Source organism: Leptodactylus fuscus, chromosome 6, assembly GCF_031893055.1.
Source record: "Leptodactylus fuscus isolate aLepFus1 chromosome 6, aLepFus1.hap2, whole genome shotgun sequence".
NCBI classification, from domain to species: domain Eukaryota; kingdom Metazoa; phylum Chordata; class Amphibia; order Anura; family Leptodactylidae; genus Leptodactylus; species Leptodactylus fuscus.
This window is the reverse complement of record NC_134270.1, coordinates 146,104,316-146,176,404: the sequence shown is the minus strand read 5'-3', so window position 1 is coordinate 146,176,404 and position 72,089 is coordinate 146,104,316. Positions and strand designations below refer to the sequence as shown.

Genomic DNA, 72,089 nt, shown 5'->3' with positions numbered 1-72,089 from the left:
CACCAGTATTGAGATTTCAGCTTCCATCTGGCCCATAAACCAAGAAGACCCCCAGACTAACCTAACCACACTAAGGTGGATTAAACTCCTTAGTATCCGTACCCATCACTATCAAGAATTCACTGTAGGGATGAGGTAGGGGGCCCCGGACAAAAGATTGCACCAGGACTACAAGACTTTAGTTACACCACTGGACCTCAGGGCATAATAAGCAACGTATTGCTGCAAATCAGGTTTGAATAGAAGTTGCTTTGTGTTTGGACACTTTTCTATCAAAGCCAACATTAACTTTTTTGACCATGATTAGGGTTGAGCCGATCTTGACTTTTCAGGATCGATTTTAAAATCCGATTTCCGATCATTTTTCATTCAAACCCGATCTCGATCCCAATGCAAGTCAATGGGATTTTTTTTATTAATCGGAGATCGGATTTTAAAAGCAATCCTAAACACTATACAGCATGGAATCTAACAATTGAATGCTTTAATTGTTATAATCCACACTGTGTTTAGTGAATCACTAAGTAGCCAGAGGTTTTTTTTTAATCCTCTGGCTACTTAATCCCCCCTGGTGTCCACTTACCTCCAGAGATGGCTGCTCCAGTGTTCTTCGCCTCGCTGGCCCTCCACGCTGCTTTTCACGCTTCACTGCCCCCTGCCTCCCAGATTAGGAGAGTGTGGGCGGGTACTGGGAGGAGAGACGTCACGTCACAAGCCCCGCCTTCCTAGCTCTTTAAACACTAACCTGGCGGGGCAGCAAGGCGAGAAGAGCAGCGTGGAGGGCCAGCAAGGCGAAGAACACTGGAGCAGCCATCTCTGGAGGTAAGTAGCTACTAGAGATGTTAGTTTAGTCTCCCATTAGAATGAATGGAGGCAGCCGGCGCGCAGAGGGTTAAGGCTGTGTGTCGGCTGCTTCCATTCATTCCTATTGAACCGCAGCGGAGCCTTCACATTGAGTATACACTATATACTCACTGTGAAGGCTAAGCAAAGCATTGTGGGAAATAGTACCAATCTCAATCCCACCTAAAAAGATCGTTTTCGGAAATCTTTTCCGAACACGATTGCTTAACCCTAACCATGGTGCTTTTAGCATGGTGCAAGTTCACTAGTCATCCCTTCTTGGACCACTTTGGTGGGTACTAATCACTCTATACCAGGAAAAACCATTTTGGAGATGCTCAGACCCAGTCACCTAACCACCACAATTTGACCCTTCTCAAAGTTGCTCAGATCCTTACGTTTGCACATTTTTTTCCTGCAACTCATCAACCTTGAGAATGGACTGTTCACTTGCTACCTATTATATCCCGGCCCATGATAAGTCTTATTGTAATGAGATTATCAATGTCTATCACATCACCTGACTGAAATTGTAATGTCATGATCAATTGGTGCATGATTTATATCAGATTATTATTTTAATCATATATGTTTTATGTTTGTGTTTATTTTAGTATTTTTTATATATTGATCCAGGAAAGCACAGACAAGGGCTGATATTTTACGGTTTAGCTTTACTGTGTAGACTTGGGCATAAATGTTACAAGGTAAGAATTAGAGATGAGCGAGTACTATTCAAAACGGCCATTTCGAATAGCACGCACCCATAGGAATGAATGGAAGCGGCCATCACGCAAACGTTGCCTGCGGCCGGCCGCTTAACCCCCTGCGTGCCGGCTACGTCCATTCATTCCTATGGGTGTGTGCTATTCGAAACTGGAGTTTCAAATAGTACTCGCTCATCTCTAGTAAGAATGCTCTCAGAAATAGAAGGGTTAATAGTTTATTTTTGTCAATTAACAAAATGAAGTGAATGAAGAAAAGAGAAATGTAAACCCCATCAATATTTGGTGTGACCTTTGCCCTTTGGAGGCGGAGTCCTGGAAGTGATAATACGGCCCCCACAGATATAGCCCTGATCTCATCATCATCCAGTCTGTCTGGGATGACATGAAGAAACAGAAGGATTGGAGCAAGTCTACATCCACAGAAGAGCTGTGCTTAGTTCTCCAAGATGGCGGGAACAACCTCCCTGCAGAGTTCCTTCAAAAACTGATGGAAGACAAAGAGCAAAGGTCACGCAAAATATTGATGGGGTTTAGATTTTTGTTTTCTTCCTTCACTTCATTTTGTTTTCTGACCATTACCTCGCATGTGTAAACCTACTGCGCCACCTATGCAGCAAATGCAAATATAATGTGTGATTTTGAGGGTAGGGTCACATGGAGGGATCTGCCACGAATTTGGCAGATTCCACTGAATCTACCTGTCATTATTTTCACAAAAAAAATTAGCATCCTGCTCGGTCTTGCACTGATACCGCAGCTCAGGAGTCTATACCAACTAGGTCCAGAGGAAAGCCACAATGGAATGTTGATATACTTCATCGGCATTTCATAATGGCAACCCCCCCTGCCGAATTCGGCAATGGAAAATAAAGAGGAATTGAAGAGGAAGTAAACCTAGCCTAATATGCCAGCCAACTGGGAATTTTTAAAAATGAAATACCTACAATAATAAAAAAATATTTCTCAATATTTCTCTTCTATGTGCTAAAATTCCGTACATGAAATATTACCTGTGGTGGTGGCGACTTTCTGGAAAACGATAACCACTAAATCTGTTTAGCCAGGAACCTTTTTTTTCCACTTGTCATCGACTCATGAGGGATAAACTTTGCTAGGTTTCTCTCTTCAGTAGGGTTCTCCATCCTTCACCTTATTATCAAGAGACATAGTCATGATAGATAGATAGATAGATAGATAGATAGATAGATAGATAGATAGATTCTTAGTAAGGATGAGTTACTTCTATTTGGCCATTACATTGGTTAATGGACAGGGAGGTTTATTTTAAAGCTCACCATTCAGACCTAGATTCAAGGAGTGATCTATGGAGTGATATTACTACCTCCCTCTCGGTGTAGCTAATGCCTCTTCCTATACAATTTAGTATCCTGCTGGTTTCCCCCTTTGCTTTGCTGCACTGCTTGCTTAGCTCTAAGTCATCGGAAATAATGGCTCCCTGGATCCTTCCTTCTGTAGCCGTTGACATTATAGAGCCATTAATTCTGAATTCTGGAATTTTATGACCCAAGTGGAATACTTTGTACTCTCTATACATTAGACCGTAGTTGCCGCACTCTTGTCCGTATCTCCATATTCCCATAAAAGAAGCTCAATCACAATGGCTGACAATCATCACTTTTGTGCGAACGTTTAGATTACCCTTAGATCATTTTTAAGAACGTCTTTCTCCTAGTCTCAGCCCATGGAAAATGTTCTATGGTTCATGATGAATGGAAATCACATTTAACCACTTCCAGAGTTCATCTAAATATATTAGGCAGCTATCACTGTCCCGGATCCATCCGCTGAGCTTATCTAGAAAAGTATCAGGATAGATATTATTTTTAATCGATTTTCAGTGGCCATTCCTGCCCCACATTCTGATAACAAACATACAACAGTGCCTCTAATATTTACTTTATTCCATCTTTTATCTTTAGATCAATGTCACATTAGGGAGAAATTTCAGGGTTTTTTCGGTTACATGTATAAGCTGCAATACTAGACACTGCCTTTGAATGAGGGTGGCACTGTTTCAGCAATGGGAGCAAACTTTTCTTTCACAATTTCCAGACTATTGGGTGGAAGATTTATACAGAATACGTCAATGGGAGATTCAGGCAGAACCCACCGAAAGATCAAGCAGGACGCTTACATTTTCTGTTAGCCTTCTTTGAAATGGGGCCCCCATTAATACATCATTTACTTGCAACTAGATCAAAGTCTGAAGGACACTGATCTAGTTAAAACATTGAAATGTTGAATGTCCATAACATTGAGGGGCAACTCAAAGAAAGGGGCAGTCAGAATGAAGCCACAGACGGTTTTCTTCATCCTGTATTTTTATTTTACTTGACAATACATTACATTTTCTACAAAAATTACAATCAAGGTTCAGTTTCTAAATACAGTTTGCCCATATGGTGCTAATGCACAAAATCAAGGTTCAGTTTCTAAATACAGTTTGCCCATGTGGTGCTAATGCACTGAGTCCACATTGGGTCTAGGTTCAGGGAAATCACCATCCTCTTCTAGACCTTCAAGTCGTGGCAGAGTCCAAACTGCATCAGCACCTCAGGGGAGCCCATTCTAATAAAGACAATGTCCTCCACCCATTTCCAATACATCGAGGGAGCACTCAAAAAAAGGCAGTCAGCCAGAAGCTTCATACAGTGGTCTTCCTCCTGTATTTTTATTTTATGCTTATCCCAATTGTCTCTTCTGCGTGTTTCAGTAACATTATATGACTCACTTGACTATTTTTGCACAGTGTAAACTTTCTCTAGTAACAATAATGTTAATAGGCTTTTAAATTGCAGGTGAGAGTTTACCTGACTGCACACTTCTATTCATAACAACCACGTCTCTTAAAGGGAACCTTGAACCTGTATTTTTGTTGTAAACCACCTCCACCCAGCTCTAGCACTTTCTAATAGCTTAATAGTCATGTTATTGTCAAAATCAAGCAATAAAGGATTTTAAAAAATGAGTTTTATTTAATATGAAAATTATTCATCTAGTCATTAGGATTTTATTTATTTTGGAGCGGGGGGGCTTTTCATGTGCTGATCATGTGTGTAGTGTGTTAGTACAGATTTGCACACATAGTTACATGCATCATATACACAGTACAACTACATGCACATCAAACAAACAGCTCAACTACAAGCACATTATATACACAGCACAGCTACATACACAGCACACACACATCTCAACTACATGCACATCATATACACAGCACAACTACATGCACATCATATACACAACACAACTACGTGCACATCATATACACAACACAACTACATGCACATCATATACACAGCACAACTACATGCACAACATACATACTGAGCTTAACTACATGCACATCTTAAATACAAATAGCTCAACTATATACACATCATATACACAGCTCAAAAACATAAATAACTGAACTATGTGCACTACATACACTCAACACACCTATATGCACACATCATACCTCCCAACTTTCAAAGGACAAAAAGAGGGAAAAAATGTGTGGCAAATTTAGCTCCACCGACTTCAAAGTTGAATCATATTTTTTTGCATGTGCCCCCCCCACACAGTATAATTCTCCTACAGTCGTACATTATATGCCCCTACATCATGTTTCCCTCCAATTGCCCTACAGTATTAAGTCCCTCTCCTCGTGCGCCAGTTTAAAATGGAAGACACTAGAGAGGAACATTAAATTGGGGCAACTGGAGGGGGACATTAAACTATGGGCCAGCTGGAGGGTGAAATTAAAAAGTGGGGTAGTTGGAGGGGGACATTAAACTGGTGATAACTAGAGGCAGATATGCCTCTCTCCAGCTACCGCCCATGGGTTTATGTCCTCCTCCATTTGCCCCCAGTTTAATGTCACCCTCCATCTGCCCCTCCCCCAGTTTTAATGTCCATTGCTCAATCTGTCCCCAGTTTAATGTTCCACCTCCATCTGCTCCCATTTTAATGCTCCCTTCATCTGCCACCAATTTAATGTGCCCCCTTCATCTGCCACCATTTAATGTTCCCCTTCATCTTCCCCCAGTTTAATGTCTCCCCTCCATCTGCCTCCAGTTTAATGTCCCCCTTCAGCTGCCACCAATTTAATGTTCCCCCTCCATCTGCCTTAAGTTTAATGTCCCGTTCATCTGCTACCAATTTAATGCCCCCTTCATCTGTCACAAGCTTAATGCCCCCTTAATCTGCCCCAGTTTAATTGCCCCCCTACATATACCACTAGTTTAATGTCTCCCTTTATCTGCCACCAGTTTTGCTCACACATGCTGTCCCTTCTCTCCTCCTTATCTTCCATTAGTCTCCATTCCTCTTTCTGTGTAACAGCACACTGTCCTGTAGTATCCGGAATAGCCCCACCGACATAACAATCTGATCACATGGTCATGACATCATCAAAATTCCTTTAGCCCACTAGGTTTTAGCATCCACCATTTAGCCTTTACCCTACCATAACAAAGTTTGCTAACAGCAAAACACTTCAAGGGCATAGCGGGGCAAACCCTAAGTTATCAGGATGGCGGGATAGTAGCGTAAAATGAGTACTGTCTTATGGGATTGGGGACGGTTGAGAGCTATGCACACATGCACAACTAACTACATGCACATCATTCACACACAGTTGAACTACATGGTCATCACATACACAGCACACCTATATACACTAAACACATGGGACACTAAACCTCCATAAGTGGTTTAGGGTCCCAATTCACCTTGATAGGTTCTACGCACGTGGATAGGACTTCAGTATCCAATACACATCGGGTCTGAGATGGCCCCTTTAACACAGCTGATGTTCACACTAGTGACCAACAGTCACTTAACATTATTTTCATAATTTTTATATTTCCTAAAATTTGAAAAATTGTTAAATGGCAAAAATTTCTAAAAATTAATAGACAGTAGTTTACATTAATCCACAAATGCTCTAACCAGGTAGCGCAGGTTTACAATGTAAAATACAGGTTGTCTGTAAACCTAGGACAATTCTTTCAGCATTGATAACACCAATCAATAGTATAAAATAGCTAAAAACAACAAAACATCTTTGTCTGGATGAGCCCCTATTCACATTTGCGTTCGGGCTTCCATTTTGGGAGTCCACTTGAAATGGAAATCTATATACATAAAAAAGCACTTACCTAAGGAAACCCCCGGACTCCATAGACTAAACTGGGGTCTGTGTGGTTCCCGCACAAAACAAAGTGCTGCTTGTGTGAACTTAATCTTATGATTGTTCAGATCATACCCAGAACCGTAATTTCTAAGTACAAACCGATACGGCTGTGGATGACGTGACGTTACAATTTCTTTCTGTATTGAACTGGGTGTTGGTACTGTCTAGTACTCAGCGTGGCTCTAATACCGTATATATGGGTTGAGCATGGTACTGGTTCCGTATACACAGAGTTCATATATTTTATCTAGACATCGCTATTATTCAGCAATCACTTAATTCAAGCGTCCCTTCTAATAAAAAACAGGACATTAAGGCCGCATCTCTAGTAACATCCCTGAGTGAATGAACCCCTTTACGCCATTCCATTAATACTTTACACAAAAAATTAAGGGCAAATCCGGGTAGTATAATCAGAACAACCACATTAGCCAATCGGGGTAACTACCACAAAAATTACAAAAAATTTTTTTAAAAAAATGTATAAATTTATTGAAAAATATATTAATAAATATTTCACATAATTTCAAAGGTTAATGGTGCAACCACAATAATGCGATAAAACACATACTGATAATACGTGTATTAATGCATAAGATACATACAGGTAATATTCAACTATTCCATATGCTTTTCTCTGTGTCTGCAATACTGAGTGATATGTTGGTTGTCAGTAACAATTGTTAGTCATCTGAGGTCTCTCCATGCATTGATATATATAAAGCATGTTAACTGTTTTTCACTTTAAACTCTTGGAGTGCTCCTCTTTCATTTAAAATACTACATTGACTCATTGCAAAGCATATTTTTTCTTACTGAAGCCTATCAGTATGTGTTTTATCGCATTATTGTGGTTGCACCATTAACCTTTGAAATTATGTGAAATATTTATTAATATATTTTTCAATAAATTTATACTTTTTTTTTTTTAAAAAAATTTTTGTAATTTTTGTGGTAGTTAGCCCGATTGGCTAATGTGGTTGTGCCGTTCCATTAATGCAGCCATTATTACTTCTAAGGCCAGGTCCCTTTTAACCCGCTCTATAATTGGTTTGGCAGGTACAAAGGAAATTTTCCGTAAAAGTGCTATATGGTTTCACCGTCTATTGGGATTTCAGATTTTTAAGGTTACACAAAATTTCTGCGTCACGCTTAGAGAATAAGAACAAAACATCTTCCGGTACAAAAAGCGACCTCATGTGAAAGAGCAAGGCGGTATCGCCGGCCGTAATTGTATATAAATAAAATAGTAATAATCCATTGAGGCAAAGCTTTTAGATGAAAAGGCTTTAATAGGAGGTCGACCATGACCTTGTAGCGTGCATGTTAATGGAGCTCTGGTCTGGCTATTCATGTCAGGGGATATAACATAGGATTGCTATGGCCGGATACAATCCCAATTCTGTTTGATGTTTTCCCCATCTTATATATACCACCTCCTAAATCTACAGCTCTTATACCTTATAGACAAGTCTGCTTTGGAAACAATTGTATTCGCCATAGAATAAACTGCATTGGACTGTACCTCTTTTACTCCTCCTGGAAAGATAGGTTTCAAGAGGGACTGACTTCATTCTACCTAGTTCTTGGTGGCACTGGTTCAGTACTGCATTGGTCCCCTGGTCCACCCACCTCCTCCATCCTCTATCTTCTAGTTACCTGTACTACGGAAGCGGCATGTCCGGTGTCCAAACTGGTTCCGAGTCACAATCATGTGATCAGAACCAGCACCTGATACCCTGATCCATCCGCCTCCTACGTCCTCTCCCATGTTACACTTGGTTAAAGGGATTCTACCATTAAACTACCTTTTTTTCTAATGAACACGTCGGAATAGCCTTAAGAAAGGCTATTCGTCTCCTACCTTTAGACGTGGTCTCCGCCGCATCGTTTCGTAGATATACTGGTTTTAACCGGTATGCAAATTAGCTCTCCGCAGCAATGAGGGCGGGCCCCAGCGTTGAAACACCGATGAGCGCGTCCCCATTGCTGCCCAGAGCTCTTTCCTGCGCCGCCTCCTTCTTCTGCAGCAACTCCGCCTCTTCTGGCTTCTCTTGCTCTTGTAGTTCGATACAGGAGCATAGAGAGGCCACCCCAAAATGGCCGCCGGCCAGCTCCTGTATTGAACGGCTGGTGGCCATTTTTGGGTAGCCGCTCTTGCAGTTCAATACAGGAGCCGGCCGGCACATCCATATAATGTGATCGGAACAAACACCTGATACCCTGGTCCATCGGCCTCCTCCCTGCTCTCCTGTATGCACAGGTTACCTGTACTATGGGGGCTAGTGCCTATCATGTCTTATAAGGCTGTATGTCAGGGGTCCAGACTGGTTCCTGCACCTGGCTCCTGAGTCTATCCACCTCCTATAAAGCAGCAGGGGCCCACTGGGTCCCCTAAGGTCGCGGTCCCTGTGGCAGCCACTATGGATGTATTCAAACCACTGAAGTCAGAGTCAGCTGTGGAAAAACCGAGGCGTCAGAGTTAGGCTAAGTCCACCTTAGTCTCTGTTGGAGACTCCACTGCAGAGAATGTCGAAAATTGGCCTAAGAGAAGAGTCTTGCTCGGAGGACTTTTCTCTGCGCTGTTTCGGTTTTCAAATGGCGGACGCTCAACGGAAACCCGTTGGACCTCATTACAGTCAAGATGGTCCATCAGTGTCCGTGTGTAACTGCTGGAACAGCCATCTGCCGAGGGACCCGAACAACAGAGAGAGCGGCACAGACGTGAACCTAGCCTCACTGGTTTGGCCTACCAAATCCACTGCCCTGGTGACAAGAGGAATGGTAACCATAGTATGGTAACCAGCAACTAAGAGCAAGCCTAATCTGCATTTACCACAGGAAACCCGCGGACTCCATAGACTATAATGGGGTCCATGTGGTTTCCACACAAAACGTGAAGACAAAAGTGCTGCTTGTAGGACTTCTCTCTGAGCGTTTTTCATGCGGAGAGGGGAACGGAATGTCCCGAATGCAGATGTGAACATGTGCCAGAATTGTTACGGTGTGAATAGATTTGCTTCGGCTCCGTTCACACCTGCACTATGGCTTATAACAAGCCACAATTTTGTGCCGCATGTATGACAATGTGAATGGTGTCCATTGGAATACATGAGGTTTGTCTTAAAGCAGTGCAACTATTGTCATCAAAAATACTTAGACGGGGGCAACACATTGGCTCAGTAGTTAGCACTACAGCCTTGCAGTGCTGGAGTCTTGGGTTCAAACCCCACCAAGAACAACATCTGTAAGGAGTTTGTATGTTCTCCCCGTGTTTGCATGAATTTCCTCCCATACTACAAAGACATACTGATAGGGGGTTAAAAAAAAGTACTTAGAACAGCCGCCTGAACAAAGGTGTGAACACACTGCAACTAGTAAACTGTAAATTTCACTGTAGATACATGTAAGGCCGAGGTAATGGCACAGAGACGGTTACATGTGTATCACTAGCTTATGATCCCCTCATTCACACCAGTATATTCTGCAACAACTGCAAATCGAATGCTTTTCTGCATAGCAAATAACAATAGGCAGACAGTCTGATGTGCTGCCATCTAGTGGCCGAATAGTAACACTGCAAATCAAACAAAAACTTCATTATCACTGGTAGGCAGCAGATTAATGGCAGAAAGGAAAGAGTGTATACAGCTGACAGAGGGATGGTGCCGGGTTGTCAAGCAGAAGAGTCCTGCTTTATGGTTAAAGGGGTTGTCTCATGAAGACGGAGCCTCACATGCCCTATAAGGGCGTCATAGAATGCAGAAACCCCTCTATGAGCCATTTGAGATGATCCATCTATGATGTGGTCAGCCATTGATCTGAATAACCACCATGTAATATGGCCATAGATCCAATGGTCTGAAACAGACCCTACTGACTTCTACATTAAAGTTTTCTCTGCTCTGAGACCTGTGCCAAGGTCATTGGGTAGATAAGCTTCTAACTAGCGGAATCCATGTCTGTGCTGATAGGTGGATTGACTGGTGCAAAGAGATCTCCTACAGAAAACAGGAAGTGTCAGTGAAGTATTTGGTTTGGTGGCCAGAGTCAGAGCTGCAAGATTTTTTTTCTTAACACATTTTTGAAAATCTCACTAAAAATTCTTAGATTTATTTAGCAAAAAATGGTTATTTTCTAGTGACATACTCCAAAAGACATACTGATAAGGAATGTAGATTGTGAGCCCTATATGGGACAGTGACTGATAATGTCTGTAAAGCGCTGCGGAATATGATGGCGTTACACAAGTATAATAAAGAGTGACACATCCCCTAATAACCAGTATAGGAATGGACATTGCCATCTTATCACACGCAGGCACAAGTCGCCATGTACCGATAGTTTTCTAGCAGGACTAGTTTATGGCCAGCTGAAGTTTCTATTGGCCAGTACAGCTGATAGTTGTCGATTTCCGCAACAAGAATCATATCGATCAAGCTGATCATCAGCCTAGCTTCTCTATAGATAGGGACTGTCAGGCCAGTGGCATAACTAAGAATGGCGGGGCCCCGTGGCAAACTTTTCAGACCCCAGAGTATAATAATCGGAGACCAAGTGGAGGATACAAACTTAAAAAAAAAAAATGTTACTTACCTCTCCTGGCCTCCCCGCTGATGTCATCCATCTTCAATGATGTATGGGATGTCACGTGAACACCAGGGGCTTGCAACGCATAAAGACACAAGCCCAGCCCACGTGACGTCACACATATAGGCCTGAAGCCTTCCGGAGCTAGGAGAGGTAAGTAACAATGTTTTATGGGGGGTTTTCGTAGATTGTGAGCCCCATATAGGGCTCACAATTTACATGTTTTGGGAGGAAATCCACACAAACACACAGAGAACATACAAACTCCTTGCAGATGTTGTTCCTGGCAGGATTTGAACCCAGGACTCCAGCGCTGCAAGGCTGCAGTGCTAATCACTGAGCCACTCCAGCAGGTAACGGCCTATTAAAAAAACCTGCAGTGGTAGCGGCTGCCGTCGAGCTCCCTAATGTCCCGGGCCCTGTGGCAGCCGCTACCCCAGTAGTTCCGCTCCGAGACTGTGATCTTGATCTGCTGATTATCGGCCAAGCTTCTCTATAGATCGGGACTGTCAGGCTGAGACTGTGATCTCCTTAAGATCACAGATGGTACCTTCAAACTAAAACACCAAATTTACAAGTAAAACTTTACCTTTGCAGCAGTCTCTAATCCATAAGCGGCATTAATACATACATAAACCCTGCACGTCTCGCTGGGGCTTTGACAGTAGATTGAAGCTCTAAGACATCCTGCAGTTTTGTTCATCCCACCTCTATTCTTGTTACCGCGCTCCGAAGGTTTGGACACACTTCAAATGGAATCTTAAAATTCTACAGAAAAATATAGGTAGGATGGCGGCATGTGACAGGTGTTCATCTGATGTCTTCTGGAGCGTGGCCAGTAGGGAATTATTTGGGATTGGGGTAGGAGGGGGCAGGTATTGGCATAGACTGCGCCCTATGATCAACTTCTACCAGGTAATGATGTCAATGTGCGGAAACTTTGCCGCTGCCTTAGGACAAATAAAAGATTAAGAAGAAACACAATATGCTGCAAAGCCAAGGAACGCACAAATAATATATAGTGCCCAGGCTGCCCGACTGATGCAAGTGTAATCATAATGGAAAGGGCGGCAATGCGGCTACGGAAGATTAACCCATGGCTGCTGGGGCTAAGAAGGGGTACAGTGGGGTGAAACAAAAAAAAAATGAATAAACAGTAGGAATATGATAAATAACCAATACACATCTGCTCAGTCCCACATCACTCAGATGGTCTGGCGGTTATATACGTCATGTACATCCACTTGCCCTCTGCAGCCGGTCACTGGCCTTAGTCATCCTGTGCCGTGCATACAAGTGTCATGGCTGAGGTCAGTGACCGGCTACAACATACAATCATCGCCAGAAGGTAATATAACGGCAGGGGTCACCAGCACAGGAGCTGCAGCGGATTGACAATTTTTTGACTTTTTTTTTTTTTTTTAATCAAATTTTCTCGTTATCCAATTTTTTAACAAAACCCTGGACAATCACTTTTAACAAAATTTATGTTCAGAAGTTGGACAATGCTGCCATCTAGTGGTGGAATAGGATGAGCGCAGGTGCTCAAATATTATTTGTGTGTTTGGATGTTTGTTCCTCAATCACGCAAAAACAGCTGAACGGATTTAAATGAAATTTGACACATAGATAGACTGTAACTTCGATTAACACATAGGCTAATTTTATCCCAGTAAATGACATGGCTTCACCCCCGCTAGGAACGAATTTATGTTCATACTAGACTAAAGAACCCTTGATGATGTCATCAGAGGTCCTTGAGCCGTCTAGGATAGGATCCCGTTATTGTGTGGGCGGAGCTATATAGTATTGAATCGGACAGTGTGGAAGCTGCTGAGAATGGCAGGTGAGGAGAGAAGAGAACATGCAGGCTGTGTATAGGCAAGAGGGGTATATGGGGTGTAGACTTTGTGTGAGTCAGAGGTGGGGAATGTGGGGTTCAGGTTCTGATGGGGGGTGAGAACTGTGCCAAATTTCATCAAAATCCAATCAGCCGTCTATAACACACAAGATGCTCAGACACTAACATAAGAAAACCCCTTTCATCCAAATTGCCAGATGTAGCACAGCGGCGTATACTGTCCATATGCAGAGATGTAGCACAGCGGCGTATACTGTGCATATGCAGAGATGTAGATAGAGCTGGGTATACTGGGCATATGCAGAGATGTAGATAGAGCTGGGTATATTGTCCATATGCAGAGATGTAGCACAGCGGCGTATACTGTGCATATGCAGAGATGTACATAGAGCTGGGTATACTGGGCATATGCAGAGATGTAGATAGAGCTGGGTATATTGTCCATATGCAGAGATGTAGATAGAGCTGGGTATACTGGGCATATGCAGAGATGTACATAGAGCTGGGTATACTGGGCATATGCAGAGATGTACATAGAGCTGGGTATACTGTCCATATGCAGAGATGTAGATAGAGCTGGGTATACTGTCCATGTGCAGAGATGTAGATAGAGCTGGGTATATTGTCCATATACAGAGATGTAGATAGAGCTGGGTATACTGGGCATATGCAGAGATGTAGATAGAGCTGGGTATACTGGGCATATGCAGAGATGTAGATAGAGCTGGGTATACTGGGCATATGCAGAGATGTACATAGAGCTGGGTATACTGGGCATATGCAGAGATGTAGATAGAGCTGGGTATGCTGTCCATATGCAGAGATGTAGATAGAGCTGGGTATACTGGGCATATGCAGAGATGTAGATAGAGCTGGGTATACTGGGCATATGCAGAGATGTACATAGAGCTGGGTATGCTGTCCATATGCAGAGATGTACATAGAGCTGGGTATACTGGGCATATGCAGAGATGTAGATAGAGCTGGGTATACTGGGCATATGCAGAGATGTACATAGAGCTGGGTATACTGGGCATATGCAGAGATGTACATAGAGCTGGGTATACTGTCCATATGCAGAGATGTAGATAGAGCTGGGTATATTGTCCATATACAGAGATGTAGATAGAGCTGGGTATACTGGGCATATGCAGAGATGTAGATAGAGCTGGGTATATTGTCCATATACAGAGATGTAGATAGAGCTGGGTATATTGTCCATATACAGAGATGTAGATAGAGCTGGGTATGCTGTGCATATGCAGAGATGTACATAGAGCTGGGTATACTGGGCATATGCAGAGATGTAGATAGAGCTGGGTATACTGGGCATATGCAGAGATGTAGATAGAGCTGGGTATACTGGGCATATGCAGAGATGTACATAGAGCTGGGTATACTGGGCATATGCAGAGATGTACATAGAGCTGGGTATACTGTCCATATGCAGAGATGTAGATAGAGCTGGGTATACTGTCCATATGCAGAGATGTAGATAGAGCTGGGTATATTGTCCATATACAGAGATGTACATAGAGCTGGGTATACTGGGCATATGCAGAGATGTAGATAGAGCTGAGTATACTGTCCATATGCAGAGATGTACATAGAGCTGGGTATACTGGGCATATGCAGAGATGTAGATAGAGCTGGGTATACTGGGCATATGCAGAGATGTAGATAGAGCTGGGTATACTGGGCATATGCAGAGATGTAGATAGAGCTGGGTATATTGTCCATATACAGAGATGTAGATAGAGCTGGGTATGCTGTGCATATGCAGAGATGTACATAGAGCTGGGTATACTGGGCATATGCAGAGATGTAGATAGAGCTGGGTATACTGGGCATATGCAGAGATGTACATAGAGCTGGGTATACTGGGCATATGCAGAGATGTACATAGAGCTGGGTATACTGTCCATATGCAGAGATGTAGATAGAGCTGGGTATACTGTCCATATGCAGAGATGTAGATAGAGCTGGGTATATTGTCCATATACAGAGATGTACATAGAGCTGGGTATACTGGGCATATGCAGAGATGTAGATAGAGCTGAGTATACTGTCCATATGCAGAGATGTACATAGAGCTGGGTATACTGGGCATATGCAGAGATGTAGATAGAGCTGGGTATACTGGGCATATGCAGAGATGTAGATAGAGCTGGGTATACTGGGCATATGCAGAGATGTACATAGAGCTGGGTATACTGGGCATATGCAGAGATGTAGATAGAGCTGGGTATACTGGGCATATGCAGAGATGTAGATAGAGCTGGGTATGCTGTGCATATGCAGAGATGTACATAGAGCTGGGTATGCTGTGCATATGCAGAGATGTACATAGAGCTGGGTATACTGGGCATATGCAGAGATGTACATAGAGCTGGGTATACTGGGCATATGCAGAGATGTAGATAGAGCTGGGTGTACTGGGCATATGCAGAGATGTAGATAGAGCTGGGTATATTGTCCATATACAGAGATGTAGATAGAGCTGGGTATACTGGGCATATGCAGAGATGTAGATAGAGCTGGGTATACTGGGCATATGCAGAGATGTAGATAGAGCTGGGTATATTGTCCATATACAGAGATGTAGATAGAGCTGGGTATACTGGGCATATGCAGAGATGTAGATAGAGCTGGGTATATTGTCCATATACAGAGATGTAGATAGAGCTGGGTATATTGTCCATATACAGAGATGTAGATAGAGCTGGGTATACTGGGCATATGCAGAGATGTAGATAGAGCTGGGTATATTGTCCATATACAGAGATGTAGATAGAGCTGGGTATACTGGGCATATGCAGAGATGTACATAGAGCTGGGTATACTGGGCATATGCAGAGATGTAGATAGAGCTGGGTATACTGGGCATATGCAGAGATGTACATAGAGCTGGGTATACTGGGCATATGCAGAGATGTACATAGAGCTGGGTATACTGTCCATATGCAGAGATGTAGATAGAGCTGGGTATACTGTCCATATGCAGAGATGTAGATAGAGCTGGGTATATTGTCCATATACAGAGATGTACATAGAGCTGGGTATACTGGGCATATGCAGAGATGTAGATAGAGCTGAGTATACTGTCCATATGCAGAGATGTACATAGAGCTGGGTATACTGGGCATATGCAGAGATGTAGATAGAGCTGGGTATACTGGGCATATGCAGAGATGTAGATAGAGCTGGGTATACTGGGCATATGCAGAGATGTACATAGAGCTGGGTATACTGGGCATATGCAGAGATGTAGATAGAGCTGGGTATACTGGGCATATGCAGAGATGTAGATAGAGCTGGGTATGCTGTGCATATGCAGAGATGTACATAGAGCTGGGTATGCTGTGCATATGCAGAGATGTACATAGAGCTGGGTATACTGGGCATATGCAGAGATGTACATAGAGCTGGGTATACTGGGCATATGCAGAGATGTAGATAGAGCTGGGTATACTGGGCATATGCAGAGATGTAGATAGAGCTGGGTATATTGTCCATATACAGAGATGTAGATAGAGCTGGGTATACTGGGCATATGCAGAGATGTAGATAGAGCTGGGTATATTGTCCATATACAGAGATGTAGATAGAGCTGGGTATATTGTCCATATACAGAGATGTAGATAGAGCTGGGTATACTGGGCATATGCAGAGATGTAGATAGAGCTGGGTATACTGGGCATATGCAGAGATGTAGATAGAGCTGGGTATATTGTCCATATACAGAGATGTAGATAGAGCTGGGTATACTGGGCATATGCAGAGATGTAGATAGAGCTGGGTATACTGGGCATATGCAGAGATGTAGATAGAGCTGGGTATACTGGGCATATGCAGAGATGTAGATAGAGCTGGGTATATTGTCCATATACAGAGAGGTAGATAGAGCTGGGTATACTGGGCATATGCAGAGATGTAGATAGAGCTGGGTATACTGGGCATATGCAGAGATGTAGATAGAGCTGGGTATATTGTCCATATACAGAGATGTAGATAGAGCTGGGTATACTGGGCATATGCAGAGATGTACATAGAGCTGGGTATACTGGGCATATGCAGAGATGTAGATAGAGCTGAGTATACTGTCCATATGCAGAGATGTACATAGAGCTGGGTATACTGGGCATATGCAGAGATGTAGATAGAGCTGGGTATACTGGGCATATGCAGAGATGTAGATAGAGCTGGGTATGCTGGGCATATGCAGAGATGTACATAGAGCTGGGTATACTGTCCATATGCAGAGATGTAGATAGAGCTGGGTATACTGGGCATATGCAGAGATGTACATAGAGCTGGGTATACTGGGCATATGTAGAGATGTACATAGAGCTGGGTATGCTGGGCATATGCAGAGATGTAGATAGAGCTGGGTATGCTGGGCATATGCAGAGATGTAGATAGAGCTGGGTATGCTGGGCATATGCAGAGATGTAGATAGAGCTGGGTATGCTGGGCATATGCAGAGATGTAGATAGAGCTGGGTATGCTGTCCATATGCAGAGATGTACATAGAGCTGGGTATACTGTCCATATGCAGAGATGTAGATAGAGCTGGGTATACTGGGCATATGCAGAGATGTAGATAGAGCTGGGTATACTGGGCATATGCAGAGATGTAGATAGAGCTGGGTATACTGGGCATATGCAGAGATGTAGATAGAGCTGGGTATACTGGGCATATGCAGAGATGTAGATAGAGCCAAAACGCCGGAGCAGGGGAATCGTCAACAGCAGCAATTGGCTAAATATAAGCGGATCTTCGACCACAACAACACGCAGACGAAGTCGCAGGCAGAGGCTAGTAGCCAATAAACAATAACTTAAAGGGGTTGTCGGGGGAGTTAAAATAGCTTTACACAAGATCCCAGAGCGCAGTGAAGCCTAATGACAAGCTTTCTGCGCATCAGCTTCAGCGTGAATCTTAATTTTTTTGTTGCTTACTTGTATAGCGCCAACATATTCCACAGCGCTTTACCGACATTGTGATCCCTATGGGACAGTGACTGACCATCTACATTCCCTATCAGTAGATCTGTGGAATCCACATTAGAATGGGACATGTAGTGGTCGGAGCCATTTCAAATACAATCTGGTAGAGCAGTCAAGGCCAGTATGCCAAAAACTACCGACCATGCAGGGCTCGCTCTCACAAAACTCTAGGCACGTATGGCTTGGCTATAACAGCAAATGGACAGTTTTAACACCATCGATGTCTAAGTGAGACAAAAAAAAAAAAAAAAAAATGACAAGGCTTGAGGCGGCAAGGGGGGGGGGGGGTCTCTCAGTTTAGCTTCTCGCCTGTACTCTGTCTCTGTTGGTGGATTCTGTTCTTTCTGCATTTTCCACCCTTTACAAGTGTAAACATTTATTTATTTATTTTTAAGTGGATTAGGTTTCCATTGTACAGAAAACTGAATGAAGGTGTGAACCTAAGGGTCCATTCACACAGGAAAATGGTGAGGAATTTCAGCTCTGAAAAAATAGCCTCCCATTGACTTCAATGAGTTCCTTTTTCTGCTAGCAGTTGCACACTCCGTTCCGTATTAGGCCAGAATGAATGGGCCTAGTCGGGAGAAGGGAGTGTCTACAGGCGGATGTTGCGAGGTGAATCCGCCTGAAAAAATGAGCATGCGGCTTCATTTTTCAGGAGCTGGAACAAATGGCTCCCAGAAAAAAGAACTGACCGGCTCCTACTGATTTCAATGGGAGCTGTCTTTTTGGTCAGGATTTTGAGGCGGATATGGCGTGGACAACACCCAAGCTGGCGGGCCACACACACCGGAGACCAGACCCCTACCAGGAGCCACTGAGGGACCGCACCCTGTCTTGCACCCCAGCGTCATCACCGAGGACAGTGTTTGAGCATTAGCAGCCAAATGGGACAAGCCGAGCAGCACATCACGACACTGCCAAACCAGGAGGCCAGAAGAGGACCCAGAAAGAGCACCAGACACCGCAAGGGAGCCCAGAAGAGGTGAGCAGAGTATAACAAAATCTATCAGATCGGTGCACATGCCTCAGACACCAATGTCAATTCTTTTATTGCACCAAGCAGCCACGAAAAACCCTTTGCAAGACAGATGTAACACATTTAATTCCAGTGATAAGATTCTAGAAGAGTGTGAATATTTCCTTGTCAGAGTGAGAAAACCCTGGAGAAAAAGCTTGTAAGACAGATAAGTGGTGCCGAGCGGGACCCGGCCAGGATTCATACTCCATCAAGATTGGATGCAGCGGAGGTTGAGAGTCTCCTTGTACAGCTGGAGACATTGGCCTCGGACCTACATACTATTAACAATAAGGGGTTTGTGTTTGGTGATGACAAGTCTTGTGTTGTGATCGGTTACCAATGGATATGACCATGAATGCAGAAACTTTCTATGATCTAGGACTTGTCCGTATTCCAGCCATGATGTCCTTATAGCGTCCGGGTTATCTTCTCATACATGTAGTGTCCTCCTGATAACCAGCCATGATGTCCTTATTGTGTCCGGGTTATCTTCTCATATATATAATGTCCCTGAATGATAACGCGTCCACAATTAAGACATCATGGCTGGGTTTCTGACAAGTCCCACATCATAGAAGGTTCCTGCATTTATGTTCATATCCATTGGCAATTGATCAAGACCACAGAAGTCACCACTAAGATGGTTTGAGGATATTCTTAAAACTGCAAAATTGACAAATTATTTAGGATTTGCAAAAACGTTTAACTTTTAATTGTCTATAAATGTAAATAGGGTTCAGACCATGTGAAAATCCCTTTAAACAATGTATGCGCATGTTATACGTCAAAAATAGACCGCTCTATAGTGACACAGGACAACACCCAATTCTGAAAAGACAGCACTTTATTCACGCTGGCTAGTCACATCATCATCATTTTGACATCTTCCTCTGTCCATGTAGTACAAATAGAGAATGACCAGAACTTAAACATCACTTCATTCTTGGTGGGGACCCCCACACGTATAACACTGCACTAAGAGTGGCTGGGGTTCCATAACTAGGGATAAAGCAATGGGTGTGGGGGGGGGGGATGTCTGAGAAGAGAGGGGCATCACTCAACATGGCCTGCGTCTTGAGTCTCCAACAAAAGGGGTGCTGAAGAATCCTGCTAATGAAGACTCTTATTTCCAAATACCAAACAATAACCCCAACTGGATATAGTTAACTATTCGGGCCCTCAAATGTTGCTCTTGGGCCTTGGTCAGGGACAAAGGCCTGTAACATACCCATCTAGGTATCTGATCCCAGAGAACCCCTTTAAGATCGGTTATATTAATACATATATATCTACTGTAAGTAAAAAAAAACTCTACATCCACTAGATAACTAAGATTAGAGGTCAGATTCTCAGAGGGGCACTTGCAAATAGTAGAGTATCACCCATAGTTGTCAGTAAACTAGCAATGTGGTTGGTTGATATGGATAAGGTCACCAATGTTTTAGGAATTCTACACAAAAAAAAAAAAAAAAAAAAGGGGGGGGGGGGGGGTCGCGTTTCATCACCACTAGCGTTTGGCATCGCATATCAGTACAATGGTGATCAACTGCAATGCTGGACCGCCCCTTTAAGAAACTATGTGGAAATGGATTGACACTCACTGTTACATGATCAGATTGGGAAATCATTATATGAACCATTCCTATCGTTTCTTTCGGACCCCTTAAGCACGCACGCTCCTGGGTGACATACGGTGACAGCCAGAACCCACCATATTTAACTCCGTAGCTGCATGGCGAGGTGGGCGATAGACAAGTCTTATTGGAGCCCTGACTGTATCATGACATGATGAGAGTCCGTGAAGTAGAGCTGTGTTTGTGTAAGTTCAGAATGGCTCGTGCTTTCTCCTGCATGAGCAGCTGGTCCTGGGAGCCACCAAAAGCGATGATCTTCCAAGCTTTACTCATCTGGGGGAAGAAAAGGAACAGAAAACGGTGAGTGGGATAGAAATGAGGGCAGACGCTGCGCTTGTGTACGGTCCAGATTGGGATATGGACGATGACGGCATAGGCGATGGCGAGGACAGTGGAGTATAGTCGGCTTACTAGTCATTGCACGTTTACTTTCATTTAACAAACTAAGCATCCCATTAAACATTACCCATAATTAAAGGGATATTCCATGACTATGACAGAGAGATTGCTTCAACCTTTCCCCCCCAAGCACAGCGCCATATAGTGTTGCTGCTTGGTATTGCAGCTCAGTTACGTACCCCGGGACTGGAGATATCTGTGCCGTTACCGATCTCAGCCCAGCTAGACTGTCAGGAATGCCTTTTTGACCGTGGGGAACACCCCGACCACCACCACCACCACCCTGAGGGCTAGGTCACACAGGGCACTGGACTGCATATTTTGGTCCCGATTCTGATGCGGGAAGCCACGTCAGAATAGGACCAAAATTCACCTGACACGGCTTCCTGCTCCAGAGTAAGCCCAAATGAACGGGTCCGGAGGGTGCTGTTGTTAGGCGGACGCCGGGGCCGATTCAGCCGCAGAGTCCGCCTGAAGAAAGGACAGCTCGCTTCTTTTCTTCTGTGAGCCGGAACATACCGCTCACGGAAAAAAGGAAGCTAGCGGTCTACATAGACCTCCATTGTGAACGAGCCCTGACAGTACTCTCAATAGATTAGTACTGGGGGCGCACTTCACAGCTTAGAGTCATCACTGGGCGGTAAGGAACGCCCCTCTGACAATATAGGGCTATGGACGAGTACTGTTGGGGGAGGGATCCTCACAAGACTGCCAGGAAAACCCTTCTGACAGTGAAGAGATATCAGTAATGACACAGATATCTCCAGCCCCGGGGGACATAACGTGAAAGCAGACAGTGCACTGAATTCCTAGCGGTATATAAAACCGCATTTGCCCAAGGACATCAAAGGTCCTCTATAAATACTGGCTACTAAGTTTCTGGTTAACACTATGGAGTCTTGAGCTCTGCAGACATGATGACAGCTCTGACACAATGACTTTCCAGTACCAAGCACTAGATATCACCCACGAGTCTCCTTGTTATCACAGTGAGGGCCTGGCACGTCATGCTGGGACTTTTAGTTCACACTTTGTTCGTTGAACCAGAGCAGACAATTAATAAACCTATGATCCAGGTAAACAGCCGGTGTAGATCGGAGGGATGGCGGTAGATGTGGCAGCGGCTGCTTTAATGGTTTTGGAATAGAAGAGGCCAATTACATAAATTCCTGTAATTATGGATGTGTGCGGGCACCATGGGTGGCATAGTAATAGCGAGATGGATGCTGTAGTAGGAGAGCACCTGCAGACAATTCTTCTCCGGCGCCATAATCTGCACAGAATCAGCAAGTGAAATTTAACCTTTACAAGTCCAACATACTGGCGGAGGTTTATGACCTAGCTGCAGCTCAGTATAGATGGCTGCCGCATACACATTACTAGGTCATCCACACAGACACAGCGGGAGAGGTTTTACTGACTATACTTGGCAGATAGCCCTCTATTCTATACATCACGTCACTGAACACAGGCCAGTATATATGTATGTGCTGGCAATAGGTCTAGAAGTAACCCTGCAAACCTCTTAGTAAACCTGTCAATTGTGCCAGGTACAAAGATGGCATGTGTCAATCTATGGATGTCAGTCACAAGAACTATTATTCATTCCCAGCACCCGTAGCCAATACCAATACTCATCCTTGAATATATATTGTCAAGCTGTGAAAATTGTCTGCAAGAATATAATATAGCAGACAGGCTTATTTCTCCGTCATTCAGCCGATACACAGATGTGTCTATCCTGTGCCCATCAATGCAATACACTTCACTGTCGCCCACAAATTTCAGGCCATATACTTTAGACAGCTGTCCACTACTCCTCTTGGCTGTCACATGCCTACGTAGCTCAGAATACCTGTATCCCTCAGATGGAAAATGGATTTCTCTACCATCAGTCACCTACAACTTACAGCAGGAGACACTTACCGGTTCTGGAATCCTGAGCGTTTCTGTTCGTGTCGCCGACTGTTTCTCAGCATTACAAATGTAAGGTCTTTCAGGCTTCAAAATGCCCCCTTTGCTCTTATAGGAGGTCTTCACAATGGTGTCCACCTCCACAGGTAAGCTTGGCCCTGAGTCTGTGATTAAGTGTATGGCGGGTTCAGTCTTTATGACTATGCTTTTACTAAGAGAAGACTCCTGCGTCTTCACCAGCTCCCCAATGTCAGTATGTGAGGTTTCTTCATGGATGTAGGATCCTTTGCTTGGCTTGACCTGGACAAATCCCTGATTTAATAAACTGTCCTCTTTAGTGCTGCAGCTTGACTCATTCATGGACATGGATAAGAAGCTCTCGGAGGTCTGAGGCTGAAGACGGAATAGAGACAAACATAGGCCGTTACTAGAGGAAACGCCAAGAGTTAAAATATGCAGCAGCTAGCCAAACCGCATCAGTACCAATATATATACCAGAGACACAGACAGAGACACAGACAGAGACACAGACAGAGACACAGACAGAGACACAGACAGAGACACAGACAGAGACACAGACAGAGACACAGACAGAGACACAGACAGAGACACAGACAGAGACACAGACAGAGACACAGACAGAGACAGTTTATTCCCCTTTTTATGAATAAAGAAGCAGTCACGACACTCAATTCATTTCAATGGGAGTGGCGGACATAACCAACTTTTGTCTACCATCTTCAGCACTTCCATTGAAATGAATGGAGAACTGTGTGCACTGACCTGAGCACAAGTAATTAACACCAATTAAATATTCTCCTGATTGGAGTTTGACAGCTTAGACCAGACCCTTGCATTTTTAACATGCTGGGATGCTAAAGCCCCAGAAAAAGCAGAAAAGCATTTTTTTTTTTTTTTTGCAGATTTTGCTCCTTTATGAGCCAAAGCAAGATGGGAGACATACAAGATCTTCTTATACAATTCCCTTTACTCTTGCGGCCGCTTCTGGGTTTAGTACAGAACGATGAAGTTGGGTCAGGTTTCTGACACCCCTATACCAGACAGATTTTACTGAGGAAATTTATATATCATAGACCATCCAATGTGTGCGAGAATCACTCAGTCGGCAACTCTGCTATGGCTCTAAGAAGGAAGTCTCCAGTCCACTCTAAATGTATCCACGCACCCTATTAGTAGTTTTTAACCGATATGGACAATATTAGTTTTACCTGTCCTTGTAGACAGACTGCCGAAGAAAGGGAAAGTGTGGGGGGCTTTATCTCCTTGTCAACGACGTCTAATGCAAGAGACTTTCGCACTTTCTTGATAGGACTGTGAGGATGCTGAAAGGATAATAGAGCATAAATAATGCATCACTTCATATAACACAAGACCATAAGTACATGGATTTGTCACCTAGGCACCTGAAGCAACATTGTGAGGGATGAGCAAAAATAGATGTAGGATCAGTTCATAACTTACCCCTGGTTTCCTCTTCTGGCGTTCAAGCTTGGGTTCATCTACAATGACCAGCTCTATACCAGATTCATTGCGCAGAACTTCCTTCAGATCCTCTTCGAGGTGGGGGGTTGGCGGCTACAAGTTTACAATATATCAGTAACTCATAACTTCTTTTGCGGCCTACATGGTCTTTAGCAACTATCATGGCAGTCTTCCTAGTTTCTAGTCAGGTTAACTAGACTCCTGGACAGCAAATCTGGCTAGTTTTAAAGAGGATTTTTCATGTCCGCAGGGCACATACGGTTTAATACACTGTTAGAAAGTCGATAGTGCGCTGAATTCAGCGCATTATCGGCTTTCCCGTTCTGTGCCCCTGGTGAAGAGCTATCGGTGCCTGTACCGTAGCTCTTCAGTGTCAGAAGGGCGTTTCTGGCAGTCAGTCAGGAACGCCATTCTTCACAGCGCCTATAGCGATCTACTGTGAGAGCGGTGAAGAACATCCGTCCCCCTATGGACGAGCACTATCAGGAGGGGAGGGGGCGTTCCACACCGCTCAGCGTCATCACTGGCCGCTAAGCAACGCCCCCTCTCACAGTACAGCACAATAGGCACTACTGTGAGGAAGGGCGTTCCTGACTGGCTGCCAGAAACACCATTTTAACAGTGAAGAGCTACGATACCGGCACCAATAGCTCTTCACCGGGGGCACAGAATGGGAAAGCAGATTGCGCTGAATTCAGCACAGTGTCTGCTTTCTAGCGGCGTATTAAACCGCATGTGCCCTGAGGACGTGAAAGGTCCCCCCCTTTAAAGTAATGTCAACCTCTCCCATACGGGTCTACATATATAAGCAGAATTGTCTCCGTAATGTAACCTGAATGACTACGCTGCAATACACGTACACAGGATATAACAGAAAAGAAGAGAAAAAATAAAATACCCCACACGTAGCAGCTGATTAGACTACAAAAAGGATTCCTTATAGTCTGTTACCATGGAGGCCACAAAACAAGTTGTAGCTATTGTTAAAGGGGTTATTTATAACAAAAAGCAAAACGTTGGTGGCAAAGGTGTATATAGAGTTTAGGGTTGTTCAGAGTCTCCTCAGGCTACATTTGTAAGACTACGATTTATACCAGGGGAAAGAAAAATCTGTTACTAACACACTCACCAATGGCCTCAGGGACCCAAACTTCTCTAAGGCATTCTTGAATGGAGTGGGCGTGTGGGGAGCATTATCCCCCATAAATTTATGATTTGGCGTCACAAACCTAAAATAGAGAAAATAAGTTAATTCAATAAAAATGTAGATTACTGTAGTACCAAGTCTATAATATATTATATATTATATAATATGAATGGCAATGCGTGTAACAAGCTGGTGCATTAAATACAATGTAGCAGTAAAAACTTACGCCGAGTTCTTCTGTAGCAATGGCGTCTTGTCTCGATGAAGAGGCGTGGTTACAACAACTTTTTGGCTACAGACGGGTGTGGAGGTTAGAGAGGGGTTTTCTAGCTCCAAAGCATCGTGTTTCGACCAAAAATTCAAGAACTTGGAAAAAAAAAAAAAAAAGTTTCATAAATCATAGTTTGTCAAATTACAGACAACAATGACAACATCTGCAAGTACAATTTACAGCTCTGCCAAGAATAGGTCATAAATATTAAAGAGGACCTTTCATCAGATTGGGCACATGCGGTGTTATATACTGCTGGAAAGCTGACAGTGTGCTGAATTCATTGCACTGTCTGCTTTCCCGATCTGTGCCCGGTGTAAAGCACTATCGGTCCCGGTACTGTAGCTCTTTACAGTCAGAAGGGCGTTTCTGACAGTTAGCCAGGGACGCCCTTCTGCCCATCAGCGCCTATCGCGCTGTACTGTGTGAGCGGGGAGGAACGCCCCCTCCCCTTCTGATAATACTCGTCTATGGACAAGCACTGTGAGCAGAGGGAGGAGGCATTCCTCCCCGCTCACACTGTACAGCGCGATAGGCGCTGCTGGGCACAAGGGCGTCCCTGGCTAACTGTCAGAAACACCCTTCTGACTGTAAAGAGCTACGGTCCCGATAGCGCTTTACACCGGGCACAGATCGGGAAAGCCGATAGTGCGCTGAATTCAGCGCACTGTCGGCTTTCCAGCAGTATATAGAACTGCATGTGCCCGATCTGATGAAAGGTCCTCTTTAAATTCTCCTCTCCATTTGTGTCTGACAGTCCAAGTGTGACCACATTCTCCTTCAGCCCTCAGTTCTCCAGGCACAAATGAAATTCTCATACTTATCGAAAACCACCATGCACAAGATTATACGTGATATCTTGACGTTGTCTTTAAGGAGTCATACCTGTGATGGAGAGAAGGGCAGTGACTTGACAGGAGTGCTTTTGGGCGTCATGCTATTTGTATCTGTAGTTGAGGCACTGCTGCTGGCCACACTCTCTGTGACAGGTGACAATGTGATTTTCCTCTTCTTGTGGTGTTTCAATAAGGAAGGTGGTGTCCCAAATCCAGCATGTGGACGTGGAGATATAGGAATTAACTCGCCCTTGCTACCCTTACTCAGGTCGGACAAGGTGTGTCCATCGAGACGATATTCGGTAACATTGGTTGCTGGGGCTTTGGATGAAGTTGCAGAGCTAGGACTGCCAACGTCAGTAACCACAGATTCATCAGCCAAGTCAAAGCTTGTAAGATCACACCAACCTTCAGCATCCTAGGTAAGAAACCCCATGATTAAGACAATATAAGCCTACATACAATAAGGCTCGGGATACATGTGGGGACTTTGCAATATGACTGAGCAATTGTGACCTAAATCGTGATTGATTGGGCATTTTACCTAGATTACAATTGCCATTTATTTAGGTTAGGCCCCCTTTAAACTACACTCCTTTTACAGTAGAAGTTGGGCGAACCTTTAGAGATTCATCTAGCGGTGTTCACCAGACAGTTTTGATCAGATTGAACACGGCCGAACCAAAACTGCTCTTCAGACCCCAAAAGAAGCCCAGGGGAAGCGATCAAACATAGAAATTAGATTTCCTCACTTCTTCTGGACTCCGACACAGCTCCCGGTTCACTTCTGACATGAGTGACGCCCAATCACATGTCTCAGGGTCCCTGACATCAGGCAGAAGCGTTGTGGAAAACATGGTGCCGCTGCGGAGCCCAGAAGAGGTCAGTAACACTGGTTTCTATGTTTGATCATCTCTGTGGGCTCTGCTCAAACTCCAGGGTCTGAAGAGACCCCAAAATAGAATAGAAGTTCCGATTTTGTAAAGAATTGCACGTAGAACCTTGTAAATATTGTAATAACCGAACCAAAATAACAAACACGATTGTGTTCACATCAGTTATCCTGGTTGATGTTCGGTTATTAATTGATCAATTGCCCGACCCTAGTTCACAGCGGGTTAACCTCCACAAAGCTACTAGTGGCTAACCTACTGTGAGCTACAGTGGCAGAAATCCCATCGACATGCTGCAGAAAAGAAATCCACAGCACAATATGGGCATTACACACAGCGTATCAATTATTGCTGCGCAGTCTGCACTGGTTTTCAACCAATGCAAAGGTTGAAAGCAAAGAAGAGACACAGAAATCACAGCTGAAAGCAATGGTGAAAGCCACGTGCACTCAGCTGTGCTGTGGTTTTTTTCCCCATAGTTGGATTCCTGGTGGACATCCTGCTGCAGACCAGACATGTGGCCTCAGTTTAAAAGTTTTCATGTGCCATGTCCTATAGGAGGGGCTCAGACCTCTGAGATCTACACTTATTCCATAGTCTGTGGATAGTGGGCAAGTGTCTGATCATTGGAAGGGGTTCAACTGTGGAGATCCCCAAGTCCCTGAGTGAAACTGTAACGCACATGCATGTCCCCCGCCCCATTCACCACTTAAGTGTACCGCTCTATTCATACAGGGGAATCAGGGATCCCTCCCCATGGTAATGATTGCTAGGACTCGGACCACCATTAAGACATTTATTCCATTTTTTTTGTTGTAACAGAAAGAGATACAATGGCATCGGTATTACTTCACATGTAAAGTCCCCTATATACTTACCGACTCAATCATTTCATTGCTGGGCACCAGGTAGTTGACGTACTCCACCATCCATTTCTCTGGGGCAGAACTCACAGACGCAACAGCAGAGGAGGGGCTGGATCCCGCGCTCTCGTCTTCCTCGCCTTCGCTCAATTGCTCAGACTTTACCTCAACTATCTTCACCTCCATGATGTCAGAGTTGGTGCCATTCTCTACAGCCTCTACCTTTACTTCCGGAGACACAAACTGTTCTTTCTGTAAAGAGGCAGAGAGATGTTAGACACCTCTACTAGACACAGATGGCAGATATCAGGTCATTTCCGCTAGCTGGTACCTCTTCTACAACCAGTTGGTATCCACACTCTTCCTTTTCCTCCTTTTCCCCTGTGATGCTGCTCTTCATCCCATTCAGGTATCCGCCTGTCTCTACCTTTCGCTTGATGGTTGAATTCCAATGATTTTTTACTGCATTGTCTGTCCTGTAGATGAAACACACAGAAGGAGCTAATGCTTCAAAGCACGAAAACAGGATATTTTATACCTTATTTAAATATCTACCCCAAATTTGCCATCCTATTACATTTTCGCAGAGTTTTAAACATCTTTTCTAACCACGTTAAGAGTCTTGACTAGAACAAATGCAAATGGCCACGAAGGCAGGAACTTTCTATGATCTGGGACTCGTGAGACCCATCCATGGATTTCCTTATTGTGGACAGGTTATCTTCATGTATGAGAATATAACCCAACCACATAAGGACAGCATTCTCCAGACTCTAGGAAGTTCCTGCATTCATGGCCGTATCCATTTGCAACTGATCAACACAACAGATGTCCCTACTGAAATGAGAAATGCGATAGAAAAAAAAAAAATCTTTAAAAGGTTTAACTTTTAATGCTAATGCTGAGCTCTGTGATATATAGGATTATATGATGGAGGAGAGAAGCTGAGCTCTGTGATATATAGGGTTATATGGTAGAGGAGAGAAGCTGAGCTCTATGATATATAGGATTATATGATGGAGGAGAGAAGCTGAGCTCTGTGATATATAGGGTTATATGGTAGAGGAGAGAAGCTGAGCTCTGTGATATATAGGGTTATATGGTAGAGGAGAGAAGCTGAGCTCTGTGATATATAGGGTTATATGATAGAGGAGAGAAGCTGAGCTGTGTGACATTCTTATGTACATACCGATACAGGGAAAGTAATGAAGTGTCTTTTGCTGCTGGTTAATCCAATTAAGTTCACAAAGCATTAAAGTAAGACATACCGCCCAGGTAAAAGCTTTGCTATTTCTGCCCAGCGATTGCCTAGAAGTTTGTGTGCTTGACAGATAATGCGATCCTCCTCTTCAGTCCATGACGACTTCTTCACCTCTGGATTGAGGTGGTTATGCCAACGCTCACGACACTGTTTGCCCAACCTTCCCTTCAGCTGCTTGGCAATAAGCGTCCAGTGCTTGGTGCCATATTTCTTCACCAGCTCAATAACCTGTAGGCAAGCACATTGTCACAAAAAAAATAAATAAAAAAAAGCACTGTCCAGGGGAAGTTGTTCTGGATTTTTTTTTGTCTGAGCCATTTAATACCTTTTCGTCTTCCTCTTTTGTCCAGGGTCCTTTGACACGGTCAGGATGAAGAACGCGGAGCCATCTGTGCTGGCACTGTTGTTCTGTTCGGTTCTAAATACAGACAAGAAATAACATGAGCATGACTGCTAGAGATAGCTGAGCACTGTATTTTATCTCTCTTTAGCAGTTTCAGAGATGAACTGAGTGTCAGTCTACATGTATGACCACCGCTCCATTCAAATGAGGGACTTCAAACCCCATTCTTATGATCAGCGAGGGTCCCAGCTATTAGACCCCTCCCAAACAAACTTACAACATGTCCTGTCAATACGGGAAAAGTTTTGTAAATCCCCTATAAACAAGACAATGAGAAAACTGCTCAAACCGCCAGAGAGATTCTAGGGCTACTTACAGGCATGTGGCTGGCTATCTGTTTCCATTCACCCTGCCCATACGTTTTCACCAAGGCTCTCAGCATTTCATCCTATTGAAATAAAAGCAGATATCAGAAGTTATCAAAGAGTTATTTATATAAAAAAAAAAAAAAAAAAAAAAAAACATTTCAAAACAAAACAGGTTTCGATATGGAGGGGACAATAATATAGGGATGAAAAGAGAAATGAAAAGATGAAGCGAAATATCTGAGACTAAGAAGTCAGGTTTTGATCAGTGACCTTTAAACATTGGATTACATTGTGTTAAAGGGGATCTCCAGGCTTAATTCATGACCAATCCTTGGGACAGGTCATCAGTTGAACATTGGAAGGGGTACAACACCCGGTAACCCCACCGATCACCAATAGTATCAGTGAGCTGCAGTGTTCAGCTACTTACTAAGCACAGAGCCATACATTGGAATACTGGCCGTGCTTTGCATCACAACTCAGCCTCCTTCACTTGAATGGGACTGAACTCAGAATAGGTCAAGTGATTGATACACTTGAAGCTAAGTGGCCAGTACTCAACCCACAGCCATCTTAGGCCTCATTCACATCTGCGTTGGTATTCCTTCTTGGGGGAGTCCACACGCAGACCCTCGAATGGACTGCCGAATGCATTTGCAAGTGCTGTGCCAGTGAAAGAACACAGACCCCATAGACTATAATTGGGTCCATGTGCTTGCCGCCAGATCTGCGCAGGGAACATGCGGACAAGAAAATACTTCACAATCTACTTTCTTACCTGCATGATTCGTGCAGGCAGCGCGCAGCAAGCACGCAGACCCCATTATAGTATATGGGGTCTGTGTGCTTTTACTGCACAGTTCTTGCAATTGCGTTTAGTATTCCGTTCGGGGAGGGGTCCCCATGCAGACTCCCCTGGATGGGATACCAGATGTGATGTGAACCAAGCATAAAATGTATGGCCATCCCATGATCTGTTCAGCCCTTTAGCAATCTCACCTCCTCATGGGTCCATTTCACCTTGACTCTGTTCTCTCTGTGCTCTGGAACATCAGAATCTGTGTCTTGATAATGGAAGTCTTCTAGATCATCACTGAAGAGAGAAAGGATACAGAAGATTTATTATAGAACCGGCAGCCATAACAGGGAGGAGAAACGAGATAGAATTAGCAGCATGGCTCCTTTATATTATAGTCTATGGGAGTTATAGGAACAGCTCAGCACCTCTTGGGTGTGCCGGACAGGCTACAATGAGTTTATACGTTAGACATGTTAACCAGGATGTCCTGTCCATAGGATAGGCCCTCAATGAGTGATCACGGGGGGAGGGGGGGGGGGGGTCAGCTGTTGATCAACCCCTTCACTATTGGAGGCAAAAGAGTCGACAGCACGGCAATAAAGGGGCCAAGGACCTCCAGCACATTAGGACAGATGCTTACAAAGTTATGCAAGGCATTTAAGCATCATTTTACACAGATAGAGTGATCTTGTATTACTCATAGTAAGACTATATAATAATTTAGAGTGAAATACTCAGTTTTGCAGGTGATAACAGAGGACACCACCAGTTTTGGTGCAGTGGAAAATCTGGTTTTCTCACACCACTGTACAGCCTGCAGACCACCACCACATCGAGGGGATTTCTACAGCGAGTACTAGAGAATTATGTCTACATCCCATAATACTTTTCAACATGTTCATTAGGCTGGAGCGCCAGGTCATGGACATAGTGTAGTCTGAGTGTGAAGAGTCGACCTTTCCATGTGATCACGTCTGTATAACAGGAAGGCACATCCTAAAAAGCTATTCCCACTACAGACATCCACATGTTTAAAGGGGGTCAACTCAGGAATTACAGATTTCTGCCAGGAGAAAGATGTCGCCCAACAACTCCCGCCTACTGTCTGGTTCAACCGCGCCTGGGGGCTTATTCTGGCAGACGTCCTCGCCACACGGGAACATCGATGCCAATTGGCGGCCTCAGAAAAGGCACCGGGACTTCATAAGTGACATATGTGAGAGACGTCCCAGTACCTTTACTTCAGGCGTCACGTGCAGCGAGGAACAAGTCCCAATGCCTCTGAAACAGACAGCAGCGGAGGACACCGGAGCCCCAAGGACAGGAGAGTATGGCAATGTTTTTGGTTCCGTTTTTATTTTTACCTTCCCTTCCCTCCTGCCATAAACCTGTAATTCCTTGACAACCCCGAATGAAGATGTGAACTGGGCTTATCATGAAATCTCCGAAAAAATCCTATCAAATCTGCCACATCCCATGTGTATGAACAGAACTCGAATAACTGGAAAATTCCCTTCAAGAATACATATAGTACTAGTCTCCAGATGCTATATCACAAGGAAAGACAGAGGACACATCTATATCTATCTATCTATATACTGTATTTAGAAAGGGACTCCATTCATAACGCCTTCTGTCTTGTTCTATCTTGTAAATACAATGGAATTATTTCCAACAGTTTTAGGGCGCATTCACACTGAGTAAACGCTAGCTTATTCTGAACGTAAAACACGTTCAGAATAAGCGGCGTCTAAAGCAGCTCCATTCATCTCTATGGGAGCCGGCATACGAGCGCTCCCCATAGAAATGAATGGGCTGCTTCTTTCACTCCGAGCGCTCCCATTGAAGTGAATGGGGAGTGCCGGCGTGTACGCTCCGGCATGAGCAGAGCTTGCCGTATACGCCGGCACTCCCCATTCACTTCAATGGGACTGCTCGAAGTGAAAGAAGCAGCCCATTCATTTCTATGGGGAGTGCTCGTATCCCCGCTCCCATAGAGATGAATGGAGCTGCTTTAGACGCCGCTTATTCTGAACGTGTTTTGCATTCAGAATAAGCTAGCGTTTACTCAGTGTGAATGCACCCTTAGAGTTAAAAAGAAGTCACTCTCCATATTGCTTGCTGCTTTTAAGAAAAGTGATGTGAGCAGGACAGCGCCCAAGGAAAGGCTAGAACACCTCAGCTCAACACTTATGTCTCCTTATGGAGAGTTAAGTTTCTGCCACATTTATTAAGACTGGCATTTCATACACCAGTCTTAATAAAGGGCCTGCATTGTGCACATGTAAGCTCCGGCTTCTTAAATCAGGTGCTCTCCTATACGCCAGAATAGATATCTACACCAGTCAGGAACCTGCATCCATTTCTTGCAAAACATGGCAGTAAAGTGGCAAGCGTTCTAACGTAGAGCTGAAACATCCCTAACCATGCTCAGGAGTGGTGAGCGAGGCACAGAAGGGGGGGGATGTGGAACATCGTTGGTGCTAGAAAATAGGCATAGATGGGATGATCAGAAAAACATATGGTGGGGTTTAAAAACCACAACCAGATGTGAAAAATCCACCCTAGTATCTCTCAAGCAGTGTTCAGACACCTGCAGTGCAAAGTCAGTTTCTGTTCTGAGTACAAAAACAGAACTCGAGCAATAACAGATGTCATGGCTGCAAAAAGGAAAAAAAAATTCCATAAGCACAACTTTTTTTGTCAAGTGAAGTCTGTAAATGGGTAACAGTCCCCATTCTAGTCAATCATGTCCCTCCATTGTAGCCCTTCAGTAGATGGGAGAGTTTATCCGTCCTGGAGACCAAAAGAATAAGCTGAGACACCGGCACAGATGTGAATACGCCCCAATACATCGTGGTTCAGGAAGGGTACATGGAGCTTTTGGGGATCTGCATTGGCAGCTCAGTGGTTAGTACTGATGCCATGCAGCGCTGGAGTCCTGGGTTCTAATCCAGCCAAGGAGTTTGTATGAGTTTCCTCCGGATCCCTATCACAACTATTTATTGCTTCACTGATTATATTGCCATCATATTCCGCAGCGCTTCACAGACATTGTCCGGCACAACGCCATATAGTGCTCACAATCTACATTCCCTATCAGTATGTCTTTGGAGTGTGGACGGAAACCCACACAAGCACCTTGCAGAGGTTGTCTTTGGCAGGATTCAAACCCAGGACTCCAGCGCTGGAAGGCTGCAGTGCTAACCACAACTGATAGGAAATATAGATTATGAGAATTATATGGGACAGTATAAAGTGCTGCAGAATATGATGGCGCTATAGAAGCAAAATAAATGAAATGTGCAAACACTATAAAGGAGGCCTAAGTCACACCTCCACATTGGAACCACAAAAGGGTCAGTGTGACGGCTCCATTGTGTGGCCTGAATGAGCAGCAGGGGAAGGACAATAGATCTCTCTGTTGCAGAGTTTAGCTCATTCACACCAAGGTCAGACAACGCAGCTGTCACATGGACTGGTTCCCAGCCCTAGTGCGGGGTGTGAATTAGGCCTTAGACATGTCTGATATTGCGTTTCCACCACAAGTTTAATGAAGACACGGCAATGGCTGACTATAGGTACATTACACCAGTAACTTTGTGGCCTCCTTTCTCTGGTCTCCAGCAGTAATCCAGGGTTTTATCCCATCAGACTGAGCTATTGATCTCCGACATCCAATATAACACGTACACTGGGCGGTATTTTGTCTCATCATTATTCTCTATGGGTGATCTGCCATGTCACATGTAATAGGAGGCTCCAATACTGCTCACATTCAATATACAGAGGGGACACAGTGGGGGAGGGGCAGAAACTGCAACCCATGTGACAGGGCCCAAGCTAGGACCTCTGACCTGTCATGTAGAAGGGCAGGGGGCGCTATAGATGGGGTGTAGGGCAGTAAGAAGGGTGTAGGGTGGAGAGGGGCCCTAATTCATCACTATAAGGCCATATAATTGACCAATACAAGAACAAGGCACCAATGGGTGAGGGTCACACAGACTGGAGGGGAGATCGGGTGACATTCGGGTCACATAACCCCAAAATCAATAATACACCGTTTACAGCCGTTCTAAAGGCGATAAACACCAAAATCAGCCCCGGCCGCTCTCCCGGACTTCGCCGTCTCACCTGCGTCCCATCCGGGCCATGATGATCGCTCGGCCGCCGATTCGGGCGTTATTGTTTTTCCTATCTCCCGCCCGCTGCGCGCGCAGCTCGGGTACGCCCTTTCCGGGGTCGGAGGGCGCACGGTGACGTCACAGCCAGACCACACCCCCGTGCTGGCACAGCAGTGGCAGACAGCGGCATTGAGGTCAGGGGGCGGGGCCGTCGCGCCACTGGCAACCAATCAGGGAGCAATGTGGGGAGGAGCCCGAAAAGGCGCCGAATCTGAAATAATGACGCCAGTGTAATGTGTGCGGCTATGAGGTGTCTGAGGCGGCAGGCGGCGCCAGAGTCCGCGGCTACCAATGGCATTCCTCACAGCTTTACCGCGGGGTTTAGGAGATATTTAATCTTCATTTTTTAATTTTCTAGATATTTTCTAAAATAAATGTGACGTCATCAAATAGGCAGACTTGTAAGAAAATATATCATGTCATATGCGTCTTTATACAGGTCTATGTTCACACTTGGGTCTACTTGCATCATTTGCCCCAGACATATAGAAGCGCTTGCTATTTTTTAGTATATACTTGGTATAGCCTGCCTAGAGCAATGTCATACAGTGCAACAATACATCACATGTATACTGACCAGAGACAATATCACATATACAGGCCTCAGGGACAATATCACATGTATACAGGCTGCAGGGACAATATTACATGTATACAGGCCTCAGAGACAATATCATATGTATACAGGCCTCAGGGACAATATTACATGTATACAGACCACAGGGACAATATCACATGTATACAGACCACAGGGACAATATCACATGTATACAGACCACAGGGACAATATCACATGTATACAGGCCTCAGAGACAATATCATATGTATACAGGCCTCAGGGACAATATTACATGTATGTATAATCAAGTTTTATTAAGGGTTTTTCTCCATTAACAACGGAGGGGGGTCAACAATGCAAAAAGATGACACAAAAAGTGAGGAGCGCAGGCCTCTGAAAGAAGCTGCGGGTCGAGGGGCTCCCCTGGCCAGCAGAACATAATATGCAAACATCATAGTAGGCAGATGAAGCCGTATAGACAATGCAAAGGACACACAACAAAGAGGGAAAAGGGGTGAGGGAAACAAATCAAGGAGGAACCAAACGAAACAAGGGGGAAACCAACAAAGACCTGGAAACCAAGAAGGGGGAGGGGGGAAGGATAGACCGAAAAAAGGAGCTCAGGAAAAAGAGGCGGAAAAGTCAGAGGATTCCTGAAACACCACCCAGAGCCGCCAGAGAGTTTCAAACCAGGAGTGGTCTGGAGAGTCCTCAGCAACCAGGGCTTCCATCCTCCGAATAAGAAGAAACTCCTGTAGGAATTCAAGCAAAGATGGTGGGGTAGTGCTGCGCCAATGCCTAGGGACATCAGCCCTGGCGGCCGCGAGGAAGTGTCCCAGGAGGTCCTTTTTGAGCTCAGAAATCTTACCGAGGATGACCGAGAGGAGGGCGAACTGTGGCGAAGGAGTAACAGAACAGTCACACACCCTAGAGTACAGGGAGAAGACCAAATCCCAGAAGGGCCACACAGTCCCACCAAATATGAAGCATGGTACCCCTCTCAGCACCACAGCGCCAACACCGGTTGGGGACAGCAGGGAAGATCCTATGGAGTAGGTCAGGACACGTGTACCAGCGAGTTAGACTCTTAAAACTCCTCTCCTGCGCACTACAGGGCAAAGTCAGCTTATGAGTGAGCAAAAAGGACTTGTCCCACTCAGCAGGTGACAGACTAGAGGGGAGATCAGAGTTACATGAGTCAACATACGAGGGGGGTCCCGGCGTCACATAATACCCGGTAGACAGGGTCGGACTGGCCCACCGGGGAACTGGGAAATCCCCCGATGGGCCCCGAGCCCTGACTGTTAGTACTCATTTTGTCAATGCAAATGCATTGGTTAGGGGCCCGATTGGGATGGCCAGGGGCCCCGATTAACACCTAACCAATGCATTTGCTTTGACAAAATGAGAGCTGGGTGCATTCACACTGAGTATACGCTCACTGATTCTGAACGTGTAAACTCGTTCCGAATCAGCGGCGTTAAAACAGATCCCATTGCTTTCTATGGGAGCCGGCATACGTGCGCTCCCCATAGAAATGAATGGGCTGCTTTTTTCCCTATTGCTTTCAGAGATGGGTGGTATTATATACCACTAGAAAGACTGAAATCACTGCACTGCCTGCTTTCACTGTATGTGCCCCAGTTTCCTAAGATCCCCCTTTAATATTCTACTATCCTCATTTTTAAATACCCTACAAAGTTTAGTATCATCTGCAAATATGGACACCCTGCTTTGTAAACCCTGATCAGTACATGTAGAACGGGAGGAAATCCACACAAGCACGGGGAGAACATACCAACTCCTTGAAGATGTTATTCCTGGCAGGATTCAAACCCAGGACTCCAGCGCTGCAGTGCTAACCACTGAGCCACCGTGTTGCCGCGAATAGACTCTAATTCTGTCAGGACAAGGTGTTCCTACTACAGTCTTCCTTGACCTTGTACCCTCTGCCACTGAAAAAGTGGTGTGTGGTGCTCAAATGTGGACAAAGTGACTCATCTCTTGTGCAAATCAATCCTGCGTGCCAAAGCTGTGCCACTTTTATACCAGAAAAAACAAAGCTGATTTCAAATCAGTGACAGTCTATGGAGATATTCACATCCATTTTTTGGGGCCGGACTGTTTGCAGAGTCCTATGGTCTATTATCTATTTTTATGAATTCCCCAATAAATTCCTGGTCATGACGGATCCATAAAAATAGGGCCCCTGCAGATGAAAATTGGGCATGAAAAATTGACCATTTCATATGTTTTTTTCTAGGTTTGTTTTTTTTTTTTTTACCATGGTCATGTACATATAACCTTCCACTTAAATCCCATCCACTTCGCCTGCACTGTAAAACGCAGCGATTTTTCCCTGCAGGCAAATCGCGGCGTTTCCGGTCCATGGGGCCCCGGCCTTAAGATTCAGATCAAAACTACATAGGAAAAAAAAATTGCATGTTGTACGCAGCTTTGATGCATTTTTTTGAGCAATACCTTGATTTTAACAGGATTCATCTGTGAAATCAAAAACTGCACCATGTGAATGTACCCTTGGGAAAAAGCACTGTTCAGCTCCTTGAACATATATGGCTTCCAGGTTCATGTGCTAATGATTGTTGGCATATACATCAGTACATAGTAAATTGCGATGACAAGCCCAGATCCGAAATGTTCACACTGCAGAGGACTCCAGACCATTGCTGGAGGGGGCAGGTGGGACAATGATTTAGACTAACCCCAGGTGTGATACATAAAGCCTAGCCTATAAAAAAGTAATGGTGGGCGAGAAGAGCTCTGTGGTGTCTGGAGAAGGACACAAAGGTAAGAGGATGGCTGGTAGAGAGAATATAGGTGGTTGTATAACCCCAATAATATGTAGTGTTACAGGCCTACTGAACCATTGTACTAAGCTATGAGTTTTAGTTACTTTTGAGGTTGGGGTTTTTTTTGTGATTTTTCTAAATTGTTGTAAAGCTTCCAAACCTATAAGCTCCTATATATAATCACATGATGGAGTTTAATCCATGAAGCTTGGTGTGTTTGCTAGACTTACTGGCTTGGCCAGTATTCTGGGAGAGGGGCTCCTGGCAGTTCAGTTCTGTATGATGTGGCGTCCCTGCCTCCCAGTGATATACTAGTATTATTGGGAGGCATCATAGGGGGCTATACTGGGAGTCATGCTACCAGATTGAAGTTTAGGCTGGTAAATTGGGCAAATGCACGCAATGAGTTACACAGATAAAAGTTCGTTTGTGTGTGGGGGGGGGGGGGGGGGGGTGTCCCCCCATACCTATGTCTGAAGACCTTGAAGGTGGGGGGGAACTTGCTTGCATACATGGCCTGCAGTCGTGTGAACAAGGCCTTATTTTTGTGTGTAGTGATGTGACTAATCCCTACACTGTGTAATCTTATTGGTAGATTAGTTCTATTATTGGTGAACTTGCCCGATTACATGGAGTGCCTGCCACTTTACAAAGGGACTTGTTGGCTTTCTAATATGTTTGTGGGGTCTCATGACTGTGAAATGAACTGTTGACGGATGACTAGTCCTGGTTTTCCCTTTCTCCCCATTCATAAATCCCTGTACTTGGCTTAGCCATGTGTATGTTGGAGGGTCGCATGTTGGCCAAGACCATTAGCTTGTGTCTCTAGTTATTCGACTGTCATCTGTCTCAACTATGGCGTTCAGTAAAAGGATATGTGTCCTATAACTGATGGTCACCCCTCCTAACTCACAGAATGAAGGGCTTCAGCATTGAGGTCTTTTCCACCATTTCCTGCACCTTTCTAATCAATTGATATGTCGGGGCTGGTGCATTGTGTGACTGGAAACCTTACAGCCATTGAATGCCCCTCTCCACCTCAAAATAAAAACGGCCACTTTATCTTGCATCCAGAAGCAAGAACGGGTAACCTGACAGACTGGAACCCCACTTGTTAGTCTGGGACATGCCTGCTCCCTAACTTTCCCTCAAATGAGTTAGCAATGTATGCATATCCTCACTGGTTACCCAAGTCTGTATAAATTGACCCATAGCTGTGAAAGGTGGTAGAACAAACCACCATATTTGACCTTTAAAGGTGGTTACTCCACTACTGACACTTAATACCAATCTCACCAACGGGACCCCATCCCCCCCCCCCCCAATGAGGAAAGTGGGGAACAAAAGTCCCCTGAATCTTCACTGTGAAAGAGTTGCTAGTGCGTCATTCACCAGTTACTTCAGCCCCATAGAAGTTAATGGCGTTCAGGTCAAGCATATTGGTGCTTCACTCACTTTTGTTCCATATTATTGGGGGTCCCAGTGAATGGTCCCCCAGTAAACTGACCCTTCTTGTCTATTGCCAGCAGAAATCTTCATATGACTTCCCTGGAGTATGGATAGGCAAGGTATATAATCAAGAAATGTTTGGGTGTTATAAAACTTGGACCAGTTCTGGTGTCTTGACAGATGGGCACGCCATAAAACTTGCTCAATACTTGTGTGCTAGACACACTTTCGACCCTGATTTACAAGGGGATCTGGTTTAAGGAAAATCTGGGTGTGTGCCAGATTACTTTGTGCCAACACTAGCCACTGTGATAATCTGACGCTCTATTAGACTGCCTAGTCTTAGTTTGTATGGTGTAAATCTTAGACTGTATATTATATATCTTCGCTACTACTGGATACGTAATCTTTTGTTTCTTATAGTGATCTGAAGTTAAAAGCGGAAGATGTCTTCTGGCTGCGATAGTAATAATGCAAGCTTCTTGATGTCTAACTCCAACCTCACATTGACTGAGATTATGGACATGGGGTTTGTTGCAGCAATTCGGGGTAATTCCTCTCCTTACCCTACACTTGAGCAGATGGACCCCGCAACCAAGTCTGGTGGATCTCCATTCTTTATCAAACCATCAGAGACCGCCCCACTGGCAAGTTCAGGAGGGAAGCTATGGCTGGGAATGGAAGACCTTGGACAAGTCTGCAGATCTCCACTTAATCCTGATGGTCCAGTCTTTGAACAGTCTATAACCTGTGAATCTACTCAACAATTTAATAACTCCATTGTTGGGGTCCACTATGGAGCTAAAGTGTCTACACCTTGTAACAAGGAGGGCTTGGAGACCTCTGACCCTCTAGTAGCAGATATTACAATCTCAAAGCTACAAGATCCAGAAGTAGCTCTTGGTGCTGTTGGACAACAAAAACCTGCCCCACCAATGTGGGAAATCTCCGAAATAAACTCTGCACTGGAAGAGAACACTCCTTCCTTAGATGTCTCGATCTCTGACCTGAGATTTGCAAATGGCTCTAGTGAATCTGAATCTCTGGTTTCTTCTCAGCCTTCTGCTCCCTTTGCTCAGTGGGCAGGTACCAAGCACAAAGATGTGGGACGCTCTTATCTTCGACCTTTCCACCACCAACGTCACTTGAGTGCCTCAGAAATACCAATAGGCAGTCTTGTCCCTCCACTCTGCTCCATTCAGATATCTGCAGTGTCTCCTGATAAACCTGGAGAGTGTCCACTCGAGGTAATGGGGGTACAGGCTCCCTAAACTCATGGGCATTTTACATGGCTTGATGCAGGATTTGTTGGCTATATTACACAAATGGTTTTTAGATTACTTTAATTCACACAGATTATGTAAATTTTAGGTTTATATTTTTTCATGGTAACTGTTTTGTCCTTGTGTTCTGTATACATTTTTAATGTGTTGCAGGTGAAATAATAAAGTATAATTTATAATACACTGTATATCCTTAATCTTACTGTAAGGTTTAAAAACTTCTCTGCCATTGTAATGAGTGATGGTAGAAAGGAGTTGTTGAGTCTGAAGGGACACTGGAAGGAGCTTAGCCCATCATGTGGCCACTCATGTGAATAAGGCCTTGTGGTGGTCCACAGTAGGAGGCCATACTGCACCATGACTCTGTACTATGTCATGGAAAGGTCTCGTAAAGGGGTTTTCCCATAACCCTTGTTCACCAACCTGCAGGCTGTGCTCTGTTCACTTCCTGGTTTTCTTGTCACCTTGGTGGGCGGGGTTTCACTTGCTCTATCTGCTATGTTTGCAGTGAGTAATGAGGGATTGGTTGTAAATGCATTACCACAGTATGAAGCTGATGTAGCAGAGCTGGATTTGAGTCATCTTGCATTACATACAGAGGTAACAGACTCCTTATCTCAGCCCTTATCAGCCAAATTCAATTAAATCAGAAATGCAGGAGCTCCCCCCCCCCCCCCATCTAAGGAGTCTGTTACTTGTCAGACATACACAGCTCAGAGCTGCTGCCCCGTGGCCATAGAAACTGAGTGTAAACAATGAAGTGAATAAATTAAGATGGCGGCCAAACAAAGCAGTTTTGATAAAGCAATGCATTTAGGAAAAGTCTTAAATCCACACAAACTAGCAGTATAGATAGGATGCTTTTCATGGGACAACCACTTTAATGCACCTGTTTAGGAGCTGATGTGATGTATGTGGCAACTGGCACCAACCTGCAGTACAGCTGGAGAGAACATCCAATTGTCTGGTAACATTTTTTTTTTTTTTTTAATTTTTTTTTACGCCACAAACAATCATGACCAAGTGGCTATGGAGTGCAGCTTCTGCCAATGCAGTAAAAAGAAACAAATATGCCTCAAATCGGCATGGTGCTCTTTCACATCCGACCTCTGCCATATTTTCAGGCAAAAAATTACGATCCCATGCTGAGATGTTCTAAAATCAGAGTATAACTAGACAGCTGCCTTCTCACAGTGCCATAAACTGGGCATGACATAGTGGGCACTGAAACTGAATATATCTAGGAAAACTTCAATTTTCTTCTTGCTCCAACCACTGCACATTTCTTTCCAGAAAGCATAGATGGGGTAAACAATCACTTAGAGATGGACAAACCAACCTGTTTCAGCTGAATATTTTAAACTTTTAAACAGGTTTTTAACAATACTGAATAATTGTTGATTTGTATCAAACTACAGAAAAGACAAATTCTGGCATCACCTGACAAGCTCTCAGCCAATAGTGATAGGTGGACTCCATACAATGCTGATGTAATTTACATGTTCTTATGGTAATATATAGTATTGGTGGCTGGAACACGGCATATTAGTGATGGTGGAAGTAAAGGATGGCTGTTATTCATCACTGCATGATATAAAGCAATAACTCCATATTCTTCACCTATATAGAGCACGGAGTCCAGTAAAATACACAATATAGCTCAATCCTAAGAGTAGGAGAAGTAAAACAAAGTGTAGTCAGATTCAATCAATTACAAGCAGATTAGTGAAAATGCAGATGGGAGTGATGGAAAACATCAGTACTGTGTGAGCCAGACTGCTGCAGTAATAGACATAGGATAGTTAGTCTTTTCTTTACCGATCTAACCTTGCCTACATCTGTCTTGCAATAGAGTACTTTAATCTGTACTGTTCAGAGTGTTATATATACCCTATAAGCAGAGTTTTTCAGCACCCTTTTTGTGCTGTGCCCAGCCACAATAGTAATGTATGGAGTCTCCCATAAAATGGTGAAAAAAGAGGCTTTAAAAAAAAATAAAATGTTCGAAATCCCTCCTTTCCCTAGAATACATATAAAAGTAGAAAATGACAGTGAAACACATACACATTAGGTATCCCTGTATCTGACAGTGCCTGGTCTACTGAATATAGGGGATCTGCAGTGCTCCTGTTCCATCAGGAAGGGGTTAATAGAGCACTGCAGTTTCCCTATATTCAGCCAGGCTGAATTCCAAGTGGGGGAAAAATCTTCAGTCCTCAAGCTCAGGGAAGGGGCAGACAGACAACCAAAACACCCCCTCCCTTTCCCCAGCAACTACTGCACCCCCTTCCTAGGCTTATACATCGAGTCATTAAGTTTTCCCAGTTTTTTGTGGTAAAATTAGAGGCCTTGGCTTATATTCGGGTCGGCTTATACTCGAGTATATATATGGTACTTTTTTTTTCTTTTTTTTTTTTCCCCTGACAATTCAGTTTTCAGTGGAAAATTGTTTAATAAACTGCTGTTATAATGTCAAAACACTGATTACACCTGCTCTAGTCTAAAAAACCTCACCCAATAAACAGTAGTCAGTACAATACCTAGAACATGAACCAGAAATGTTTCAGCTCCTAGCACTAACTGGAGCCATAACAGGCAGCAATTGACATCAACCGGCAGGCACAGTTGTACCTAAAGTGCACCAATCTTCCAGCGGATAACTGTGACCCCATAAAATTCTAGGCCAGTAGGTTAGAGCAATGGCCCAGTTAGCCTTGTAAGTTTTATCTTGTCCAGCCTCAAGCATAATGGCCGAGAAGGTATTTAGTAGTGTTGTAACACCTAAAAGGAAGAAAGAGTTCACAAGTGGTGTGGGGAAAAAAATTACTTTCAAAATAAATCTGGCATGGATCTATAAGGATTTTCGAACACCTTTGACTAATGCCTCTAGAGTTGCCACCATTTCCCTGTATTGTGTTCTAATTACTGTACTGCAGATGCTGCTGCTACTCCTAAACAGATGGACATCATCTCTTGCGGCCTGATCCATCACATTATTCCAAGATGTACTGCCACTCATGTTGCCACCATTCAGCCAGACATGTCCTGGTCCATCACATTCCACTATAGTATTAGTGCCTCAGTGTCAGTCCCCTGTGCAGCCTGGATTGTTGGCCTAGACATAGGACCATGAAAATCATGGTACCGTATGCAGGCCAACAATCCGGGCCACATCAGACAGGACAGGAATACGACCTGTCCTATTTTGTGGCCCGTGATTCCGTGGCTCCTCTTCATTCACTGAAAGGAGCCGCAGGAGCATGGACAGCACACAGAGACATCCCCTTGCGCAGCCCATGCTTTTCATTCATGGCAGGCCGGTTGCAGCACTGTCATCGGCAACCAGCCTTAGGCAAAGGCTCCACATTACAGAAACACATGGTTATTAGCTGCTGTGGTAGTGCACCAGGAAAAAAAAAAAAAAGCTACGTTTTACAATACCCACAATGTGACATTTTAGTTAATGGGATTCTACCATGAAAACATTTTTTTTTTTTTTTTGTGGCTAAGATGTCGGAATAGCCTTTAGAAAGGCTATTCGTCTCTTACCTATAGACGTGTGGTCTCTGTAGCGCTGTTCCTTAGAAATACCGGTTTTTACCGGTGTGCAAATGAGTTCTCCCGCAGCGATGGGGGCGGGCTCCAGCGCTCAAACAGCGATGAGGCCGTCCCCACCGCTGCCAGAGAAGTGTCTCCAAGCGCCGCCTCCTTCTTCGTCCGCCGCGTCATCTTCAATGTCTTCTGGTGCAGGCTCGTAACTTCTAGCAGAGCAGACTGTGCAGGCGCACAGGTCACGGGAAAATGGCCGCTTGCACAGTATTGTTAGCGGCCATTTTCCCTTGGCCTGTGCACCTGCGCAGTCTGCTCTGCTCTGCTAGGTTATGAGCCTTCACCGGAAGACATTGAACATGACGCGGCGGACGAAGAAGGAGGCGGCACTTGGAGACACTTCCCTGGCAGCGGTGGGGACGCCCTCATCGCTGTTTGAGCATTGGGGCCCGCCCCCATCGCTGCGAGAGAACTTATTTGCATACCAGTGAAATCCGGTATTTCTGAGGAACGTCGCGGCGGAGACCACGTCTAAAGGTAAGAGATGAATAGGCTTTCTAAAGGCTATTCCGACGTCTTATCCACAAAAAAAAAAAGTTTTAATGGTAGAATCCCTTTAATCTCATCCACACATTTTTGGGAAAAAAATTGCTGTAGAAAAGCTGCGTATTCAGAAAGACATGTTTGGAAAAATGCAGCGTGTCCATTTTAGCTCTGGAAATGCAACTCTTTTCTATAGATTTATTGAGGGAAGAAAAACATTCAGAGAGAAAAATCAGCATAAACGCAATGAAAAACGCTGTCGAAAAAACGCAATGCGATTTCTTTTATGCAGCACAATTTTTTTTGGTTTTTTTTTAGCTGCGGTTCGCTATATGGGGCCTTAGCCTAAGGGTATGTTCACACACAGGAATTTAACGCTGAAACTGTCAAGCTGAAAATTTCCGTAAATTGAAGATTTTTTTTTCTGCTTGTCAAAAACAGACGAGGATTGAAGTGGAATTATTTCACCCAAGACATAATAGGGTCAGTTTATGGTGGAAAAAAACACCCACCAGGTTTCCTTTAAGTGTCTGGGAGCAACATACTGTGTTTTGGACAACTTAGGACCATAACACTAAAAGTGCATAGTGATATTAAGTTTTTTAAATGAGGTTTTTCTAATTTCACTAATGAAACTAATTTATTTGATATGTTCCTCCTGTAAATTTAAAAATGGTGCAAAAAATGCATCAAATCTTTATTTTTTTTCTTTTGGTAAAAATTATGATAATTGTGCCCTACGCCTAGAAGATTGGGCAACACTAATCCTTCCCTAAGCCATCGACATGGAAGTTTTGGAAAATTGCACTTCAGGACACATCCTGGGAGAGAGAGGAGGCGCCTGGGTCTGTCCTGACACCCTGAGAGTCAGTTGCGACTGTACTGTGCTACTTTGTGTTGTTCGTGTCGTTGGGAGTAAGCTACACGTATAGTTAGTTTTTAATGTTTAGTTAGTGCTCGGACGAGCAGGGTTTTCTTTGACATTTTACCTGAAGTTAAGGCTGTATTTTAATTTGCTTTTGCAAGGCCTGACGTGAAGGTTTATTCATTTTTGCTGTTTTTCCAAATAAACCTGTTTGCACCAGACATCGTGTCCCTGTCTCTGACTGCTACCATCCCCACACTCCCCAATGGAAGCTGAAAGCCCCAATAGGCCTGTTCCACAGTCACCTGGAAAACTCCCACTACTATCTTCCTTCCATAGGGCAGGAAACGAAATCTGTCCAAGAAAGAAGGCTGTCTCTCCAGGAGTTACTGTCATTGACAAGGGGGGGAAGTAAATACTAAACATGTTCAGCTCGGACGGTGGTCAGTGGACCTTTACTAAAACTAGTTGAGTACCCTGATACAGTAGGTGGTATGTGACTAGTAATACCCATCTGCTGCTTTGAAATCCACTGACCTATGTATTATACCTGTAGTACTCTGCATTTATTAATATTAGATCAGGGGTTTTGTTCTCTTTGCTGGATATATTATGCAATGTGTAAATCCTCTGTAGGTGAAAAAACTTCCATTGTTGTTACAGGAGCATACCGCCGTGTGTTTCTGTGGGTCTAGCCACATAGCAGCCGGGCCAGCACAAGGGGTCAACAAGCTTTGAGGACAACAGAGGATGGATAATTTGCATGAGAACATTATGTGCCTGAGGAATTTTACCACTGCTATTCCTGGCACGTTCCTGTAGTGCGGCTAGTCCCAGCCTAACACTAATACGCTATGACACATATCCGGAGTACAGCTGCAGTGGGCAGTGCCAGTCCCTCTCTGACTGGCATAACAAAACACACACTGTACAACATAAACCTACAGCCTCGGCTTGGTCTGCCGTACAGGAGCTTTTAATGTAGAAGAAATCCAAGACCACTGGTTATATATACAGTATATAGAAAGCAATTTAATCTATAGGCTCTTCGTACAAATAACGTATTTACAGTGTCCCAACGCAACAGAATACAAAGTTATAAAAACATGAATAAAGGATGAGAAAGGAGGTCGTCTTTTTTGGAAATTCAGCTGGTCAAAGGGCTACTTGTTGAGTTTCAGCTGCTCTGGAAACCCGTTTCACTAGTATCCAAGTCATGTTCCTGCAACAAAGTGACAAGGGAAACGTCAGCTGAACCAAGGACAATAAAAGACATTGGGGGAATTTACTAAGCCACCTAGGCCAGATTTTCGGTGTTGATCGATGTAAATGTGTCACATCTTTGGCACGCAGCCCTTTTTTTGAACCAAAGATGAGCCACATTGTTCATTTTGTGCCCTGCTTGCCAGTTTTTAAGAAAATTAGTGGTGTGGGGTAGGGACACCTCGGCCTGACAAATTTACAGGCTATCGAAAGTTATACAGGAAATCTATAATGATTGGTGCAGATTTCTATTCTGGTAGCCAGTCAGGTATCTTATGTGTGGTGGAGTCCAAAGTGTTCCCAGACAGATCATGCTACAGAAAAGAAGGATCAGGCACATTGAATTTCAACATGCTCAATCTTGTGATCTCAAAAAGCGACAGGTCACCACCAGAGTTGTCTGACTGAAGACACGTCCCCTTGGCACCTAGGAATAATTGTTGGCCAAATTAATGTGTACAACCAGCTTAAAATAGTTGTCCCATTAAAGTCACTTATCACCTATCCATAGTATAGGGAATAAATGTTACATCGCTGGGCGACCAACCACTGGGTCCCTCAGTGATGAGAAGAATGAGGGCCTGAAGGTCTGCCCATAGCTCCGCCAGGATGTGCCAGTGCCAGAGCACTTTCCTGACCAGCACTCCATTCCCTGCTATGGAGATTACAATATTGGAAGCCCTATATAGCAGTGAATGGAGTGCTAGTCATGCAGGCGCCCTGGTGCTTCATTCACATGGAGGAGACATGGGAGGCGTCAGTGTGACACATATTCCTAAGGATAAGGGATAGGTGTCTTAATAGGACAACCCTTGCAAGTCAACTTGAACATTGATACAGATCCAGTTGCAAACCCCAAATCTATACTTAGCATAGTATCGCAGAAAGAGTGAGAATCACAGCCAAAATAAACAAAATAGGAAAACTAGCATGCATATGAATGATGCACGAGAATGACTTCCCAATCAGAAGCCTGATAAAACTATTCACAAGTAATAAAGTTCCAGGACCAAAAAATTTTTTCTTCTCAGAAGAAATATATTAAAACATAACTTTTAATTAGAAAACACATGAATAAATCATGAAAAACATAAAAAAAAATGCCAATCGGAAAGAAAATTTTTTTAAAAAAAAATTGACAAAAAATATGCACAAAAACACACTACATACCGGATCTAGATAGGCTTACTCGTTTCGGGATTGGTAGTCCCTTAGTCATAGCACTAACCTTAGGCATAGCATCTAATGCTATAACTAAGGGACTACTGATCCCGAATCGCGTTAGCCTATCTAGATCCAGTATGTAGTGTGTTTTTGTGCATATTTTTTGTCAATTTTTGTGTTTTTTTTCCTTTTTTTTTAATTTTCTTTCCGTTTGTCATTTTTTTATGTTTTTCATGATTTTTTTTTATGTGTTTTCTAATTAAAAGTTATGTTTTATTACATTTCTTCTGACGAAAATGTTTTTGGGTGCTGGAACTTTTTTTTACTTGTGATATACCGTATTTTTCGGACTATAAGACGCACTTTTTTTCCCACAAATTTGGGGGGAAAAGAAGGGTGCGTCTTATAGGCCGAATGTGGCGCCTGGCACCCGCTCTAATAGAGAGGCGGAAGCCGGCAAGTGATAGACGCCATTACAGGAGCCGGGGCCTGAGACATCGCTGCCCTGTCCTGCATGAAGCCAGCAGCAGGGGCGATGCTATTGCGCTCCTCCGTCCCCCCGCCGCTGGCTTCATGCAGGGCAGGGCAGCGATGTCTCAGGCCCCGGCTTCTATCCCTCCCCGGCATCCGCCTCTCTAGTACAGCGGATGCCGGGTCAGTATCAGCGGCCCCTTCTCCCCCGGGGCCGGTCCCCACCGGCCCCGTACCTGTGAAGTTGCAGGCCTGCTCCTGCGTGGCGATATCGCAGGAGCCGACCTGTTCGGGTGACAGCCGGGAGCCTAATAAGGCTCCCCAGCCTGTCACTGCTGTATTAGTATTGCGGCTGGGTCTATGACCAGCCGTAATACTAATAGACAGTTGTATTGCCGTCTATGGGACTTGCGATCAAGTGACCGCAGGTTCAAGCCCCGGGGGGGGGGAATAAAATAGTTAAAAAAAAAAAAAAGCTTTAAAAATATATAATAAAAATATGAAATAAATAAAAGTTCTAAATCACCTCCTGTCCCTAGAATATATATATATAAAAGTAGAAAATCATATATCATAAACCACCGGGTTTTTTTTTCAATAAAAGGTGATCTAAGCAATAGATATTCCCCAAAATGGTATAACTAAAAAGTACTTCTGGACCCGCAAAAAAAAACACTCTATGCATCCCCGTACAGCTGCAGGGTCACCTGTCAATGTGACCTTGCAGCTGTTGCAAAACTACAACTCCCATATATTAAATATTTTACCAGTTTTTGCTTCAAAATTTTTTTCCCTATTTTCCTCCTCTAAAACCTAGGTGCGTCTTATAGTCCGAAAAATACGGTACTTAGCATAGTTCGCTCAGTATCTATTACTTGTATGGCTGATTAATGGGAATTTTTTTTTTTTTACATTGATGACTTATCCTTTGGTTGAGGCCGTGACCATGTGGCCATGTATGGTGCTTTAGCTTATCCCCCTATGCTTGAAAGGAATTGATCTGTAGTATCACCGGGGTACTGTAATGAATGCGGACCTTCTGCTCTTCAAGGCAAATATCCATTATGAGACATCATGACTAAAACAATGATTGGTAGGTGGTGAACGGCGGCATGGGAGGACGGCTTTTATTATTTTAACCCATTCTGAGCTGTTTTCTAAAAAGTTATACACACAGTGCAGAATGTTCTCTGTCTAGTGTTTAACTGCAGGAAAACACAAATCTTTATGCAGATCTTTGTACCTGATTAAGTTTCTTGAATTCAACGACTTGGAAAAAAATATGCTGGAGAATGTGTTTGGCATCCTGTTCTTCCTTTGGTAGACTTCCAGTCACCCCCAAGATATCGCCACACTTCCGAACATAAAACTCCAGGTCATCTTCTGTACCTGAATGGAAGGAAAATACAGCAAGTGTATTAACATTAAAAAACTGCTATACTGCATGTGAGGAGGCAGATTATAAGGCAAGGACAAATGCAGCAGAGGTGGAAACTCACGGCCACATCTGGTGGGGGAGGCTTTGAAATTAACATATTAATGGTCGCACCTTTAGGCCTAGGCCCCACGGGCCGTATCGGCAGCACTAAAGCGCTGCGGGAAGAACGGCTGCGTGAACACATTGCGATTCTTTCCGCAGCGCTTTTAAGAGAAAGTTCAAAGAGTTTTCCTCTGCGGACTTTCTCTTAACATTATATCTACGGGAAAGCCGCCGGTGTTTCCGTAGATATAATTGACATGCTGCGATTTGCAAAGCCGCAACAGCTTTGCAAATCGCAGCATATCCGCGCTGCAATCTTTTCCACAAAGTGGGGATGGGATTTGCATGAATCCCATCCACTTTGCCTGCACTGTACAACGCCGCGATTTTTCCCGCAGCGTCTCCGCTGCGGGCAAATCGTGACGTTTACATCCCGTGGGGCCCCGGCCTTATGCAGTTAAAACTTGCATGGACAATTTGGATCAATCTGAAAAATACTCCATGTGGTTTTTGACTGCATGTGACCACCCTTATAGACATGAAATGGATTGACCAGAATCTGAAGACAATAGATACTGATGTATTATCCTCAGGATATGTCTTCAGTATCAAATCGGTCAGGATCCTACACTTGGACACCGTGCTGATCAGCTGTTTCGGCTGTCAAAACAATGGATTGGCATCACATGGAATGATCCCGCGTCGAGCAGGGAGTATATAAAACGTAACTTTTATTATTTTCTTTAAAAAGGAGTTACATAGTAACAATCATTGCGGTTCAAGATGTACTGACATATAGTGGCTACATGTTTCAGAACACTAGTTCCTTCTTGCCGTGAAGTGTTCCAAAACCTGTAGCCACTATATGTCAGTACATCTTGAACCGCAATGATTGTTACTATGTAACTCCTTTTTAAAGAAAATAATAAAAATTACGTTTTATATACTCCCTGGTCGACGCTGGATCATTCCATGTGATATCTTTATCAGCGGCTGAAGTCGCCAAGCTATCCGGGCTTCCCAGGAGGAGTTCTCAGGATACAAGGGTGAGCTGGATACACTGCTTTATTTTTGTGAATGGATTGGCATGGGGTCCCGGTGTTGACCTCCAACCATCCAACCTGTGCTGGGCTCCATACCTTACCTCTGTGCAGTCTCCATACCGAGCTTTGGCTTACAGTCAGTGTTGCAAAATCACTGCTGTGTTAATCATACCTGAATTAACCAATATAAAGAGCTGTAAAGTTCTGTATAGTTGAATGTTGGCCTACAGTGATTATATTCGTATGACTGTCTATGGGTCTCACTCGTACACTTGTAAACCTCAGTATAAGAGGGATGTTTATTATAGTACAAACAGTGCGCCAATCTCTCTTATGGACAGATGAGACAAAAATAGAACGTTTTGGCAAGGCACATCAGCTCTATGTTCGAAGACGGAAAAATTAAGCATATCTTGAAAAAAAAACACTCCCTATTGTGAAACATGGAGGAGGCTCTGCTATGTTCTGGGGCTGCTTTGCTACATCCGGCACAGGGTGTCTTGAATCTGTGCAGGGTACAATGAAATCTCAAAACTATCAAGGAATTCTAGAGAGAAATGTGCTGCCCAGTGTCAGAAAGCTTGGTCTCAGTGGCAGGTCATGGGTCTTGCAACAGGATAATGACCCAAAACACCCAAGAATGGCTAAGAGGAAAACATTGGACTATTCTGAAGTGGCCTTCTATGAGCCCTGACCTAAATCCTATTGAGCATCTTTGGAAGGAGCTAAAAACATGCTGTCTGGAAAAGGCACCCTTCAATCACAAGACAACTGGAGCACTTGGGGACACCAAACCTCACTATAGTTTGTGGGTAACCGCTTTTTTAAGTGGATTAGGTTTGCATACGGGGTGTCCCCAAGTGGACCAACAAAACAGGAACCCGAACATAGGTGTGAACCTAGCATAAGCTGTTCGGTACATACAAGGTGTGCCTGAGTCTGCCAGAGAACATGTTTTTGCCTGTTTTTACTCATCAAGACCTGTCAAACCTGTTGTTAGGGGGTGATGATGGGCAGCAAACACAGGCAAAAAAAGCATGCCCCACAGCTCATTTGCATAGGAATTAGGAATATTAGGAAGATATTCTAAGATTACACTTTCGCACAAAAATGGTATCTTTACTATGTCACTAACTGCCCCTGTCACAGCAAGTAAGTGGAAAACATTTAGATGGCGATGACACCCTTTAATCCAATGCCTGGTTGGATATGTTTAATAAATTAGTAATGCCCATTGCAGCTCAGACAACGTCTTCTAACACCTTGATATGTGTTGAGAAAAAGTTGCACAGGGGCTTGGCAAAAATCTGGTGTAAACATATTGAGAGATCTGCTCCAATACAAGCTAGAAATAATGTAGGTTATATACACAATGAAAGGTATCCATGTACAGAACACTCACATCGATTTGTTATCTGTGCTAAGCGAGATTTTTCAGAAGAGAAAGTCTCATCCAAGTCAAAAAGTTCAAGGGCCGGAGCGGGAAGTTCACGGAATGATGGAGGAAATACCTAAATAATAATAAGAAAAAAAAAAAGAAGATTTGCCTGGAACTCGCCATGAGGACATCCAAGGTCCAAGTAGAGCATTACAATATATTAATAAGCGGATACATGGATTGAATCCCCCCACCCCAAATAATATTGCAAAATCAGTGTGGAATCCACATAGACCTGTGATGTCAATTTACAATTTATGCTGTGGATTTTTACAGCAGATTTCGCCCATTTCAATCACGAGGGTGAAATCTGCCTCTGTGTGTGCTATAACTTTACACGGTGCCTCTAAAAGGTAAGGTGTGGCATGAACTACAATCTGATACAATAAAAGACTGTTTCAGAAGGAGCCATGCCGGCCCTCTTGGTAGGTTGGGAGGGGAGGATGGTTGCTATGAATACCTTATACTGTGTCAATCCTACTTCCTTCCTATCCTCCTATCCTATCCTACTAATATTATAAATGTGAAAGTTTCTGTGTTTGTTCCTCAATCACGCAAACCTCGATTAACACATAGGCTACTTTTTACAGCGGTAAATCACATGGCTTCACGACTGTTATGAATTTATGTTCACATACTATATTACACTGCTCTTGCAGCAGCTTATCTCAGGTTCTGATAAAGCCAGGTCTGTTATCTCTCTGTGTAAACAGTCAGCTAACCCTCAGTGGACTGTGTACACGCATTTGCATATTATCTGATCTGCTCCAGGCAGTGCTGACACACTGGATGGGAAAACACCTTTAATCCAAATTGTCAGTTTGCTACTTTTAAACATGCCAGGAAAGAAAATCTAATTTGTTGTAAAATTCTAAAACGAGAGCTATGAAGGAGCCAGAAGTCACAGAGTTCTCCTCAAGCGGAGCTGACGGGGATCATCGGCAACAACAACACGCTCATTATATGGTGTCCCAGCGAGCTGCTGAGATGCCGGAACAACCCCGGGCACAGCATGAGGAATGAGTTCAGTGGAAGGACAGCTTGACAGTTGCCGAAACGCCAGAGAAGGCGGATCATCAACGCCAACAACACGATCATTATATGGCGTCACCGCGAGCTGCTGAGATGTCGGGACAATCACAGGCACAGCAGGACAGCTTAAGAGCTGCCGAAACGCTGGAGCTGGCGAACCATCGATGGCAACAATTTGCTGAATATAGGTGGATCAGACGCCAACAACACGCAGACGAAGTCGCGGGCAGAGACTAGTATACTATAAAAGGGTTAATTCGTTAAGTGTATTATCACGATTACCAGGTGAAGGCAAGAATGAAGGATAACTTCATAAAGTACTTACGGCAGGCTGAAGAGCGGGGAGAGGAGCCTCAAACTGTGGCTGGATAAGCTGCAGAGTCTCATGCTTCACATTCAGTTCCTTATAGGCTCTGGAAAGTGACAAAACGAGGGATCAAAAACCAATGGCGGACAAAACAGGGACAAAAGTTTTAAAAGAAAAAGAGATTACAACATGGAGCCTAATACATACTTGATGACTTTGGATAGAGAAGAAGTATCCAGCTGATAGATACTCATGTCAAACAGAGTGGTGAAATCCCGAGGATTTTCATCTCCTTCCTGCAGGCAGACTCGCAGCTGCTGGGATAATTTGTTGGTGTTGGGGATCATGGTGTAATCCGAAATCTGAAAGGATGGGAAGGGTCAGAACAAGGACATGCAAGGCACCTCTTACGGATAAGCCCATTCAGCAGAGTGTGTTACACTTACCTCTGGAGCTTCAGCATCAATCTGGTTTAGCTGGATGTCATTTGTAGTCAGCCATTGCATAAGCACATCCTGTAGGCAGCAAGTTAAACGTGTTACCGTGTATTGTTTACATTGTTGTATCGACAGCCCTGTCCCATTGAAATATATGCGGCAGTCTCTGAACTACTGATGATGGGGGTCACAAGAGTCAGACCCCCACTGATCTAATATTGACAGCCTATCCTAAGGACAGGCCATCAATGTCAAAAACTGGACAACAACTTAAATTTCTTCAATAACCCAATCGGTTAGGATGCAAAAGTCAGCTATCCAAAAATCTGATATTGATGACGTCGTCTAAGGAGGGGGCCATCGATATTAATCTACTGGAAATCTCCTTTAACATACAATCACATCTTCCATATCCCATACAAACCGAGAAGAGAGGGTTATTTGGGGTTGTCGGGTATTGGCAAACACCAGCAACTTATAGGAAATCTTACCAGAATCTTTGCATTTTCTTCCTTGTCCAGGTACTGGTCATTGAACATGTGACATGATCCCACCACCGCCAGCTTTCCACCGTGTGACTAAAAGGATAAAGGTAAGAAAAATCAGCCCATCTAAAACACCAGACACATGGATTTACAGAATACATTCTTCACAGTATACAAACCTGAACTTCTGCAACTGCATAAATTGCGGCAGCGTCATATGTAGTCACAGAAGACAACAAAATCCCATGAAAATACACGGCTTTTCATTGTTTTTGTTGTCTTCTGTGATAAGATATGATGCTGCAGCAGTTTAAGCGGTTGCAGAAGTTCTGGTTAAGGGCGGGTTCACACCATCACCCGATCTCCGCTTTGCAGGTTTCCGTCTTCTGCCCGAGAAACTGGACAGGAGACAGAAACCCGGCAAGTAAGTTTTCGAACCCATTCACTTGAATGCGTCTGAAAAGTGACCGCCCGTGAGCGTCTTGTGCCTTTCCGCGGCGAAACAGGTTTTTTTAACTGGACACAAAGTCGGACATGACCCAAGTGAATGGGTTTGAAAACTGACTGCCGAGTTTCCGTCTCCTGTTCAGTTTCTCGGACAGAAGACGGAAACCCACAAAGCAGAGATCAGGTGCAGGTGTGAACCCGCCCTCACTCTGCTACATTTGTATTAGTGATTATTGATAAGTTTAACTTTTGATGCAAATCCCTTTAATATGGAGGTATCTACAGTGACAGACTACAGTGTACAGAGTTGAGAAGGAAAAGGACAACAATGAAAAACTGGAAGATTTCAGGATGAGGGGGTCCTTTAAAGGAAGCCTATCATTCACATTATTCACTAACCCCACATTGGAATAACCTTTATTTTTTAACCTTTTATTTTCTCATGCAGGCAGCTGTTTTTGCATTAAATAGCTTTTTGCTAATATGCTAATGAAGTTCACGTAGTACATGGGGCGTTCCCCTGTGCTCCGAGCAAAGCAGCGTCATACCCTTGAGAGTGTTCATTCCCTACTCCTGGCCGTGTTCTTCATGCCCCCTCCGATGATAAGCTCTCATGGTCTGCCTCCTCTTGGCAGCGTCATCAGCAGTATCTATCTTTTGCAAGATTCAAATCCCATCCACGTGTTGTCGGCTCCGCCACTTCGGATTTGGGCAGAGCCGACAACACATAAGAAATCCTGTGCATGTGTTGCATAAGGAAACCAAAGGTAGGACTAGAATAGCTTCTATGAAGGTTATTCCAACATGGGGTTAGTGAAAAATAGGAATTTTGAATGATAGACTCCCTTTATTGAATGTGAATGTTATAGTTTCGCTCCTGGTGCCCAATATGTGAAAATGGGCATAAAGATCCAACTGTGTGACTGTCGTCTGAGTCTCCAAACTGTACGTTGGAAACAAAGAGGAAACTAAACATGGAAAATCCCAAACATTTACAAGCGTGCACAACCAATGTCATCACAATGAATAATGGGTTTTTTTCAACTGTGGTCTGTTTGATCATTTCCAAGGGAAAGATATTGGCCCAAATGTTTGTTATCCTTGGCAATTCTATGATAATGACTGTAAAAGGAAAGTACAAATAAAGCCTACTGAATAACGGGGGGAAACCGATGGTTTTTTTATCCCCCTTGTCTTCACTTTTCAGGAAAAACATATTACCTTCCACAGACCTCAATGTTAGAAATAAAAAAGGGATACATTGCTGTCCATCGTGTATCCTTATTTTTTAGACAGAGCAAAAGCACTGCAGGTCTGACATTTGGCTCCATCCAAAAGATCGAACAGTCGTCGGAAATGCTCCAAACACACGCCGGCGGATGGTTATAAAAACCCATTGACATCAATTGCCCATTGCTATCCGTCTTTATGATCTTTCAAAGGATCACAAAAACTGATGAGATGCAGAGACACTAAACACAGGTTTGAACCCAGCCTGAAAGAGTTTGCTTCTGCAGCATGACAATGGATTTCTGCAAAGATGACCGGGTCAGAAATTCTTAAACTGGGGTCACACAAGTCAGGTCCATTATAGGATTTCTGTTGCAGACATCCTGCAGTGAACCCTCCTGCAGCAAAATATAGGCAAAACCATCTAGCTTTCGCCGTGATCCCTGTGAGAGTGGCTTGTAACCTTTGCATTATGAAGGCTGAAAACCGTGGACAACAATAGTTGGCAGGTTGTGTGTTCAGAACCAGCAGCACAAAACACTGGATACACAACACTGCTACTCCGCTCTACCTAGACAATGTGGCTTCAGAGGGATGTTGTGAAAAACACAAGAGAACACCCTAAACAAACATGTTGATAATGCAAACCTCCTAAAACCGCGGAGGCGTTGTAACAATGGGGGCGGTGTGCTAACTTTGTTGCAGCCATGGCTTTATATAGGAGCCAAGACACCGGCTAAATGGAATTATATTATTTGTAAGTATATTTTACCAACATGTCTGCTTAGAGTATTCTCCTGGGTCCAACACCCAAGCGATCAGAAGAAGTTGCAGTGATTGGATGAGTTCTATGGCCTCTTCCATGCTTGGCACTAAGCATAGCACTGTTCATTTGTGCGGCATCTGTGCTTGGTATCTCACCACTGCCCATATACTTGAATGGGACTGAACAGTGATCAGGCCATGTGACCAATGAATGTGATGTCACATGACCTGAGAAGCAAAGGCGGCACTCAGAGAACGCCACTGCCGCTTCTAATGACTGATCCACAACGTTCCAAGGAGAGACCAACATCAAGGTCATTGATTTAAACGGGCTGGAGTCGATTTTTACCATTGGATTTGCTATTTGTTTGCTTCGGACCGAGGGAGTGTACATCCGAGCCGGGTCCACAGGAATTCTAGTGGAAAGTGATATATGGAAAACACATTTGGGACTACAAGTGGCTGAGTATACATTTTCCTTTCCCTGTTTGCCCTGCATTGATTTAGAAGTCCTGGGAAACCCGTTTCATGACTTTTTTTTTTTATTTTATATTACCTTGGAATGATAGAACGCCATGACTGGTCTGTTCAATGGGAAACACACTGACCCTGTGGACAGAATGGCCACTGCAGGCTTCATAACATTAAGTGTGGCACCATATGGGTAAACGAACGTTAAACCCCTGTAAAAAAGAAGAACATGTGAAGAGGATGAGCAGCGGCTGAATAGCATTGTGAACAGCAGGGTAAATACAGACCTATAGTCATTCCTATATTAGTACACAAGTGGGTAGGTAGTAACACTGTGGACAGGTTAACTGTCATTTCACTTTTTTACTATTGAGTAGGGCATTGTTAGACGAACATTTTTGTAATATACTTTATTAACCTATTTTATTTCCTTTCAGTAGAAAAAGGGCTCTGTTGCTAAAGGAGAGTATCCCCGTACACTCTGTGTAATGCCACTGAAGTTAAAGAGGTTTTCCTGCCCCCAAATTGTTCTTTCACAGCGATGACCTATCTACAGTATATGATCGGTTGTTCTATCAGCCTCCAGGTATTCAAGTAACAGCAGTAGTGCTGCAACTTCCCAGAAACACCACTTTACAGTGGACGAGACTGTTTCGCTGTTCCCATTACTTGAATAGGAGGGGTGCTGTATGCGCTCCCTGTCTACTAGCAGTTTCTGGGACCCGGAGTCTTTTTTGTGCCCTTCTACAGAATGGTAACAAAGTAAAACACCACTTTACAATTTACAGGAAACCAGTAACCAGACGTGGGGCTCCTAATCCATCAGAATGTGTTTTGGGTCCCGATCCTGGAAATTTCAGTATCAACTGTCCCCAAGTGTTTAATATTAAAGTTGAGGATAGTACAAGTCACCTCATTGTGCATCTTTGGCAAATAAAAAGTTATTCAGCTCAAACACTGGGGAGTGAATGTAACTGATATGGCCAGATTCGGCAATACCCCAACAGCGCTAGGCCATGCTGGTAGTTTAGCGGCCCCAAGCTTGATGATAGGTTCCCTTTAATGAAGATTGACTTCACTTTTCAATACATTTCAGTTTCCCTTTCTTTTGAGAACTTACTGTGCATTGTTCCCATCCCCCTCATCATCAGTTACTGCCAAGATGTTCTTTCCAGCCGCTCTATTGATCTCCCTGTCAAAAGAAATGACAAAATCCAGCAGTTACATCCCATCCACTACCCGACTGCCGGAGACAAGCGCACATTTCTAGCAGCTTAGAGGAACGCAGACAATGCAGTTAGACAGTCTCAATCTCCTGAACAACACATTACATTTATTGTTACTGTACAGTATCTGGTGTGATGGCTGCTATTCCTAGAATGCTCTCTGAGGACACCGAAAATGATATTAATACAAGATAAATCAAGGATTTCGACATTCTGCTTCCCATCCACAACACACAGGCTGAATAAAAGGAACGATGCACCCGATAAGTGAGCGCATTGTTAAAAAGCCTCCCATTGAGTTCAATGAGTTACGCACGGAAGACGGAAGCCATTGAACTCAATGGGAGTCTTTTTATCAGCGCTGATACTGACGCAAGTTATCGTGGCAGAATCAGCGCCACTTTACGTGTGAATGACCCCTAAAAGTCGCCCTATATCAATGCGCCAGCTAATGACGTTGTTTACACCTTTTCCTATGTTCTACATTTTGAATTTGTTTTGTTTCATATAAAACTTCAATAAAACTTGATTCCACCTAAAAGTCGCTCTCCAAGGTACGGTCATTAGTTTGATACCGATCTTCCTGCTGACAGACTCCCCTTTTACCAATATGTAAGGGCCACGTTGGTTACCATAAGCATTAGACATGTTCAGGAAATCTGTCTAGTGACCTGACCACTTGCACGATTATATTAGTAAGCACAAGATTGCATATGACAGTAGAGGAGGCAAATACAAGACTGTACACAGTACTATGAATACTCATAATGGTCACACATGGTACAGTTTACTAAACAATTAATAAATAGTAGAGTGCATTGAGAACTAAGGGCAGCGGCCATACAACAGGTTTCCACATACACAAAAAATCTAGACTTTAGTATGTAGAATTATATACAGAATTATATTATACTAGCATCTGCCCGCGACTTCATCCACGTGTCAGTGTTGGCGTCGAGCCGTGTATATGTAGGCAATTTGCGCTGGTAATGGTACGCCAGCCCGAGGCCAACCCCCCTCCTACCGCACCCAGCGGCGGAATCCGCACCTACCACTGGGCCCTCCTCCCACGGCAACACCTGTCCCCCTACGGAAGCAAGACCCACCTTTGACTTCCCCCCTCCCGTGTGGCACCCCCCTCCCTACCCCGCCTCCTTTCCCGCAACGGCGCACATACCTACCTCATGGCCGCCCTCCTGCGGAACTTCCCAACCCCGTGAAGGCCCCCGTTCCCAACTATCCCCCCTTTCTACCACCACTTCCTCGGCCTCCTATCCCCAGGCACCCCCTTGGCCCCCATTTTCCCCTTTCCACCCCCTCCCCACTCATTATTCTACCATGGCATCCCCTCCCGCGGTTCCCCCTGCTCACACAGTTTTCACAGCCCCCTCCCTACCCCTCCTTCATCGTCACTCACCTCCTGCGGAACCCCCTGATCCAAGCGCGGGAGAGCACGGCAGTGTCACGGCGTAGTGACTGGAAAGCCATAAGCGATACAGTAGCCGCGCGGCTGTAAACGGAGTCTGTAAGCGCAGTCCTGTCCCCAGCGAGTGAGCGCCGCCATGTTCTTTATATTGCTGCATGGCCGATAGCTCCGCCCACACTGCAGCGCGAGCCAATCGGGTTACTTCTCAAGGGCCTGGGATGACATCATCTCAGGTCCTCAAGCAGACACTGGACCAAACAGCAGCATAATTTGCCGTGAAGACCGGCGGTGGAGGGATGTACAAAGTAGCCTATCTTTCATTCCGGGACCCAAGGTAAGTATATGCAAAATTTCACACATATCCGTTCAGTAGTTTAGGTGTGATTAGGGAACAACATCCAAACACACAAACCCACAAACATCCAAACACACAAACTTTCACAATTATAATATTAGCAGGATACAGAATCTTACATTATATACAGAATTATATTATATACAGAATTATATACAGAATTTTGACTATAATGCCTAAGCAGGTGTTGATGCACACAGGAGCCCCTACTAGATCTCCAAAATAAGGGACTGAATTGCGTGGTGTCCCCAACACTGTGAACAGAAGCTTGCCTACTAAATCTGTATTCACTCTTGAGGGTGTAGTAGTGATATATGGATGGTTCACATGGAAGTTATTACCAATGGCGGTAATGCTGCTATAGCAGACAAGTGTCAGATCACTCCTTGCTCGACAAGGCTTATCTGTAAAGCAACATGGCCTAAAAGGGTTGTCCAATTAAAGACACTTATTTACTACCCACAGACTAGGGGATAAGCGTTAGATGAGAAGAATGAGGAACAGAAAGTCTTCCCAAATCCTCCCGGGTTAATGAAGCACCAATGCGTGACCAGAACTCCATTCACTTCTATCTTTATCCCACTTTGTTGGCAACCACTCTTCACATTTTGTGGAAAGTTACAGCTTATCCTGTAAGATCATTCAGCTAACAGTTATCCCTCTTGACCCCCCGAAACATGTGTATGCTCAGCTTAGTTAAGCGTGCACATGTCCTCAACCAGAATCGATTCTGAGAACTAATGGGACACACGCTAAAATCCGGCAGCCCTATTTTTCTCTCTCAAAGGCAGATACTTGGAGATCCCATACTCATTAGATGGTCGGAAATCCTGCTGAAATTAATGAGTTAGGCCAACTTTAATCCAAAATGGCCACCTTAAATGTTTATTCTCAGTGGACTTACCGGTTCAATACTCCATCGGAAATAAGTGCCTCCTTGGGGTGGAAGTATTTGTAGTAAACGTTTCTTAAAACAGCATCTTCAAATGAAGAAAAAAAAAAAAAAAAAAAAACATCTGATTAATAAATAGATTCTCTTATATCCTAAAATTGCATCAAAGTCACAGGATAAATGTGTATTCAGTCTGCCTGTCACTAAGAGCCAGAAAGGAATTTTCCCTTAGGGTCTATTCACACTGAGTTTTTTGGCGCTGATTTTGATGCTGAATCCACGTCAGAATCCACGTGGAAAAAAAGCCTCCCATTGACTTCAATGGGTTTCTTTTTCTGCTAGTGGAAAAGAACCCATTGAAGTCAATGGAAGGCTTTTTTCCATGTGGATTCTGACAAAGATTCAGCGCCAAAATCCTCACCTAAAAAACTGTGTAAATGGAACCTTAGCCTACGTTCACATCTGCGTCTGAGTCTCCAGAGTATATGGCGTATCAGGTGTCTGCTGGTAACCGCTGTTGTAGTGGATGGGCTCTCCGTTGTTGGGTTCACCTGACAAATCCCAATGATGGAAAACACGCTGCAAGTGTGAATCTAACCTTATAAGACAAATTGACTAGTCCTACAGTCCCCTATGCCATATAATTTGAGATATAATCCAACTAATGTGATACCAGCTGTTAATCACTTGGTTTGAAAGGTTTATCCAGAAGATTAAAGTTAAAGAAAAATCCTTAGAATGGATTACTTGTATTGAAGGGTTTTATCTTTTTTGTACACCATGTCTTACCTATATGGAATGAATAAAAACTAAGTTTTAAAAGGAACATATTTTTGGATCTTCTCTGGATTGTGCTGGAATACGCGATTTTTGCTGTTTGTGTGGACTCCGTCTCCAGCCGAGGAGGCAAGTATTCCGTGCACAGGGGAATAGGATCCGACACATAACAAGGACTTTGCCACGCACGTGAGTTGGGCTGTGATTTTTTACTAATATATTTTTATAATAAGTTATACTCGCCTAGCACATCCCACTTCGATATTGTTCCAATGCTTCCTGGGTTCTTCTCCCCCAGCTTTAGTACTTCATAGTCCCTCCTGACACACAGTAAATGGTGCTCGGCCAATCACTGTTTGAGACGTGTCATTGCTGTAGTCAGTGATTGGCTGAGCAGCATTTCCTGTGTGTCAAAAGGGACCAGGTAGTAGAAAGTAGCTGGAACCTGGGAAGTGTCAGAAAAGAAGCAGCAAAGGCGAATATGACTTAAAGGGAACCTTATGGACCGGGTGTTGCCCAGATAGATTCCTCTAATTTATTGTGGACTGTGGAAGTCTGTAGTCCCTACGGTCACAATCCTTTAAAAGGACTCATCTGTGATTTTAATATATGCTCTAACCTTTAAGCAAAGATTACCACAGAAAAAAAAAACAGGCCTAATAATTTCTGCCCAGAACAACAATAAATAGGCAAATAGAGAAAAAAAAGTCTGTGACTTCTTACCGGTATTTACCATTACGCCAAACTCCTCAAGCAAAAAGTTGATATTGGTGTCGTATTTGGCTTCTCCTCCTTCTCCGAGCATGACCAGGATGTCGCCACCTTTCTCCAGAAACTGTTTCAGTGCTTCAAACTGTGGAATGAGATATATAATGGGTAAGGACAAGTTCTTAACATAATCCTCTGGCTTCAAGACCATTCCAATTGTTTCTAGAAAATACAACACGTTAAAGAGGACCTTTCATGGGTTTGGGGCACAGGCAGTTCTATATACTGCTGGAAAGCCGACAGTGCGCTGAATTCAGCGCACTGTCGGCTTTCCCGATCTGTTCCCCGGGTAAAGAGCTTTTGGTGCCGGTACCGTAGCTCTTTACAGTCAGTCAGGTATGTCCTTCTTCAAAGCAGCGCCTTCGCACTGTACCGTGTAAGCGGGGAGGAATGCCCCCTCCCCTCCTGATAATACTCGTCTATGGACGAGCCCTGTGAGCAGAGGGAGGGGGCGTTCCTCCCCGCTCACACTGTACAGCGCAATAGGCGCTGCTTTGAAGAAGGACATACCTGACTGACTGTCAGGAACGCCCTTTTGACTGTAAAGAGCTACGGTACCGGCACCGATAGCTCTTTACCTGGGGCACAGATCGGGAAAGCAGACAGTGCGCTGAATTCAGTACACTGTCAGCTTTCCAGCAGTATATAGAACTGCCTGTGCCCCGGACCATGAAAGGTCCTCTTTAAGGCTGAGGTCCCATGTTGCTGTTTTTTTTTGTTGCACCAGTAGTGGCTACAACTGGAATGGGAAATATATAGGAAGTTCTGACACTTCTACCTTCTGCTCAGTCCACTCTTGGCTTTGGCGCAAAAAAAAAAAAAAAAACTGCAGCAAAATCTGCAACAAAAAAGCTGCTTTTCTGCAACGTGGGGCCTTAGCCTAACTGTGTAAGTCTATGAGAGCTTGGATATTCTCTGTTCGCTGCCTCTTAGGACAACCTCCTTAACATCATGCATGATATTAATGGGCAGCGAACAGAGGCACTGTTTTCCTAATTACATCCTGAAAAACAGATTTGCATCTATTTCCCATAATCCCCCAGTGGAGGAAAAGTGGCTTGTAAGTCTCCATACGCCTGAAAAGGTGCCCACTCCCTAAGGAGTGTTATTATCCCCTGACCCTATACTAAGTAGTAATAAATAGCACCGCAGTGTGGCTTTAATAAGGTGATATTTACCTTTACAAATGACAAACTGAGATTTACATTGACAGCTTACCTCGGCTGCTGTGAATTTCTCCCTGGGCCCAGCAGTGATCCAGAGCTTGACACCGAACAACTTCTCAGGTGTAATATCTTCTTTCAAACTAAAGAAAAGAGAAGCAAGTTATAGAAATGACCCACACAACAAACTCCCAAGATAGAAACCACTAACTCTGAATAGATGAGATGTAACGGCCTTGGATTAAGTGTATTGATTAACACTAGGCCACCAGGACAAATAACTTAAAACTCCCAAGATGTGTTTAGAAATTGAGTACTGTGCACAAGTGGTTAATCCCATACGCCACATTCCCATAGATTATGCCATTAATATAATATCAATGCAGATTTAACCACAGAGGTATCCAACAAATAAGAGAACAATAAACTACAAGGTTCAGTAAAGCCCTGCAGCCTCTTTGGTGTCGCCGTCAGCCATGTGCAGCGTTTAGTATTGTACCTGTACTTCATTTTGGTCAATCTGGCTGAGCAGCAATCCCTCAGTTTTCATGATCTGTGGGAGAACCAGAGGCTGGACCTAAACATATTTCAGATTTGTTTCCCCCATTATAGCCAATTTTTCAAGTAGTGGATTAGTTGGGCCTGGGGATGCATGAAGAGGAGTCTGTCACCAGAACCCAACATATCAATCAGCCACTCAGATGGTGGTTTCCCCTTATGAATTGCTACCTCCATTGCCTAAATATTGTCGTTTTTGTCTACTGCATGTAAATGAGCTGTTTGGAGCAATGAGGGTGTTGCTGCTTACCTCTGCGGAGCAATGACAATACACTCATTGCTCCAAAGGGTTCATCTGCATATGGACTGTAACAGTGGCATCTTGGCAACGTACACTGGTTCACAAAAACACGGCCCAATTCACATGACCCTAAATGATCTATCTTTGGGGATTGGTTGATATAATGGGGTCTGGTGCCAGTCTCCCTTTTGTAAATTAGGGCCATCTCCACCCCAGCACATCCAGATAGAAAATGCCAGATTTATAAATCCCCCCTAGACTCAGAATGGCAGTGTGTTACATGGTTGCCCGTTCTTTTTCCCAACAACACTATATTTCTCCTGCTAGACTCATCACCTGATCACCAGGGCCGCTTCATTCTAAACCCGGCCATACATGTTACATGCATGTTGCTACATCTAATATTGATGGGGACTTCCCAACTCACCACGGAAAGCAGATGTCATGAGTAAAAAGAATCAGACGTGTTCCCCTCTAACTAAGAACACATATATGTCCCGGCACAGCCAAGTGTTCATGTGTATAGCGAATATCATAAGACAGGAATCTCATATGTATGCCCAGGCTATAATGATACTGTCCAGATGGGACGACCCCTTGAAGAGATAGGTCTTGGTGGCGAAGTGTCTTAAACTATCCCACTGTCACCTTTGTATTTTCCAGTTGGTCCTGAGTCTTTTCTGTAGAGACTTGTACCCTCCACTCTCATTTTTTGATACATTAAATAAGATGGTGGTTCGATTGTCATGATCAACCTAAAAATAAGAAGTAGAAAGTAAATAAATGGAGCAAATACAAACTGTCAGAGCTAGAAAACCACATAATAAGAATGGGAGATACTGTCAAAAGAAACAGACTAGAGAAGACATACGAATGTATTGGATGAAAAATAAAGATTGTTGTGGAGTAAGGGCGTTAGGGGGAGAGGGGTGAGCTCTCCGGACTAAACAAAGACGAATGTGAAAATCCAAAATAGAGGCTCCACAAGCTGACATCCTCCACAGGCCCTTACCTACTGTGTGCCATTTAGACTTGTCATATATGGCTGAGAAACTTTTGGGGTACTATCAGGGTCCAGAGCTTAGTAGTAACTGCTACCTCTACACCCCTACAGCTATATCCCGGTCATTGCTGCAGAACTGGGGGGCACCACTAGAATGGTGGTCCTAAATTCCTGGAAACCCCAAAGGTTCGTTCACACGGGGCAAGAGGGGGTGGATTTTGACGCCGAATCCACTTCAGAATCCGCCCCCTCACAATACAGGTCTATGTAGACCACTAGCTTCCTTTTTTCCATGAGCGGTATATGTTCCTGCTCACGGGAAAAAGAAGCGAGCTGCCCTTTCTTCAGGCGGATTCAGCTCCGGCGTCCGCCTCGCGACAGCACCCTCTGGACTAGGCCCATTTATTTGGGCCTACTCGGGAGAGGGAAGCCATGAAAGTCGCGGCAGGCTCATTTTGGTCCTATTCTGACGCGGCCTCCCGCATCAAAATCAGGACCAAAATACGTGGTCCCGTGCCCCGTGTGAACTAGCCCTCACTGTAAGAGATCAATCAGCTTATCTGTCAATGAACTCTATTGACAGGGTCAGAGGGTACCCTAAAAAATACATATAGAAAACCACAGCCCCCTTTACAGAGACTCCTTCATGTCCTCCTGCACATGTGGCTTTATATACAGCTAGAAAGCTGACTGTCGACTTTCCCGCTCTGCACCCCGGGGCTGGAGATATTGGCGCCATTCGTTTCGCCACTGATCTCTACCTCCTGTGAGAAGGGCGCCTCTGACAGTCCAGCTGGGACATGACAGTATTCGTCCATAGCCCTGTATTGGGGGGGCGTTCTTTGTAACTCGATGGGCGGTAAGGACACCCCACAACTCCCCGGGCACCCCCTCCTGACTGAGTTCAGCGACCTGTCGGCTTCCTAGCGCTATATAAGACTGCTCCTGCAGGAGGACATGACAGGTCCTCTGTATGTGGCACATGTCTGCTTAGAATATATAAGTATTCAGTCTCCTAGACTAGTAGTCAGGGCATGCTGGGAGTTGTAGTGTAGTGGCATGGCGTGCGCCTGACCTGTGCCCCTATATCATACATAGACATACCGTACATCAGGCGCCCCCCCCCCCCCCCCCCCGGTATTACCTACCCGTCTGCTCACCCCCATCTTTATATTACATGGACATACCGTACATCAGGCGCCCCCCCCCCCCCGTATTACCTACCTGTCTGCTCACCCCCATCTTTATATTACATGGACATACCGTACATCAGGCGCCCCCCCCCCCCGTATTACCTACCCGTCTGCTCACCCCCATCTTTATATTACATAGACATACTGTACATAAGGCGCCCCCCCCTCCCGGTATTACCTACCTGTCTGCTCACCCCCATCTTTATATTACATAGACATACTGTACATAAGGCCCCCCCCCCCCCGGTATTACCTACCTGCCTGCTCACCCCCATCTTTATATTACATAGACATACTGTACATCAGGCCCCCCCCCCCCGGTATTACCTACCTGCCTGCTCACCCCCATCTTTATATTACATAGACATACTGTACATCAGGCCCCCCCCCGGTATTACCTACCTGCCTGCTCACCCCCATCTTTATATTACATAGACATACTGTACATAAGGCCCCCCCCCCCCCCGTATTACCTACCCGTCTGCTCACCCCCATCTTTATATTACATAGACATACCGTACATCAGGCCCCCCCCCCCCCCCCGTATTACCTACCCGTCTGCTCACCCCCATCTTTATATTACATAGACATACTGTACATAAGGCGCCCCCCCCTCCCGGTATTACCTACCTGTCTGCTCACCCCCATCTTTATATTACATAGACATACTGTACATAAGGCCCCCCCCCCCCCCCCCGGTATTACCTACCTGCCTGCTCACCCCCATCTTTATATTACATAGACATACTGTACATCAGGCCCCCCCCCCCCCCGGTATTACCTACCTGCCTGCTCACCCCCATCTTTATTTTACATAGACATACTGTACACCAGGCCCCCCCCCCCCGGTATTACCTACCTGTCTGCTCACCCCCATCTTTATATTACATAGACATACTGTACATAAGGCCCCCCCCCCCCCGGTATTACCTACCTGTCTGCTCACCCCCATCTTTATATTACATAGACATACTGTACATAAGGCCCCCCCCCGGTATTACCTACCTGTCTGCTCACCCCCATCTTTATATTACATAGACATACTGTACATCAGGCCCCCCCCGGTATTACCTACCTGTCTGCTCACCCCCATCTTTATATTACATAGACATACTGTACATAAGGCCCCCCCCCGGTATTACCTACCTGCCTGCTCACCCCCATCTTTATATTACATAGACATACTGTACATCAGGCGCCCCCCCCTCCCGGTATTACCTACCTGTCTGCTCACCCCCATCTTTATATTACATAGACATACTGTACATCAGGCCCCCCCCCCCGGTATTACCTACCTGCCTGCTCACCCCCATCTTTATATTACATAGACATACTGTACATAAGGCCCCCCCAGTATTACCTACCTGTCTGCTCACCCCCATCTTTATATTACATAGACATACTGTACATCAGGCCCCCCCCCCCCGGTATTACCTACCTGCCTGCTCACCCCCATCTTTATATTACATAGACATACTGTACATAAGGCGCCCCCCCCTCCCGGTATTACCTACCTGTCTGCTCACCCCCATCTTTATATTACATAGACATACTGTACATCAGGCCCCCCCCCCCGGTATTACCTACCCGTCTGCTCACCCCCATCTTTATATTACATAGACATACTGTACATCAGGCCCCCCCCCCCCCGGTATTACCTACCTGTCTGCTCACCCCCATCTTTATATTACATAGACATACTGTACATAAGGCGCCCCCCCCTCCCGGTATTACCTACCTGCCTGCTCACCCCCATCTTTATATTACATAGACATACTGTACATAAGGCGCCCCCCCCTCCCGGTATTACCTACCTGTCTGCTCACCCCCATCTTTATATTACATAGACATACTGTACATCAGGCCCCCCCCCCCCCCCCGGTATTACCTACCCGTCTGCTCACCCCCATCTTTATATTACATAGACATACTGTACATCAGGCCCCCCCCCGGTATTACCTACCTGTCTGCTCACCCCCATCTTTATATTACATAGACATACTGTACATAAGGCCCCCCCCCGGTATTACCTACCTGTCTGCTCACCCCCATCTTTATATTACATAGACATACTGTACATAAGGCGCCCCCCCCTCCCGGTATTACCTACCTGCCTGCTCACCCCCATCTTTATATTACATAGACATACTGTACATCAGGCGCCCCCCCCCGGTATTACCTACCTGTCTGCTCACCCCCATCTTTATATTACATAGACATACTGTACATAAGGCCCCCCCCCCGGTATTACCTACCTGTCTGCTCACCCCCATCTTTATATTACATAGACATACTGTACATAAGGCCCCCCCCCGGTATTACCTACCTGCCTGCTCACCCCCATCTTTATATTACATAGACATACCGTACATCAGGCGCCCCCCCCCGGTATTACCTACCTGTCTGCTCACCCCCATCTTTATATTACATAGACATACTGTACATAAGGCGCCCCCCCCCCCGGTATTACCTACCTGCCTGCTCACCCCCATCTTTATATTACATAGACATACTGTACATCAGGCCCCCCCCCCGGTATTACCTACCTGCCTGCTCACCCCCATCTTTATATTACATAGACATACTGTACATAAGGCCCCCCCCCCGGTATTACCTACCTGTCTGCTCACCCCCATCTTTATATTACATAGACATACTGTACATAAGGCCCCCCCCCGGTATTACCTACCTGCCTGCTCACCCCCATCTTTATATTACATAGACATACCGTACATCAGGCGCCCCCCCCCGGTATTACCTACCTGTCTGCTCACCCCCATCTTTATATTACATAGACATACTGTACATAAGGCGCCCCCCCCCCGGTATTACCTACCTGCCTGCTCACCCCCATCTTTATATTACATAGACATACTGTACATCAGGCCCCCCCCCCGGTATTACCTACCTGCCTGCTCACCCCCATCTTTGTATTACATAGACATACTGTACATCAGGCCCCCCCCCCGGTATTACCTACCTGCCTGCTCACCCCCATCTTTATATTACATAGACATACTGTACATCAGGCGCCCCCCCCTCCCGGTATTACCTACCTGTCTGCTCACCCCCATCTTTATATTACATAGACATACTGTACATCAGGCCCCCCCCCCCGGTATTACCTACCTGTCTGCTCACCCACATCTTTATATTACATAGACATACTGTACATAAGGCCCCCCCCCCCGGTATTACCTACCTGTCTGCTCACCCCCATCTTTATATTACATAGACATACTGTACATAAGGCCCCCCCCCGGTATTACCTACCTGTCTGCTCACCCCCATCTTTATATTACATAGACATACTGTACATCAGGCCCCCCCCCCCCGGTATTACCTACCTGTCTGCTCACCCCCATCTTTATATTACATAGACATACTGTACATAAGGCGCCCCCCCCCGGTATTACCTACCTGCCTGCTCACCCCCATCTTTATATTACATAGACATACCGTACATCAGGCGCCCCCCCCCGGTATTACCTACCTGTCTGCTCACCCCCATCTTTATATTACATAGACATACCGTACATCAGGCGCCCCCCCCCCCCCGGTATTACCTACCTGTCTGCTCACCCCCATCTTTATATTACATAGACATACTGTACATAAGGCGCCCCCCCCCCGGTATTACCTACCTGCCTGCTCACCCCCATCTTTATATTACATAGACATACTGTACATCAGGCGCCCCCCCCTCCCGGTATTACCTACCTGTC

The 72,089-nt window shown here is 44.5% G+C and overlaps 3 protein-coding genes across 3 annotated transcripts; 1 reads left to right on the top strand and 2 right to left on the bottom strand.

Moving 5' to 3' along the window:
• Positions 1-20,103: 20,103 nt before the first annotated feature.
• Positions 20,104-35,700, bottom strand: MYBL2 (MYB proto-oncogene like 2). Its single transcript, XM_075277549.1, has 14 exons — positions 35,622-35,700; positions 31,688-31,781; positions 30,697-30,768; positions 30,303-30,395; positions 29,985-30,205; positions 29,048-29,192; positions 28,732-28,968; positions 27,010-27,378; positions 26,080-26,219; positions 25,836-25,935; positions 24,686-24,799; positions 24,433-24,546; positions 23,216-23,596; positions 20,104-21,163 (listed from the first exon to the last, which is right to left on the bottom strand). Exons 1-14 carry the CDS (start codon positions 35,639-35,641, stop codon positions 21,035-21,037), a joined length of 2,229 nt encoding a protein of 742 aa, XP_075133650.1. The 5' UTR covers positions 35,642-35,700; the 3' UTR covers positions 20,104-21,034.
• Positions 35,701-40,974: 5,274 nt separating this feature from the next.
• Positions 40,975-41,934, top strand: LOC142209145 (uncharacterized). The gene is made up of 2 exons (XM_075278082.1): positions 40,975-41,736; positions 41,926-41,934. Exons 1-2 carry the CDS (start codon positions 40,975-40,977, stop codon positions 41,932-41,934), a joined length of 771 nt encoding a protein of 256 aa, XP_075134183.1.
• Positions 41,935-47,780: 5,846 nt separating this feature from the next.
• Positions 47,781-65,500, bottom strand: IFT52 (intraflagellar transport 52). Its single transcript, XM_075278778.1, has 12 exons — positions 65,425-65,500; positions 64,162-64,291; positions 62,674-62,749; positions 59,883-59,954; positions 58,848-58,974; positions 55,856-55,942; positions 55,374-55,442; positions 55,135-55,289; positions 54,946-55,033; positions 53,553-53,661; positions 50,871-51,016; positions 47,781-47,951 (listed from the first exon to the last, which is right to left on the bottom strand). The coding sequence occupies exons 2-12, from the start codon at positions 64,241-64,243 to the stop codon at positions 47,907-47,909; spliced, it is 1,056 nt and encodes a 351-aa protein (XP_075134879.1). The 5' UTR covers positions 64,244-64,291; positions 65,425-65,500; the 3' UTR covers positions 47,781-47,906.
• Between the last annotated feature and the right edge of the window lie 6,589 nt (positions 65,501-72,089).

Excerpts from the sequence above, each read along its gene's own strand:
- MYBL2 (XM_075277549.1), bottom strand. The coding sequence starts at position 35,641 with ATGGCCCGGATGGGACGCAG. Across the intron at positions 27,379-28,731 it reads GCAATGAAATGATTGAGTCG|GATGCTGAAGGTTGGTGTGA; the intron begins GTAAGTATATAG and ends TTTCTTACCTAG. Across the intron at positions 25,936-26,079 it reads TTGCTACAGAAGAACTCGGC|GTTTGTGACGCCAAATCATA; the intron begins GTAAGTTTTTAC and ends TCTCTATTTTAG.
- LOC142209145 (XM_075278082.1), top strand. The coding sequence starts at position 40,975 with ATGTCTAACTCCAACCTCACATTGACTGAGATTATGGACATGGGGTTT.
- IFT52 (XM_075278778.1), bottom strand. The coding sequence starts at position 64,243 with ATGCTCGGAGAAGGAGGAGAAGCCAAATACGACACCAATATCAACTTT. Across the intron at positions 62,750-64,161 it reads TGGCGTAATGGTAAATACCG|ATGCTGTTTTAAGAAACGTT; the intron begins GTAAGAAGTCAC and ends CTTCATTTGAAG. Across the intron at positions 51,017-53,552 it reads AGCACAGATAACAAATCGAT|GTACAGAAGATGACCTGGAG; the intron begins GTGAGTGTTCTG and ends CCTTCCATTCAG.